Source organism: Strongylocentrotus purpuratus, unplaced genomic scaffold (genome assembly GCF_000002235.5).
Source record: "Strongylocentrotus purpuratus isolate Spur 01 unplaced genomic scaffold, Spur_5.0 spur5_scaffold_6, whole genome shotgun sequence".
Classification (NCBI taxonomy): domain Eukaryota; kingdom Metazoa; phylum Echinodermata; class Echinoidea; order Camarodonta; family Strongylocentrotidae; genus Strongylocentrotus; species Strongylocentrotus purpuratus.
The window spans coordinates 37,822,258-37,884,406 of NW_022145612.1; the positions used below are offsets into that span (position 1 = coordinate 37,822,258).

A 62,149-nucleotide genomic window follows, 5' to 3' on the forward strand; every position below is an offset into this window, starting at 1 on the left:
TATCCATGGGTGCTCTAGTTCTATTCACAAAGTCAAAGCCTTGGCTTAACATCTCTTGTTTGAACAAATGATGTGGTTTCGCACTACTTTACCCACATTGTGGGAGGGAAGCCGATTCTCACTCCATTGCGCAGTAATTGTAAAAACCATAGCCCACAACGCGCTCAAATACAATGGAGCTCATCAGCTTGGGTTTTGATGGACAGGTTGGAGCACTAACCAGTCACTGGATGTTGCATTGACTTGCTGGTAGGGAGTTATGAGTTATGGAATTTAATGGAACAACAGAGCTGCACCCTCTCTCCATTTTAAAGACAGTAATCTAAATTAAAAAGTATCGGATTCTAACAAAAGCTGGAAATTGAATTTATACCTAAAGCAAACGAAATTTATATCAAATGTCATTAAAACACGATGATGAAATAAACGAAATTGCTGAAGATCAAGGAGAAAAGTTGAGGACTTCTGGGTCTGTCGCTTGCCCGAAACATTCTGAGCTTTCCATTTTCTAAATTTATTTGCGAGCGAGCGAGCCAAGTGAGCACATTTGAAGAAAAAACTTCATCTAAAAATATAAGGTAAGATATGGAAATCTCTAACAGACCACATGTATGATGATGCCTGAATATATCCTTCGTGTGATTTGATATAATTATACGATCACCACAACCTAACGATGTGATGGGATGTTCTAAAATCCCACCTCTTCCAGTAATGTCTTCATGAATCATAATAAATTTCTCTATTTAATCCTTGACTCCAAGTATTCAGGGACTTGTTTTTCTTTTGTTCAAATACTATCCGTCCCTTTTCCTTTGTGTGCTTCAGTTCTGTTATTCAAATGACGAGAAAAAAAAGTTGATGCATTTCTTACAATTCGGAACATTAATTTCTCTTTTAGTGTTTCATAGTAGTTTTCTTGGGCGTTCTTTAGTTTTAAACTCAAGACCGATATCTTGTAGCTTACAAGATGTTGATTGGTTTCTGAGAGATGCATTTCTGTGAAGAAAGAGCTATAAACACAGCGCCACCAATCGACCATACTTGAAACAGTTACAAACAGCGCCGTTACCGGTGAAGAGTAAAACAAATGATGTGAGGAAAAAAAATATGTTAGTATTATTAAATATATAAGATATATTCAAAAACATTTTCCATTTATTCTCCAAAAGAAACAACTCTTTTCTACATGTGGTTAAATAGTTTTAACCAATCAAACCGATATCATTATTTCTAGATAGCCAGTCTTTGTCGTGATAATAGTAATACATTCACAACAATTTTACAACTTTTAGTTTGCGTTGGAGGACTATCCCTTTTTTTTTCTCATTGAAGTAGTCATGTATACGCTCCATGCCCTTTTGTCACTATGGAAATAATAGGATATTTTAACCGTTAATCCCAATTTAGAAGAAAAAAAATACCATTCATATCAGTTAGCTCTTTATTGCGTCGAGAGAAATGATGAGCTTTTTCTTTTGTTTGTAAAGGTAACATTCAAGCAGAACTTGATTCTTTTGAAAGAAAAAAAAATGAATTGATAGTGAGTAATGTTTATAAAAAGGTTTGGAAGCTTGAGATGATTAATGCAGGTCTTTGAGACGAGTGGAACGCCGCTCATTCATCACTGCTGCTGATACATGTAGCCAAGGCTGAAGTTAGCTACTCAACTCAGGTGAACTTTGAACGTTCCTCCGTTGTTGCCAATTGTGGAAGGGGTCAAGAATAAACAAATACAGTTCACAGAAGCATGCGTTTTATAAGTTATGCTTTCCGCTTCCATGCGCTCATTGAAGCTACCGTAACGCTTGGCAACTCGACATTTTTCATTCTTCACAATTCACATGACAAGTTTTTCTCCCCTTCATCTTTCTTTCATTATCCTCAAACAATGGGCGTAAAGTCGTCAAAATAAATTAGGATAGGTTAGCATAATGGCAATTTCATATTTCCTCAGCACAGTCTCGGGTAATTCCTGGCATTATCTGTGCTCATGGCGAAAAATTGCTTTTCTGTGGCGGTGTTTACTCGCTGTCAAAATGAAACTTATATTGCAATATTTTATCATCAGGCTCTGAGGCATGATGACATGTCACATGAAAAATGCACTTCCTCCTGTAAAAATAAAGAAATATACACATATTTCAGAAAGCTATTCCAAAGACAAATTAAAAATGTGTTCGTTTAAAGTGATTGTCGATAGTTGTCTACCTCTGAAAGTTGAGTAATCGTATATTAAATCTTTCGCGCTTTTTCGTCATCACTAAGGATCGTGATTTACTCCAGCAACGACAAGCCATTCAGGGGGGGGGGAGGGGTTGAGTTGTTGTGTTCTGAAACCATATTCATTTATATCTGAAGTAAACGGAATACCTTTTCTACACTTTATGAATTGAAAGTAAGCCAGTTGTATTACAAACAAAAAATGGCGTCTTAAACAAAAACACCAGTGCCAAGCCGATAGCCTAAAACATGTACTGTAGGGCGGGTAGGATACTGATGGTTAATCCTATATAGTATAGTCAAATTAGATGCGTAGTTCTTAAGATTGTGTCGACTTCCAAATTTTTCCCGATATTTGCCTTATTTTTCACCAAATATGAATATAACTTGTTGTTCGCCATCGTCCAAACAGGTGGTATCTATTTAAAATGCATATTCAATAATTCGTCACTTGGTTTCTGGGAGAAGATAGCTTTAAAATCAAAATATTGATGCAATACTCTTTTCGATTAAATGCTGTTGTGGTAATACTTTTTGGTGCTGCTTCTGAATACGGGAATTTCGCATTCTTTCTTGCATTGTTACAGACATGTATTTCATGATTTAAGCAAACGATATGCAGATATCGTCTAGTATTTTTGTTATATTAAAAAGAAAGTACCATAATGACCAGCATGAAATGAATGAATGACTGAGAGGGGAAAAACTATTCCAATGCAACCACAAGCATACAGATATTACCATACAGTAGTTTCCATGGTAACTAAGTATCGATGAATTCAAATATGTGCAACACCATGGTTACAATAATTGCTAGTATTAAAGTGTATTCTGTAAAATGTCCATTTCATTTGCAGGTAACTTCCCTCCCCAAAATATAAGACATTTTATGATATGCAACGGGGTGCAGAAAATTTGTTAAATATTACAATTATTATGGGTAAGACTGTCCAAATTCCGATTTGTACTGCCCTGGGTTTGTCATTCTAAAAATTATTTCTGGACACGCAATTCTGTCATTTTGTTCTTATTTATATTTTGTATTATAGTAACAAGAATATAAAATAGTTTGAGAAGATAAACAGATACTACACCACCACTACCCTCACCAATACCATTACGACCATAACCTCAAGCATCAGCATCATCATCATCGTCATCATCATCATCACCATCGTCATCATCATCATCATCATCATCATCATCATCATCATCAACATCATCAACATCATTATCATGACCATCATTATCATCATCATCATCTTCTCCTGCTTCTTCTTTTTCTCCTTCTCTTTCTTCTTCTTCTTTTTCTTCTTCTTCTTCTTCTTCTTCTTCTTCTTCTTCTTCTTCTTCTTCTTCTTCTTCTTCTTCTTCTTCTTCTTCTTGATCATCATCATCACCACCACCACCGAGAGTCTCGACCTCCCCTACCATCATCCTCACCATCATTTAAGGAAGATGGTATCAGCGGAGTATCATCATCGTTACTCCTTCGATGAAAGATGGGCACCTTGTCACGGGACAGGTTAAGACAAACAATGCTGGTTTTTGAGCGACACTACCAAGCTGGTCTGCTACAGACCGTATGCTATTCTGATATTATCCAAGCAAACATTCTGACAGCAATGTCTCGAGAAGCCGGCGGTGGACCCTTTCCCTTTTCCCGATCTCCATCTCAGTGAGAAAGGGAAAGAGAGAAAGAAAGAGAGAGGGGGAGACCGAGAGAGGAGGAGGGGAGAATAAGAAGAAGATGGAGAAGAAGAAGAAGAAGAAGAAGAAGAGGAGGAGGAAAGGGTGGATGTGGTTAATCGAGATTGGGAAAGAAGAAAGCGGAGATAGAGGAAGCATAAGAGAAAGAAAGATAGAGGTTGAGATCAAAAGAAAGATATTTTAGGATTAGAGAGAGAAAGAGAGAGAGAGAGAGAGAAATACAAAAATCATCTTCGGTACATTTCATGGAGGAAGATTTTGTGAAGAAATTTGAGACGGGTGTTTAGCACGGTGATGAAAATACGGACACCGAGCATATGTCAGCTTGATGATTTAAAGACGGATTTTTTTTTTGCCTTTTTATGTAAGGTAAACCTAATCTTCATTCACAATGTAATATATTCCAAAATATTCTTACACTATACGCTTTTATAGTAAGACATTTAGGAATAACATAAGGCCAAGTAAAAGAAAGTAATGCGTTTCTTGTCTGGACTTTTTCCAAAAAAGGGAGAAGGCAGCGCTTTACTATTTACTATTTTTCAATTTTTTGCTTTATTTTCTCCAAGATGGCCGCCATGCTAAATATGGCTGGCCAAGGTATATTGATTTTATTCACAGGTAGTGTGCTATTTGAGCGTACTGATGCAGTGTATGAAAACACAAATGATTTGTATCATTTTAGTGCACTTGCCAAGCAAGTTTCAAAATTCAGAAACAGTGAAACATGTCATTTGTTCAGCTTGAATTGGCATGACACGTACAAACTCTGAGATAGAGGTTTATAATTATAGTGGCAACACATGCAAGGTAACTTTTAGGCAGACAAGCATTCGAGTGAAAATCCATGGCACTTTGTCAGGTAAATAGACCAGGCTACCAACGTACATACTATAGTACTATGTATACATTTTAAGTAGAAAATACTCCTAACGATCCTAAAGCTTACAAGAGGATTGTCTGATATAGCAGAGATGAATTACTCAAGACGTACATGTACGTCTTCCACTCACTATCATCACGATCATTTACAACGTGGGAGTTAGTCACAAGGGTTGTGGGCATATCCAACCTTAGATCTGAGGGATTCTTCTTATAACATGCATGTTATGTATGAAGTTATGTAGAAATTAGCACCAAAATTATGGAAAACAGTAAGAAAACCACACATCAGTTATATTGATTTTGAACATTTTGTTTTCCTATGCACTCTATAGATACATGAATGCATGTTACTCGACATGGTTGGAGGGACGCCATTTAATACAATCAACTGTCTTCAAAACAGATTGTGAATTTGATTAAATAATAAGGTGCACTTATCTGACTAGTGCGTTACAAACCTCTCAAATCGCAAACAACCTAAACAAATTAGATACATTTCTGATGTCATTCTTTGGGAGATCAGATAAAAGAATATACCTCGAAGGCATCTACTGGATCAAACAGAAAGTAATTATGAATGTTATTCTTTTTCAAGGCCGTTGAGCGTTCGTAGCTTGTCTGCGACGTGCAAGCGCGTGCGTTGAATGCCAGCTGTGTGATGACCCGAGCCTAGAGATAACAACACCAAACTGACTGTGACAATGACTGGTGGAGATGGGTTCGATCTAACCCCCCTGGGGTGAAGATCTGCACCCATTCACGGCAGATCAACGCTCCCGGGAGAGAGGAAAGACGGGGGATCTCTCCCTCTCGAGAACGCGGCGGCATTTCCTCGGGCTACGATCAGTGGGAATCAAAATCTTTACGCCGGTGGTTGGAATGAAGAAGAAGAAGAAACATAGAGCGAGCAAAAAAAGATGGAATGAAAGTGGGACATAAACAATGATAAAAGTAGAGAGAGAAAAAAAAAACCCAAAGAGAACAGATATAGAAAATGTGAAATAAAGGGAAATAAAGAGGACATAAAAAAAAAAATGGATAAGAGGTTGAGATAGAGAGAACAATGGAGATGGGGGGAGATTAATAGGGAAAAGATGGATTGGAAAAGTGAAGCAAAAAAAGAGAGAGATGGTGAATCTAAAGATAGGCAGAGAGAAAGAGACAGAAAGAGAGAGAGAGAGAGAGAGAGAGAGAGAGAGAGAGAGAGAGAGAGAGAAAGAAAGAGAGACAGAAAGAACGAGAGAGAGAGAGAGAGAGAGAAAGAGGGGGAGGGAGAGCGAAAGAGTGGGATACCTGACATGTATTCATGATATTTTAACAGAAGAAAAAAGCGAATAAAGAAGTGTAAGTTCGTTTCATTCATATTCTGTCATTTCTCAGTCAAGTTTCATGAAAAATCAAACGAACGTGAGGAACAAACAAACGAAAAACTATAAATCTCTTCCTCGTTCGCTTTGTACCGTGGATGTAGATGTAGTAGAAGTTCAGTACAAGAAGGAGTCAGAAATGATAGACTTGCAGGCAGTAAATGAAGACAATCTTACACTATGTCAACGAGAAGGTAATATCTGATAGAGAAAAAAAATGTCAAAATGGCCAGGTAGAAAGGAGCATCTCAGTATCAAAGTATTTAATCTAAAATGACAACAAAACACCCCTCATGACAGATAAAATAAACAGTTAGATATGGTAAGAAGATGTTTCAGTTCTTCTATTTTCTTTCTTTCTTTCTTTTTCGTTTATAGCGAGTCATCTATCTGTCTGCAGAGATTCAAGTTTATTGTCAACGGAAAATTTCAATTTAAAAATTTGTAAAGAGTGAACTCTTTCTCTTGTCAACACCCAAATATGGCTCGGGGTGCTTTACTTGCGCGTACAAAAGAGTTGTTGAATTAACCAGTTGAGATAAGAGGGACGCATGTTAAGTGTATTTGCCAGTTGACTTGGAGGAGTACACAACTGTTTGAAAATTGCGAGCTTTGGGTAATAACGCTGTTGAAGATCACTCGTAAAATGTGCCAAGTTCATTTGTCACAGCCGTTAGTGCCCAAGTTATCATAATGCAAATGCATGGTCGGTTGCATCAGGTGTCAATGGAGAGTAAAATAAAAAAATTACTCGGAGGAAATTGCTGAAAATTACCTAAACCATTCCGTCTCTTTCTCTGCAATGCAAGATAACTACTTGATCATAAATCATAGCACGACTGAAATTTTCAATGTCATAGATTTTGTAAAATGTGTGTGTGGGAAAATAAAAAAGGATTAAACAAAACAAATCGAATAACACGGGCTTGTGCTTCACCGCAAGGTCATCTTTATATGTATTAAAGACAAATTATTTGCTTGATATATTTGTGCTATTGAATGCACATTTCCTTTTGTAGTGCAATGATTTTAGAATAATATCTTGATCGTAGTTCTCATCGAGGAAACATTTGCAGACGATTCAACAATAATAGGATGCAAATACTATTTATCATTTTTTTGGCAACTGAGATAGTGGTAGATATTCATGCGGTAAATGATAGCCTTAAATAATTGTATTGAAGCATGTGCAACTAATGCGCAGTTGGGCTGTTAGTATTGCTTGTATGAACAAAATAACATGAGCGTAACAGTTGGAAAATGAACAATTGATAAAGTTACGAGTGCTCCTTTTGCAACATCAATGTCAGCAATTTTAGCGATATCAGCTACTGAAAAAAGAAAGAAGAAAGGGTAAATTTAGTGTCCCCCTCACCGCATCTCCCCTATATTTCTTGCTTCAATCTTTAGAAAGATATTTATGCGTGTACTTTAATTAATTAATTGCTTTAAATATGGAAATTCACTATTGGTTTCATCATCAGCCATTTGGTTGTTGCATCTTGTGATCTGAAGAAATACATTTCTAAAGGAGGCGCGATGGCTCAGCGCCCTTTCGAAAGGCATTAATCCTCATTACCAAGTTCCTCGGAGAGGAGTTACAGCCGTCGGTCCACTGCTAGTAAACTTACAAGAACACATGCTTTCAGGAATAACAAAACCATGCAATTCGTGAACAGCGCCCTCAAGTATACTATGCCTCGGTCGGTGTGGAGTCTCGCGTCTTACAAAACCTATTGCGTGGCTGGAAAGTTGCGAAAACGAAAACGGTCAGGGAAGTTGAGAAAATAAATTCCGCTGAGTTACATTCATTTGACATATCTGACAAAAGTGACATGAGAAGTTTACGTTACTTAGAATGAGTAGAACCAGTACTACCATTGTCTTATGACTCAGCCCAAACTTCCCTGACCTAAATTTCACTACCAAAAAACGGTCTGTCATCGGAAAAATGGAAGAAGAAGATATACGATGCCTGGAATCATATAAATTTACCAAACTTGACTTTAGAAGATAACGAATGAGACCCCAATGATGGGAAGATGGATGGAGGGGAAGATAAGAAGTTTCTGAGAAACAAATTTATGGCTGGTGAGGGTGAGGATGATCTGAACCGGACAACAAATCTTTTCGAACGGTTTCTGTTTATCATTACGTTTGAAACATACGCAAACAATACGATAACAGCCTTCGACGGCGGACCTTAAATCATACTCCTTTTCTCATATAATATATTTCCCAGTAAAACTAGAATCTATAAATTTGGTGGGTGAATAGAGATGTCGAACACTCGCTGACGCATTGGAGGTCAATTATTTATTAATATGTTTGACTATCAATACAACCTTTTCGTCGTTTGTTGTTGAAACTTTATATGCTTGGAATCTAGCGGGCTTTGAGAGTGCTCGAAGTCCCGGCAATCCCTTCTATGATTTACATTTCTTTATATTAAGATATTTAAAAGAATTCAAAATAATTTTAAAGGTTACTATATCTAATTCTTTGGAAATAATGATTGGGTATAACAAGATAGTTTGACATGATTAAACATAGCTGTGAAAAGTAGGACACATATGAAGACTCGTTCTATGCGTATAACATTCCCTTTGCACGTATTATTATTTTTTTTTTTTTGAGGGGGGGGGGGGGCGACATGGAAAACGTGGATAAAAGACTAAGTGTGGCCCTTTTAGAAAGAGGGCATGTTGATCAATGTATGTATGTTGTATGTCTTATAAACGAAAAGCTAATAGGCTGTCAGAGGCTGTTTGAAAGATTCAATTCATATTTCCACTATCTGAATAATGACAGGGATGCCACTCTACAAGTCAACGTTAGGAGAGAGTCGTAGAGAGAATAGGAACTTTTAGATTTGCGTGGACTGATACGTGTGACGTCCATTCGAGGCAGAACGTCAATCGTAGCAATCCACGTTGTCGTTGTGCAAATCTAAAAGTCTCCAATGTTTAGTTTTCGCGAAGGTGAAAAATACTTTGTGATGTTTCTCATTCAGTTTTGAAAAATATCATAGAAGGGACAAAATATAAAAAGTAAATTCCCTTGAAATGATTTCACATTGAAATAATAACTACGGATTGACCAAACTGTGATGCCGCGTGTTTGTGTATCCCAACATATTACCTTCATCTGTGTGTATTGTATGTCATTTGTGATTTCAGGAATATTTACTTATTTGTTATAATCTTGATCATTGAAAAAACCTTACAATAAACATTATTTTTATTGACGACTTAATTGCTATCCAACCATTGAATCGTTTGTTTTTTATAACCCATGCATCTTATGTTTATAAAAGAATTGTTTTGTGCAGGCATATACCCTGACACAAGCTCTTGCGTAAAGAGATCTACGTCTTCTTCACCGTTAATCGTGAATGTTAAATTTATGTTGGATACATCATATATTTGTGGATGTTTTGTTAATACACGTACCGGAAAAATAGATATTTCCTTCAAATGAAATTGAATTCAATTTAGAATAACCATGATAACTAGTGAAAAGTTCTTTCATAGTGCAATCGATAACCAATACCGCATTTTATCTGTAATGCCAGCACTGACGAAGTTCCACTAAGCTTAACGAAACAGACGACGAACATAACGAACTTGACGATGAAGTAATCCCCTTGTGTGGGGGCGATTAGCCCGGGGATCATCCTTGGATCTGTGGACAACCAAACGAAACCATCTGCCCGGATCACCGTTTCCAAATATCAATTTTTTCCCTTCAGGTATTCTTGATTTTGAGAGGGATATGTCGAGACCACTTTCAGGCATTTAGGTTTTGGTGGATGTCAGTTACCATGGTTACATGCTTAGAATTTTAAAGCTTCTTGAACTATTCCATATGTCGAAAATAATGTGCCGTTATGACAAATGGCGGAAACGGGATTAATTATGTTTAATATTGGTTTAGAAATGATCTCCATCTACATAGAACATATTCTCCAGTAGAACATTAAAACATCTATATCTATGCATGCAAGGCAAGTGTTGTGATATTATAATAAAACTAGATGTATTGAAAATCTCCAAGCAACGAAATACTCCCTCCTCTAAGAAAACATGAATAATGACAATATATTATTGTCAAGCTATTGTAGGAAGCATATTAAGCATCTTGAGGCGCATCGACAAAAACCAATATCGGTTCCTTACTTTTACATAGGCCTACTACTCCCAATTTAAGAAAGTACCCCCACCCCCAATCTTTTACACTGCGAAAATTATGTTTAGGAAATATCGAAACATTGGAATTATATATACCATCATTACTAACAATAATTATGCGTATCATCATGCCGGTTTTTCCATGGCAACACGTACATCAGAACTCCATTAGTCAGAAGAAACAAAACTCAACAACCTTTTATTCTACTTTCATGATTATTAATGAATGAATTATTCTGCAATCTGCACCCCCTATTATGTCCCACGAATGGTGATGAAAGTGCACTTAGCTAAATTCAATTAACGCAGAGACTGATTACTTTCTGCACACCATCGACGCTATTAAAATATGATCGCCGCTGGCTGCGTTTTGTATATGATCCATCTCCTTATGATAACTCTGAATGGTCCCTGCCGAAGTTCATAATTTTATGGTGATCGACGCCCACATTGCTCATCACTTCGGCACGCTGCATCGACGTCATTGACGGAATGAAGGATGAGAGTAGGCGACCCACGTCGATCTAGGCGATGCCCGCAGTTTGAAACATCTCACATCATCGGTTTATTTATAAATTCAGTCGGGGGCTTCGCTTCGCTAAAAAGGCAGCGAAGGGGGTGGGGGTGACACCCACGTGAAAACTCATCGGCATATTTATTGTTTAAAAATGAGCACATCCTCTCCTCCTCTTACCCTTTTCTCTTCCCTCTCTTTCTATTTCTATTTCTCTCTCTCTTTATTGTTTTGAATACCTGTTTTGCTATGCATTTGGTTAATTTGTGAATCTGATATTTCGATATCCGTTTTCTACTCTTCGAATGGTATCTTCATTTTATTTCTGTTAGGCAATTTTCTATGAGCTTGTCACCACGTTTAGTCCTACAACCGCTTCTCGCCTCTAATCAAGATATTATACTTAAAATGTACTGAATCGAGTACATGTGTCGTATACCCCCCCCCCCCCTCCAGTTTTCCCTTAAAAATAACTTTCTTTGGGTTTACGCTAATTTCTCCACACTTGTAGATGAAGTGAGTGTGTAAGACTGTTCATTATAAATGCGTTGGTTAGAGAATCATTAATTACAAATGCGTTGGTGTTATATTGCTAGATGGTGCGTGAATAATGCATATTATTTTTAAAATAGAAACATAATTAATTGTTTTTAAAGCTTATAGTACGATAGTTGTTGGTTTCTATAGGGAAACAAATAGTACGTCAATCAACAAAGAAAATGGATGGTAAAATTAGGCTGGGCATGATTGTGAACAATTGTAATTATATTCATGATAGTGAACTTTATGCCATGTCAGAATAAACAAATAAACAAGTAAATAAATATCTGAGATGGAGTAACCATGTGACGTACAGTATAGCTCTAATAAAGTTTTACGCAATATTAGTATGCGCTATTATATTCCATTGAATGTTTTTTTAAAATCATGTATAATTCATTAATCCTGCCATATTTCATATCGTAATGTTATATCTCGTTGGTGTGATGGGGGAACTAGATGTATCTCAATAGACAAACTGACAAATTACATCTAAGAATTTTCAACTGCTTTAAAAAAAAAAGGGGGGGGGGGGAAGTTCTAAATTATTATTAGCTTTCAAATTCTGTTGGAATCTAACCTTTTCATGTTTTGGCCTGCAAATAGGACATAGCACCTTTAATGCATAAGAACATGTATGTTCGAGAAAAATAATATAGAAATCAATTAATCAAAACAAATCAAAACCATTAAGATCCAATAAAAACATATCGCAATGATAGTTTAAAGGTTAAAATGAAGTCCTAACTGAGTGACGGATTAATGCCTAGCCAAAAACAACCTACTGCATCGAAACTACGGAATGCGACAAGTACCACAGAGCCATCTCTGTGCAAATATATTTGTACATAATTGATAGGAACCTTTAAATTTATCATCATAATCAAACAACAAAACTATCTCCTTTATCATCATCTCACTATCACTATTATTTCATCATCGGTTTTCCTTTATCTTCGTAATCATAATCGATTGTCGACGTCATCATCACCATCAGTAAGACTATCAGTATACCGACATCCTTATTTTTATTATTATTTTAAACGTTATCGCTAATAAATTCCATCCTTATCTATTTTAAACTGTTTGTCCTTTTTATCGTACGTACCCCCCACCTATTATTCATAGAATTTACTCTAGTATCCCTATGATTATTCAAATGTGCATTGCCGTATTAGCTTATTGTTTTGAAATAGCGCTCACTATAAAGCTTTGCTCCAGAAATCGTTATATGAAATAATTGCGTAAATAATCTGCTAGCAATATCACACAGCTTATATTCGACGCATAGAGAAGTATATAATAATATTACAAAATTTAGTTTTTCTGTGGCGAACAAAATAATTCCCCAAACCCCCAACGTCTAAAATTAATCCTCGGTCAGTTAGGAGGACATATGTTGTCTTCCTGCAAAAGGCGTGTCATTAATCATCAATTTACCCTCCATAAATCCATAAAGCTTGCAAGAAGAATCTTCATTCCTTGTACATCTCTCCTTTGCGTGATGTCATAAGAATCGCTTCTCCTGCATTGTGAGATAAGCATAAGGCTACGCATCTCGTATACATGCAACTCCCTAACAGACTGAAAAGGCTTACCAAATATTACTTCAATTGGAATAGCGATATAAAGAAAAAATATGCAAAATAGTTGTCGCAAACGTGCAGACAGCAGTAAATTATCCGTCAACGTATATCATCCCCATTCGTTTGTCAAAGATCTATATTAATTGGTTTTCATGTAAAATAGTTTCGCATGAGCAAGCACGAGCGCATCTTCCCCTTCCGTGGCGTTGACCGTCTGTTACAGGGCGAGGTCCCCGGGGAAAGCGGGGTCGGACGGTCGGACGCTTGGTGGAGCATCTTTTGGGTTTTTAATGGAGGGGTGTCAGCTTGTGATTGGGTCGACTTCGGGCAGACGGGGTCCCGAATATGGAAGGGGTAAATCCTGGCCCAAACAGCGTAAAATTAAATTTTCTATTCTCAATTAAGCTTTATTTCGCCCTATTTCACCCTATACAGTAAATAGATAGATATGTTAATACACGTAATGTTATGTAGATATGTAAATAGATAGATATACAGATAGAAGGCTGGCAGACAGATAGATAATTAGAGAGATATAACAATAGAAAGTGTGTGAGAGCTCTCTCTCTCTCTCTCTCTCTCTCTCTCTCACACACACACACACACACACACACACTAGAGAGAGAGAGAGAGAGATAGTGAGAGAGATAGAAAGAGAGAAACTGAGAGAGAGAGAGAGAGAGAGAGAGAGAGAGAGAGAGAGAGAGAGAGAGAAAGAGGGGGGGGGGGGGGTAGGGGGAGTTGGGATGTAATTGAAATTTCGATGTAGTTGAAAGCAACAACGAGTGATATATTTTGGTTTATTAGTTATCTTGTTCATAACTGCTATGCAAGAAATATTTAGGCACACTTCGCACTGCGACTTTAATTCCTTTCCGAGGGACTTGGTGATTGGATGGGCGTGGTTGATGCCTTTAAAAGAGACGCCAGGGGGCTCGTTTTGGTATCATAACCGGGGCCTCTCAGTTCCATGCCAACTAGTGTAATTACTAAGCCAATTCGTTCAAAGTCTCCTCTTCCTATACGTTTCAGTAACTTCAGTCAACGACTGTCTATACAACATTTAACCCGAGACCAACTATGCCTAACACCAAACCTAATCTTTTACCTTTATATCTTTGACGAAGAAAAAAAGCCCGAGGCAACTGAAGGAGGCTGATTTTCCAAGAAGATTTTTTAAAATGAGTCATGCCTGGCTATAAACAAGAGAAATAAGAAAATACTACGAGCAACAGGACTGAAACACAGACAAAAACTAAACAAGACAGACAGATGAATAGATGTGAGAAACGGAATAGAATTATGCTGACTTATATAGCAAATAATTTTATTGAATATTGATCACAACCAGGGGCGTCGCTAGACCTTTTTCAGTGGGGGGGGGGGGTGTAGAGGCCAACGATTACCGACAAAACTAGCCACCAATTACCGACAAAATTAAATGTCCAATATCTACAAATTCAACCCTATAAACCTGGGGCCGAAGGCTAAATTGTTTTTCCTATGGACTATCTATAATACTTGCAAATGCGAAAAATTGTCATTTTCCTCGACGACATAAATATACGAATTATTTATTCAATTTAGTCAGCATCATAGCTATATATTTTAATGCAGGCGCGGAGCTAGGATCTTATTTTAGGGAGGGGTGGTAGTGAGCAAGAGAATCACTTAAAAGCGCGCTCATTAGGGGGTGTGGGTAATAGGCCTCCCGCGCGAAGCGCGGAAGCTTAGACGTTTCCTTAAATTATTAGGAAAAGAAGACGATTAATTGTACCGTTTTCGACTGTTAATCCTTGGCTGAATGAAGTTTTCCCCCTCCCGCGCTAAGCGCGAAAGCTTTGACGTTCTATTAAATTATTATAAAAAAGAAGACGACTTGCTGTACCGTTCTCGACTGTTTATCCTTTTCTGAATTCAGTTCCCCCCCCCTCCCGCACAAAGCGCGGAAGCTTTGACGTTTCATAAAATTATGGGAAAAAGCAGACGATTCGGTGTACTGTTCTCCACTCTTAATCCTTGTCTGAATTCAGTTTCTCCCCCTCCCGCGCGAAGCGCGGAAGCTTTGACGTTTCCTTAAATTATTAGAGACAGAAGACGATTCGTCGTACCGTTCTCGACTCGTCTTAATAAAGTTTTCCCCCTTCCGCGCAAAGCGCGGAATTTTTGGCGTTTCATCACAATATAGATAAAGGAAGACGATTCCTCGTACCGTTTTCGAATCTTATTAAGCCCTATTCATCTAATTTCAGTTTCTCCCTCTCGCGCGAGACGCGAAAACTTTGACGTTTTCTCAAATTACTAGAGAAAGAAACCTATTCGTTGTACCGTTTTCGACTCTAAATAAGCCCTATTAATTTTGTCTGAATTCAGTTTTTCCCTCTCGCGCGAAGCGCGGAAGCTTTGACGTTTCCTTAAATTATAAGAGAAAGAAGACGATTTGTCGTACCGTTCCCGACCCGTCTTAATGAAGTTTTCCCTTTCCGCGCGACGCGTTGAATTTTAGGCGTTTCATCACAATAATGAAGAAAGGAAGACGATTCCTCGTACCGTTTTCGAATCTTATTAAGCCCTATTCATCTGAATTCAGTTTCCTCCTCTCGCGCACAGCGCGAAAGCTTTGACGATTCCTCAAATTATTAGAGAAAGAACACGATTCGTTGAACCGGTTTCGACTTTTAATATGCCCTATTTGTCTGAAGTCAGTTTCCCACTCTCGCGCGAAGCGCGGAAGCTTTGACCTTTTCTTAAATTATTAGAGAAAGAAAACGATTCGTCGTACCGTTCTCGACTCGTCTAAATGAAGTTGCCCCTTCTGCGCGAAGCGCGGAATTTTTGGCGTTTCATCACAATATAAAGAAAGGAAGACGATTCGTCGTACCGTTATTGACTCTTAAACCTTGTTTGAATTTAGTTTCCCCGAAAATTTTAAACCTCTGATTTCTTTAGCTGATATTATAGTGAAAAAATACAAGTACTGTAGTTGTAGTCACTCTCGAAGTCATCACAGCGGATAAGAAATCACAGTTCGTAGGGAAAAAAACTTGTCGGCCGACCGACAATATATATACATCTCACCGACTTCAAACTTCTGCATTGATATAATACACGAGGATCGATCAAGAATAGCGACACAGCTGACCCGACACAGCAACATATTTACCCGTGTCTTTCTTGCTCCCTCGACGAGACGACTCCACCCAACAACCCCCTTCTCTCTTTTACTCCCACTCCTCCTCTCTCAGACTCTTACCTCCCCTCTCTCTCCTCTCTTTCATCCCCCGTTTCTTTTATTTCCCTTTCACTTTTTTTTTTCTTCTTTTTTTCCTTTACTTTTTTTTTTCTTTTCCTTTCTTTTCTCTCCTCCCTCGTTTTTTTTCTCTTTCTTTCTTCTTTTTTCTTTCCTTTCTTTTCATTCCTTTCCTTTCCTTTCCTTTTTTTCTTTTCTTCCCTTTCCTCTCTTTTTTCCCTCTCTTTTTTTCCCTCTCTTTTTTCCCTCTCTTTTTTTCCCTCTCTTTTTTTCCCTCTCTTTTTTCCCTCTCTTTTTTTCCCTCTCTTTTATGCCCTCCTCCTTTTCTCTTTTTCCCGACGGCAGCGCAATTTTACCGACAATATCCTGACAGGTGGGGGGGGGGGGGGGTGTCGCACCCCCACACCCCCTTTGGCGACGCCCCTGATCACAACTATTAATCTAGACGATATCGACTCAAATAAAGTAACTTCAGTTTGCGCTTAAATACATAAATACTGACCGATTGCGCTATTCTTGGTTCAAGGGAATTCCAAAACCTATGTCCAGTGGACCCACAGTAGTAAGGGCAAATTGCGTTCTAACAAGAGGTAAGTGATATGCTTGCGTCTGTCGTGTGGAATAACTATGAACTTGGTTATTTTTCTTAAATATTCTAGCCAAGGCTACTGGCAGTAGACCTGCTTTAAATTCATACATTAGAGCTCCTAGTTGAAAATGATAAATATCTTCAACTTTCAAAACACTATTATTATAAAAAAATAAAAAATAAAAAATAAATAAAAAAAAGAACATCTGTATGCGCAAGATAGTGAGAATTACAAACAATTCGTATTACTCTTTTCTGTACCAGTAGTAATTTTATTCATTTGGTTGCTGCAAGCTAGCACACCATAGTGCAAATATGGCAAACATAAAGTTGCATATATACGTAAAATATTAAGTGGGAACACAGATTTCAATTTATTGCAATGATCCACGTTTAACAACGCATCAAACTTTTCTCGTTATACCATGGACTAGTAGGCCCATGTGGTAGGGTCCATGGTTATACCCAAACACTGACCTTGAAACATTCATCTTCATGTTACAGGGAGGGATATTTTGCCACCCAACGGTGCTTTATTTCTTCCTAAAGCTTGTCTAGAATCTAAATCATTCAAGTCTTACTAGATGTTGGGGTACTTTATAATGGATTTATTGGTCTACATGTATTTAAGCTAGGTCATATCTATCTACTAAATTTTGTTACGTCAAATTCGTGGCTCCCGTGACCTCTGCGGTCAGTGACCGAGTCGATTTATGGTGAACTGGTGTTAGACCACTCGGACAAGATGGCTATTAATTTATCCAAGGAGGCAGCAGGCATCCTCCGTTTTTGTGATTTGCTCCATTTTTCTTTTTTTTTCTTTTTTTTTTCGTTCAGCTCAAGGTTGAACATTTTCATAAATGCATAATCTTAAATTTTGTTTTATTATTTTTTTTTGGGGGGGGGGGGGGGGGGGCGAGGGGGTGCGTTGTGAGGGGAACCTCACCTGCTGACAGGCACAGAGAGAAATATTTCTCTTAAAAACGAACTTAATTTCGCATTTCCCATCCTCACCCTGAAGTTATTTTTTTCCCGAAACTAATGTACAAAATAACGGCACAGGAACTAACATTTTCTTGGCTGAAAATTTCAGTGATCAGTTATTATACCAAAAAGTTGCATACAAGATGGAATGTCCCACAATTTACCTTAAAGGTAATACAAAGTTTTGGTATGGGGTCGTGAATTTGGTTCAAATGAACATATTGGAAGCATATGCGATCATACAATATTCACTGATCGTTGTCGCGGTCGAAATCGACTCTAAAGTTATGAAATTGTAAATAATAAACACTTGTTTGTTTGTTTGTTTGTTGTATAGCTCCCTCTCAAGGTCAAAATATTAATAGAGCTGTAAAACAATGTTTCTTGACTAAAATCGATCGATTAGCTATTCCCGTTTTGAATTAATACCACAACTACATATTCTGAGATTTTCATGGTCGCAGTTACCATTGTACGGCCGTAGGAGCTATTTGAAATTCATCAAAATTTACCGGGAGCACCGGTAAATCTTTATATTCAATTTTTCTCGAAAGCAGAAGTGTTTTAGGGGTTAAAATTTCTAGTGCTTTAAACATTCACAGGGGCATCCAAATATATCAAAATTGTAAAGAATCACTATCTACCCATTTTTCAAAATTTCCCAAAACTTTGTAATACCTTTAATTTAAATTTAAATTGATAATAGCTGGAAGATCAAACTATGGAACTTTAGAGAAAGGTAGCTATTATCCTCATTTAAATCGTCGTTGTATATTTTGAAATCATTGAGCTGTTATCAATCGTTCTTGATCAATCATGAGATCGCTTTTGTGTTTCACTATATTGGTCTCTTTTTTCATCTCTGCGAAACACCAGCTGGCGAAGAGATTGTGTTTCTCAGACCCTGTGCAACCCCTCTCCCACCCTACCCCTCCTGTTCCCTCTGCCAGAGAAGGCTTGAATTGTCACTAAAAGTACCGAGTGTTAAAGAAAGAAAAAAATAATCATTTTAGATTCAAGAAATGGTTACTTTGAAGCTTTGATAGGGGAAGTTATTGTTTGAGAAATATTATGAAGGGCGAGCAGATTCCAAAACGACAGCGATGCACGTCGACAGATGGCGCAGTTATTAATTCAGTCTCCTGCTGTATTGACCGAATTATTCTGCCCCCCCCCTTTATATCTGCTCTTCACGTCTTTTTTTCCCCTCGTACTATCCTTTCTGCGTACTGTCCGTTTTTTTGTTCAACCAAACCAATCTCTCACCGCCCTTTCTCTCTGTCTATGTCTCTCCCTATCTCTCTCTGCCCCCCTTTATATCTGCTCTTCACGTCTTTCTTTCTGCGCCTTCGTACTATCCTTTCTGCGTACTGTCTGTTCTTTGGTTCAACCAAACCAATCTCTCCCTCTCTCACTTTCTCTGTGTCTCTGTCTCTCCCTATCTCTCTCTGTCCCCTTTCAGTTCAGTTCAGTTTATTTTATTTTTGCACGGCACCAATCTTCAGCCAAAGGCTGTTCCTCTGTTGGTCCGTGCGCAATATAAAAATTGCATGTACAATTATAAGATAACACATAACATATGAAATATTAAAAAAAAAAAAAAAAAAACAAGAACATAAGTATACAAACAAAAATGAAAATTTACAAACCAAGATACTACTACCCAGCCCCCCCCCCGTCGGTAGTTATTCTTTCCAAACAGCGTTTATTTAGATGTTATAGTTATATAAATATATATTTAAGCGAACAAAATATAAAATTAATATTTATATTACCCTTGATTTAAATACAGAGAAAGTTTTTACGTTCATAGGTAGCTGATTCCAAGATTTAATGCCTCTATAACATAAGCTCCTTTTCTTGAAATTCATGTGGTTTTGGCAGTTCTAAGGTATTATAAGCATTTCTCAAGCTATAATGATATTCTTTAATAACAAAGTACTTTCTAAACCCACCATATATCATTCCATGCACTATTTTATACAATTTAAACCCTTTATATCTGCTCTTCGCGTCTTTCTTTCTGTGCATTCGTACTATCCTTTCTGTTCGTACTATCCTTTCTGCGTACAGTCTGTTTTTTGGTTCAACCAAACCAATCTCTCCCTCTCTCTGGCTCTGTCTCTGTCTCTCCCTGTCTCCCTCTTTGCCTCCCTCCCCATCTCCTCCTCCAGTGGTGGATCCAGGGGGGGGGGCGGGTAAAAACAAGTTCATTTTACCTTTTTGGGGAGTTGCCCCCCCCCCCCCCCCCAACCCCTGGCGCTCAAGGGTGACGTCCTTTAAATGCACCGCCAGTGCCTTAAAAGAACGCCACACGTAGTAGTCTTCTATGTCGACTTGCAAATCTAAATGTCCCTATTATCTTTTCCTGTCATTTCTAGTTATCCGCCCTCTATTGGTCGACTTCTCTTCTCACTCACTCAAAATAATCTTTGAGATTGAAGAGCGCCATCTAAACGAAGAACCAACCAACCAACCAACTTCCTTTCAGAGCTTCTCAAGATTATTTTCACTTTAATATGTTTAACCGTCCATCCTTTGTTTTTAATAGAACTAGTCTGATTCCTCAATTGAAATTTACTTTCCAATCAATTCACGCTGTTACACGTGGTTGGCCAATTTTAAAGTCTGTTAGGCTTTTACTTTTCTGTCAGAAAAAAACTAACTGCAGGCTTTTCGTCTGTATCCTATTTTTGTTTACCTTGTTCCATTACTTTAGAATAATTCCTCCTTACCTTAGATCTTTTCTCTCTTTCTCTCTCACCAACATTCCATCATAATTCTCTATCATGATACTCACAATCTTCAACTTTGTATCGTTATCACTCATCAAATTATTAAAATTAAAAAATAAATATTTGTTAATTGTGTTAAATTATCTTTTGTTAGTGAGTAATCATTATACATAGATATTTTCACAAACCTCCACTGATATGATTAAAATGACAACACCTGACATGTCCATCATGTACAAAAGCCTCTTATTTTATTTTGAATATTTTTACATCGCACAAAATAATTTGAATAAATTTGACCAATGCAGCAATGCTTGTTCCAGTGCGCTGTAGTGTATTGTAGGTCATAAGATTTCAACTATTGAATCTTCAGTTTTGGAAATACAACATGCAGGGGAACAAAATAGAAAATCGGTCACAAACCTCCTGGAAAGCAATAGTATAATTATAGGTAGTGAAAAATGATAATTATGGTGAAACCACCCTTCTCCATGTGTACATGTATTTGATGATGTCCATGGTTTTTAAATGTATTCTTGCTGCGGTATAAATTGACTTATTATTATAGCCTCGTACAGATATGACGTGGCAGAAATTGCGGTGTTTTTGTATGCTGACGTAAAGTGCAATACGCATCACATTTATGTATCTTAACACACAGAGCTCAGGGATAATTACGTGCAGGGCAGTTTATTGGGCGCAGTTGCCATTCATATACTGTACACGTAATATTTTGTTTAAGCAACGGCTTTTTTCCTCGGCGGTTGAGGCTTTACAATACTTTAAAAAACGTTATTATTGAACGAAAGGTAGTTTCTCTTTTGATTTGAGGCAACATAATGTAAGTTTCAATCAACTTCACCACCAAGCACTTGCTAAAGTGTCGGAGTCGAGTGGTTTAAGCACTTGACTTGAAATTCGAAGTTCATGGTTCGATCCCCGACACAGCACCAATGCCCTTTTGCAAGATGTTAATCTACATTTGCCACTCTCCACCCAGGTGTTAAATGGGTACCCGGTAGGATGCGAAAGTTCATGTGGTTGGATGAGCAATGGCGACTGGCCGGAATGCTCCCCAGGGAGTGGAAAATGTGCATGTGTACAGGTAACACTGAATCCGATGACCGGGGTAATAATATGTACTGCGCCTAAATAAACAAAGTATTGGGCGCATGATAAATGTGAGCTATTTGTTTATTATGATAATCAAAGTAGTACTTTTCCCTGGAGACACACTAATAATATTGAATAAGAAGGTTGGGCATATAAAGACAGTTTAATATTTCAGAATGTTAAGATAAATTATTTCTGTCGACGGGCAGTAACCGCTTGTGCGTATTCAGTGAATATACAAGAAGACTTTTCGATATAAGTTATCAAATTTGTACATTAATCACGTTCTTGACATAAGTATGATTACAACTATGGTCTGTACAATCGCAATAATGTAGTAATGTATAGTTATAAAAAAAGTTATTTACATGGACTATTTTTTACATAATATCTCCATACCAGTCCATAGCTTCCTAAGTACTCTACCTTCCATGTGTATCAATATCACTTAGGTGAAATTTATAGTTTTACATGTTTATTTTGGAAGTAGACGATCGCAAAGACATTCGAGAAAACAACAAGGACATAACTTTGATAAAACTCTTGTCCGTGACCTTTTGATATGTGCAACATTAAAATGATGTATCACATAATCTGAACCTAAACTATTTGGGGAATAGGCCTACCATATAGTTTTGAAATTGCCTTGTTACTTGATTTCTCGAAAGCCTTTGTGATCATGTTTTCATTAAAAGAGATGAATACAACGGTAAAATACAGAAGGGCAACATGATTTATCAGATTTAGCTTAGGGTCTGCTCACGAAATATTTTATATAAAGTATCCACTCTTAATATTAACATATAAACTATTTATTGGAGTTCATGATTTGTTGATATACTCATCATGATGTCAATAAAATATGAAATCATTACATATTGTTGAATATGATAAGTTATTCATATAATATGTCATGCATATTATATCGAAGAAATATTGCTTTCAGCATTACGTAAATGTCGCAGCGTTCTGGCAGCATTGTTTTTGGGATTATGAAATATAATTTTTTTTCTTCTTCAAATTTAACACAAGTTCGTTAACTTTTTTGAAATAAAATCTTTAAATTGATTCGTATTGATTAAAAATATTTCATTGCATTTATCAAAGTAATCCAAGTAGAGTCTGCACACAATAATCGAGGTGAACGAGATGGGGCCAATGCGTGACAAGCAGTCCCTTGGAATTATGAAATACCAATAGCAAAAAAAAAATCACCCAAATCTAAATAAATATACTGCAATATCGACATGCGTTAAATTAATGTATTACTTCAATTTGTAAATGCTAAAATGAGAGGTAACACGATTTTTGTCTACTCACTTTGGTCTTTCAAAACAAATTGAGAAAGAAGTTAATTATTTTATACCAAGAGACGATATACATGCCTTCTTTCAATGTGACGCCCATAGACAGTAAATTACAAAGCAGACCACTTGCAGGAGGGGCGTCATGTTTCCAAAACTGATAACAAAGCATCTTTTAATTACTATGACATGTGATTTGTTTTTCAGAGCCAGAAATGTGTTCTCTTTGTGTTATAGTATATGAGTTAACGCTCCAAACAGACGAAATTATTTACTGGACCAAAAGGCTGACAGCCATAACTCAATTCTTAAATTCTTAACTCTTATGAACTTGATCAGTGTCCGTAATAGTGTTATGTGACACAGGCATAATAAACAAATTTGCTTCATTAAATGAACTCTAATAAATTCAGTTTAATTTTATGATTATCTTTTTTTTTCTCGAAGGAAAAAATGACCTTCACTGTATTCACATGGTAAAAATCAGTTAAAGTTTATAAAGTATTTCACTTAGTTCCATGTACATGTAGTTCTTTTTTAAAAGTCCACTGTTCATTTTTGGCTTTCGACGTCACTTTTAATAGGTCAAAGACTACGAGCCGATAAAGTCGGCCATGCTGGGCATTTGATCCTGCTGGTTCGTCATGCTGCAGTTGGACCCGTGTTCCCTCTTCCATTTCATTCTCCTGTTCTGGAACCAGATCTTGATCTGTCGTTCGCTGAGTCCCAGACTCTGGGCGATCTCGAAGCGACGTCGTCGCGTGACGTAACGGCTGAAGTGGAACTCCTTCTCCAGCTCCAGCGTCTGTTGTCGCGTGTATGTCTGCCGCCCTCTCTTGCCGTCTGCAAGATATCAAATATGAAAATGGAGATAATTATGACGATTATTATGTTGTATGAGTGCCGCATGATTCATGCTGACTCTGATGTATCATAGCAGTGGCGTAGACACGGAGGCAAGGGGAAATACGTTCCCCAATCGAATGTCGAAAAGAAAAGGAAGTAAGGGGGGGGGGGGGGGGGGTGAGAGGGAAAAAGTAATATATATATTTTTTTTAAAGAGAGGAAACACAATAGGATATATATTTTTTTTAAAGAGAGGAAACACAATAGGATACCATTTCATATCCTTTCATAATTGGTATTCTAGTTTCTTCGTCCCATATTCTGAATTCCCTATTGCAACCAATAGTTCAATTTCCCCACTTCATAAGACTGGTCCCCCCCCCCCCCCCCCCGACAAGGAGAGTAGTGCCCGTGCTATTTTACCGCGATATATTTGCCATTTGCAGCCATTTGCAGCAGTACTAACAGGGAGATTGTGAATCTGTGTATGTTTGGATGTCTTTGTCCTTGCTCAAGTCTTGTTTATCCTTCTCCATGGAAGGGGTGTGTTGTTCTAAAGTCATGTTCAAACCCTACATTTAGTACTTGGTTATCATGTGTTGTTGGAAACAGAGGTAAAATTAAAAAGGTAAAATAGAAAAATCTTCAGCCATAACAAACTGTAACAGCAAAAAAATGACATCAAACAATAACATCAAATAAATTTTTAAAAACATAATAATTTAATCATGACAATTGAAACCACTTGAAATGACGAAACCTGACTCTTTTCTTCAAACGTATTAAAATATATCCAAATGTATTCGCCCTCAAATCAAAACATACTTCTTTAAGTGTATTAAACACAGTATTATTCAGTTTAGAAGGCATATGTAATCTTATATTTCAAAGTTAATGTTGCAAGTCTCTGAGATATATATTTCTTCCGGGGCTCAAACGCTTTCAAGTCCTCTTTCATAGAAACAAAAACAAAGGCGACTGCTTATATATCATATATTTGCTTTTAAAATGCCTAAGATTTTGTTACCACTTACAAGTGCTTAGGATATTTATGACTTTACACATTTTGCAATGTTAAACTCCCCTGGGCATTATCTTTGTTTTGACTTTCGGCTCTCAGACAGGCATGCACGTGGTCAGACCAATTAGTTTATCATGGTGAACGTTTTAAAGGTAATACAAAGATTTGGGGAATTTTGAAAATAGGGTGGATGGTGATTCTTTACAATTTTGATATATTTAGATGCCCCTGAGGATGATAATATAAGCACTAAAAAATTTAGCCCCTAAAATAGTCTTCTGCTTTCGAGAAAAAATGAATGTAAAAATGTACCGGTGCTCCCGGTAAATTTGATGAATTTCAAATAGCACCTACGGCCGTACAATGGTAGCTGCGACCATGAAAATCTCAGAATGTGTAGTTGTGATATATAATTTCCAAACGGGAATAGCTAATCTATCGATTTTAGTCAAGAAACTTTTTTTTTTTCTTTCTTTCTTAATTAATACATTGACCTTGAGAGGGAGCTATACAACAAAAAGAGTTTATTATTTACAATTTTATAACTTTAGACTCGATTTCAACCGCGACAACGATCACTGAATATTGTAGGACCGCATATGCTTCCAATATGTTCATTTGAACCAAATTCATGACCCTATAACAAAACTATGCTTTGAAACTTTAAAGAGGCTGTTTTAGAAATAGACTGACATCCCTTTTATTGATCAATGTAGTTCGTATGGTAAATGGTAAATGGTATACTACAAGCACATCTACAAAAATAGAATTGAATATAATATGTGTTGAAAATCACGTATGAACTTTATCGACAATGTATAAGTAACTGATAATTGATGTATTAGCATTTATTATTTCAAAATAGTACATGAGGTGTGAAAATAACAATATAAATCTGATATTATCCATTCCACTTATGAAAAATAACTACACAAACATCTTTTTGTATTTTTAAAACAACGATACCAGACAAGGAAAAGGAATTTTAATTGTATTTTTATCCCAACAAATTCAGCACTTGGAATCATTTTCCTCGGCGGTTTAGTTTGATGTGGTATCTTAAACGACTTCAAGAAACAAATTATAGAAGTAATAACGATAAGGCCAGTTGTCGCATAGATAAGTCAACAAAGATCAGACAATTTGACGAGTTTTTGTTGACCTATTGAAATATTGACATTGCGATATGTATGGGCATAACCTACAATTTGTGGTCGATTCTTGACTACTAAAGTAACCAATCACAATTCTAGGTTACCCTTTTCCAGACAGGTTTTTATTTCTTTCTTAAAGGTACATTGATAACCTTTCCTTTTGTTTTTCTCAAATAAGCAGTATAATATCTGAAAAGGAAAATACATGGGCAGAAGTTACTTCATGTAACAAAAAATAAATGCCAATTTTTGTGGTGAAGAATCACTTTAAACTTTGAACGTGTTTAAAATGTTTAGAAAAAAACAAATAGACCGTTTAGTGTTCAACATCACAGTCAGTCAATACTATTTTGTGTGTGAGATGAGGGGGAAATAAGGTAGAGTATTTGCCGAACACAAACCCACACTCGGTTTGCGGGGAAACCGCTGGTTATTTGAACTACAGTACAACACACACGACAACTACGTTTGCTACACATAAACACCCCCCTCCCCATTCCCGAAAGCGATGGGTTTCCTATACAAGCCTATACTAGCCTCCCCCCCCCCCCCCCCCGATGTAAAAAGGGTCCACCGCATGCATTACCTACAAAACCAGCACATACATCTGGCCATGCAGTCTAACACACATACCACACAATCGAGTGATACTCGCGTGGTCTCCATTAGCAACCCCTGCCTCTGATAACACAGGCATCCCCCTGATACGACAGGCATCCCCCAAGCGCGCGAAACGATACAGACCCATTGGCCTAATCGACGGGTAACACGATCTCGGAGAGATAAGCAACGTGTCCCGTATCGTCGTCGGTCAAGTCGTTGAGAAGGCTGGTGAGGCGGTGTCCGAGTAGGATGATGACAGACAGGTTAATGATGAGATTAATTTGCTTGATGGATTTATGGGGAAAATCGACGGATTTATAGGCGTAAGATGGCGCCTAAAGTGTTTGAATAGGTTACGAAGAGCTTTACGTACTCAAAAGATTTGTGTTGTGGTTTTAAGAGTTGGCATGAAAGACAATAGATATACGTTACTAGTACTAGGTTCCAAACCTTATCAGGCATATACAACTGTACATAAGGCTTTAATAGGATACTTTCTTTCCGAAATTATGTACAGGTAAAATGATGATGATAATATTAATATTGATGATAATAATAATGATAATAATGATTATAATAATGATATTAAAAGCAAAAATAAAAATAGTAATGAGAATGATGATACTACTACTATTACTACTTCTACTACTACTACTATTACTACTATTACTACTACTACTACTACTACTACTACTACTACTACTACTACTACTACTACTACTACTACTACTTCTACTACATCTAATACTACTACTACTACTACTACTACTACTACTACAACTACTAATTCTACTACTACTACTTCTACTACTACTACTAATTCTAATATTTTATAATCATAGCCAATTTGAGCCAATACCGTGTGATTCATCGTCCAGAGGAAAATCAACTTGATCACGTCACCATTATGAATGAGAAAATGATGCTACAATGGCTGCTGGTAAAGAAACATTTCGTTAATAGTATACATGACTTTAACGGAGTCCTCAATTTTAATTGCGTATTAGTTTTCGTGTCATCTCCTATCATGTCCCCCCCCCCCCCCCGCCAGAATTTATTGGAATCTTGTAGGAAATGAATATCAGGGTATTTAGAGGAATAGAGTTCTTGCCTATATTAATATGATTTTGCCCCAAAACACTCTAGTTTGGTTGTCTTCTAAATATCAGTCAACTACTTGACTGCCCCAATTATTCAGCAAAATGTCCTTTCAACTGTCCATGCATATCCCTTTCTAGTTTGAAATCACGTATACGTATACCATGAATACAAATAAAAGGCGCATGCAACAATAGGCCTATAAAATGTTATGGGTATTCATCTAAACTGATTCAATAATCGAAACAAAAGGAGACTGAATATATGATTTTTACAATAAAGTTTGATAGGTTTCACTAAGGCACGTATGACTAAACAACTTAAAGCAATTTTACGCCCCAAATACTATAAAATCAAAAGTGATGCCGAAACAAAGGCCTGATGTTATTTCAAGTCAAGCTTTCATATTACAAGGCATATCGGTAATATCAATTTTTCCATAATCCAATCGAACCAACCTCATAGAAAATAAAAACAAGGAAGGGAAAACCAACAGAAACGTCTCCTTAATACCCCTTTTCCGGTCAAAAATGGAAGGCGTAAGAGGCTGCAAAAGACAGCTAATGGTGGGTATCATATGATACATTTCAGACATTAATAATAATTTCATTTCACGTATGAGCAAGCATGGGGGCCCAGGAGGGACTCGCGAGATGACCTACGCCAGAGACTCGGCGAAGCATCTCGCTTACAATGCGCTACATCATCAGCGATTCAACGGTGGAGAAATGTGATTGCTGGTATGTGTATGCAAGGAGATTAGGGGAAAAAGGAGAATCTTTGTCTTCACGCAGGCTGGAAAGGATGGATTTATAAGGGATAGATACATTGAAAACGTAGCTTGATTTCATGATATTATACTAGCTTTCAATGTGGGTGCAAATTCAGTGTGTGTTTGGCATTCAACAAAACCCTATACAAAAACTCGCATCCGCCTGGTTAAATTAAAAAACAAAACAAGTAAAAATTAGGAAATATGAGGAAAACATGAGAAAACAGGATAGCAAAGCGACCAATTCTCAATTTCAATTCTAGTGCATACATAAATAAACTGTACAAAGTAATATGGATTATTTTTTACTTTATTAGTACTCGTCTATATCCTTATGGATGCGAGTCAACCGATTGTAGGGCAAATAGGAAAAGAGGGAAAATACCTTGAGGAAATTGACACCCAGTGGAACTGGAAGTGGGGCAAGAAGACACCCCAGTCAGGGGGACCGCTCCAATGGAGCTTAACTATCAAGTATTCATACCCGCAGGGTTCCCGCCTCAAGAAGTATGATCATGATGATCAGAAGAAGAAGAAAAAAGTCGTTCGGATTGGGAAATTTCTGCTACGAGTTTGTTTTAAATGAGGACATTTATTTTATATGACAAATCCAGTCAAATTTGTTCACATGAAAGCACGTTAGTGTAGAGATACCATGGAAGCGTCATGCGCTGTTATAATATCCAGGGTATAGGAAATCCATAATTTAAGAAGTGTGAATTGCCCATGGTCATTGATTTCATTTTAAAATTTAAAAAAATGTGTTTTTCTCGATGAATCTAACTGCAAATGAGTTTTTCGTCAAAATGGCGTTGAAATCTGAAAGAGGACAATGCAGGTCGGGTTATCTGCGTGACAGGACCCTATATAGACAGATAGGCTAATACGAGGAGAGGAGGTTTCAGGGGAGGGGGGGGGGGGAGGGGACTGCAGCCCCAATAATTTTTACATTCAAATATTCGGGCAACCACCGCCTCATATTTAAGCAATGAGGCGGTGTATTTGTATTAAAACGTATCACAATATCTAACATGAAATGATACCATATTCTATAACAACATTAAATCTTAAATTAAAAAAAGTGTTTCTGAAACACTGAATCATTTGATTTGATTGGATGTGTATTTATTCCATATAGAACAAGATACATTAGTTTACAATCGTATTTAATTTAAATGTATGATAACGACAGAAAAGGGGTCGTCTTAAGCAATAGCTTGAAGTGACGCCCCATAAAAAAAAAATTACAATGCATACAATATGCAGCAATGCATTAACATTAGGAGAGGAAGGAAGATATGAAGAAAAAGATCATAGAAAGAGAAGGCCCAGAGAGGAAGAAGGAGGGAGAGACAGTTACATAGTATCGGGAGGAGTTTATATATATATATATCAAGTCAAGTTGTACACGTAATTACGATTACTTATTGACAGCTACTGTTTATGACAACAGGGACATTCGTGGGGTCTGCCCAAGTAGATAGCAATACCTAGATGCGATAGTACCCTTGCCTTGTTTGTTTGTGAAAGTATTTTGGGGGTTGCTAGCAGAAGTAAGAAATTGGACAATTAATATTTGGGCAAGGGCAGGGTAGATCATTTTTTTCATTTGTCAGACAATTTTTATCTTGGAAAATTATGCCCTTTAGCTTGATTTGCTTTTTATTTTTGTCATTTTCTTTTCTTATGATTCGCTAACACGATCAGAAGTCCACAAAAATGAGAATCCATGAGATTTTTATACTTGAGCGAATCAGCTAGCCATAATACAAGAAATTCATCGTTCGGGAATATATCCTAAAAATAATGTTCATCATATTGGGTGTTGCAAAGCAATATTGTTTTTAAACAGTTTCCCCCTAATCTCGAAACGATCGCAACATTCTCAACAAAATTTCCAGTAGCCTTGTGCATCAGCTTTTGAAAAGTGCGAACAACAAGACAATGCGATGGTATATAATAATGGTCATGATTTCTAAAGGCAATGTAATAACAAATTAAAATCGCCTTTGAGTTGAGTTCTTGAAAGTCTATCCAATCGTGTTCCTTATACATTGTAAGTGAACACAATAGTTTAAGAAAACAATTATAAAAAATGCATCGGGATGGGAGGGGGGGGCGCCGACTTAACTTGCAATTTTTGTTTTAATGCTTAAAAATCAGTTTTTATAGCTAATTGAAACAGTATTAATATATGGATGGTATTAAAGCAAGGTAAGAAATTCAATTGTAATTAATCCGCTTGATGGGCAAAACAAACATCATTATAACAATTCTGATGCAAAATAAACATCAATTTTTCCCTCCTGCAAAGATACATTTCTGCCAGGGTTTTCAATACATCGGAGGAGGGGAGAGTAAATATTATCTCGCTCACTACACTCAAATTGTGTGTGTTCTTCGTAATCTTGGATCCCAACATACTGCAAACCATGAGTCACGTTACAAAAAGGCTGTTGGCATGGTAGGAGAAGTTGGCAAAGGGAGAGCCCAGTAGAGAGGGGAATTATGATAGTAATGATAATGATAATAGAGCATTTTTTTTAAAAATAATGCTTATGTTCGTCAGACTTGACACTCCTAGTGCTCAGCAACAATTACCCCGGCCTTAGCATGTTGCTATTTCGACACTATAGCATTTTTAGGGATTAATTCCTGCGAGGTATCCATTTACCTAACCTGGGTCGAGTGTTGCAAATGTGCCGAGGAACGTTAGTGCTGTGGAAAGGATTCGAACCCCTACCTTGTCGTTCACAGTCCGCAGACTCATCCACAAGACCGCGACAGGTATTACAAAGACGTGTGTAATGGAGCATGTATGGAGTAATGTGTCTGGATGTAGGTGCGATTAGGGGAGAGGGCGAGAGGGATAAATACGAGGAAGATATTGGACAGGTAGTAGAGAGGTAGATGTGTTTAAATAATGATACAGAGAGACATGAAGACGTATCGTTATAAGAGTACAAATTCAAAGACAGAGAGAGAGAGACGGTGATAAATATGATGCGATTTCAGAGACAGACAGAGAGGGAGAGAGAGAGAGAGAGAGAGAGACACACACATACCGACATAGAAGGGGAGAGCAAGATATATATATAGAGAGAGAGAGAGAGAGAGAAGGGGGGCTGGAAAAGAGAGGGAGGGATAGGCATGCAGGCAAATAGAAACAGTGAATAGAAAAGAGCGAGTTGAGAGAGCAAGAGAGAAAGAGAGAGAGTGAGAGAGAGATAGAGAGAGAGAGAGAGAGAGAGAGAGAGAGAGAGAGAGAGAAAGAGAGAGATGAAAAAGCATTCATATGGCATCTTTAAAATGTATAAAGAAGCAGTGAGTTGAGTCGATCCCTCCGTGGCGCCAATATTGGAGACGTCTTTCTCCCCTATCTCCTCTCCCAGCTCGTCGACCCATTGAGGCCCGTGCATGTATTTAACATCCATTTTCATGCATCTCTGACTTTCGTGTTTTTCTTCTGCCAAATCGCCGGCAAGGGAACCAACTCCTTCATTTGTATGGAAATTGAGACACTCCACGTTTTAAACAAAGGCAAGAAGAAGGAAGGAACCACACCAGAAACCAAGTCATGGAAAACAAAATATGGGGAGAGAGAAGAAAATAAGCATACGCTGTATTCCCTTTTGCGCTCTCTATTTTGTAATTTCGTTGTGTATGGATGTATTCCTTTTCTGTTTCTAAATTGAAAAGGGATTGAGCTCCCAATAGACTGGAAATAAATCAAAGTGTCAAAGATCAAAAAGTTGTCTAAAGTTTGCTCTAGAACTGTCTTTTGAAAGAGTTAGTAAACTCTTTTTGTGACAGTGCCATTGGCTTTATGAGCTTAGTCTTTTGACTGACCTATATAATAAGCTAAACTCTCTTTTATTATCAATTGGTTGTTAATGTTCCCTATACGGAGTAATAAAGGGTACAATGAAATCATAATATTTTCGATATAATCAGGAATGCATCAAAACGCCATCTGCTTAAAATTTGTCCAAAGACATGAAGGAACCGTATACAAAATTATAAGAATTTTTAAGACGCTGGAAATCCCTTTTTAAGAAGCAAAACGTAGATATTTTTATTTCAAATGTTATCGCTCAATCAGCTACTAACTTTCGGCTACAAAATAGATTTTTACCTCGCAATTTTCTGTGATTGTTCTATCTTTTGAAGTTATGAAGAAGAAAAAAACAAGGAGAGGAAACAAAATTAAACAAACGAACGAATAGAAAACAAAACAAATTCAAAGAAACAAAATTAATACACACATTCTGGGTTTTGAATTTCGTTTGTTGGCCGTTGACAATGGTTGATAAAATCACACAAAGTGAATGCTGATCCGAAAAAGCTCCATGGTTCTACTGCAATCTATTGAATCCTTCAGAAAACAAAAACGAAAGGTGCATTTTTATACTCATGGAGAACATTGAATGCAACATGTTATTGAACTTGTCGGGACGAGGTCGAGGCAATACAGTGAACCAGTCGAGTCTGTGAGAACACGGGATCCAACCTGGCGCTGGGGAATAGAGGAGAAGGGGCAGGGGAGAGCGGCAGTCGCAGGCTGCTCGCAACATCAAATGCACCGCGCTACCATGCATGCAGGAGCGCTTATGTTTTATGATACCTACGAACATCCAAACCAAAACAAACACCATTCCATCTCTATTTCCGTGCACTTGGCACGAATAAGTCGATTCTGACACATACAAAATGATAGATTGCATGTTTAGTGACCAAACTTGGTATATTTTGAGCGGGCCTGCTGCCACGGCATACGTGAGCGGAACGGGCAATTTTGTCCGACGAGGTCCTTTCCCTGGCGTATACCCCCAGACTCCTTTCGATATACTTGCTCGTCATCACATCCATGACACCCTTACTCCACCACTCTCTGTCTTTCTGTCTCTCCCTTTGCCTCTCTATCCAACTCTCTGCGTATTCCATCTTTGTTTGGCCATCATATTCCTGTTTTCCTTACCTCTGCTCTTTCCATGTTCTCATAATCACACATTCTCTCTCTCTCTCTCCCATTTCAAATCTCAAAACCCAACCATCTTCATGCCATGATCTTCTACGCTCTCTCTCTCTCTCTCTCTCTCTCTCTCTCTCTCTCTATCTCCCTTTCTTCCCGTCCATCTCCTCCTCTCTTGCTTCTAAGTTCTAGCTTTCTTTCTTTCTCTAGCTCCCCTTCCTATTTTCTGTTCCCCATCTCCTACCAAATTCTCTTGAACTCCCCACCAGCCCCCCCCCCCCCTCTCTCTCTCTTTCTCTTTATATTACTCTCTCAAACGCACACAACGCACATACGCTTCCACAACCCCATTTCCCTCCCTGATCTCATTACCACTCACTTTCATTTTCTTTGTGTATGAGAGCGCGTACGCGTGCGTGCGTCTGTGTACGATCTGCGAGGGAAGCCGGAATCATTCTCTATAAATAATGCAAAATTGGTAAATATGGCGAGACTTGTTTTCTAGCCGCGTCAATTCACACGGCGCGTGCTAGAATAATAATTAGCGGTGGAAATGAAAACAAGCGGGAATTAATTCGAGCCCCTTTCTTGCTGATGGCGTTTTATATCTCTCCCCCTCTCCCCCTCTCCCTTTCTCTGTCACGCTTGAGCTACCGAGTCTCCATGTCAAACGTAAGGCAAACTAGCGGGAGCCATTCAAGAGAAAGAATGGTACACTTTCCTATGAATTCTTTATTAATAAGGTATCAAAATCCAAATGAAATGCATATCCTCAGCACGATCACTGTCAAAATATGATGTCATGCAGCCAGCGTTGGTTTCATTTTTTGCCAAGAAATAATCACACTGTTGATAAATTAAATTATCACTGTGGATACATAGTTACATACATTTCTTTTTCATGACATTTTTTGTTGGGGGGGGGGGGGGGGGGGGAGATGGGGGGAAGAGGCATAACTCTCTAAAATGCAAAATCGCATCACCTTAAAGCTTGAAATATTGAAATGCCCAAATAAAAATGAAACATAATTATAAAAACAACTGCAGTAGGCCTAACTTATACATGGATTTTTTTAAAATTTCATTAATAATTAGTATTTTGTTTCACTTTGACTGTAAAATAGTCAATTATTGACTAAATCAAGTGACAACATTATACGACAATTCTAAAATTCTTATATTAACATACTCCTGAGTAGATAGGCCTATGTGAATTGTAATCAATTGTAATTTGTAGACATCTGATAATTTTCTTATACTAACTTGTTGTTATATGAAACCTGTCAAAACAAAATTGGGCACATGTCTTTTAGCATGCAGGGATGCTTGGGACTACCATTCATGAATCAATTTGATTTGAATTTGATCATGAATGATTATTCATACTTTACTTACAATGAATATTATTTCCAAACACTTTTGTTGAAAGAGATCACATTGGCAACATTCAAACAAAACAGATCACCCCCCCCCCCCAAAAAAAAGGTGTTTTATTTAATTTCATTTTATGTCAGTACAAAACGCATTTCGAAACAAATTAACGGTACCTTTTCTGATCTTGTCTATCTCGATGCCTACTTTGGATCAATTCCTATCCGATTAAATTATCCCATAAATGGCAAATTGCACCTCTAATTATCACTTAGCTTCGTATAGGTTTAAGGCTTAATCCCACCTATAGTCCACCGTATTCTCACAAGCTACAGCCAAATCTCATTGAGTATATAGGTTGCAAGCATCAAGCCCTCTTACTCGACAAGATTCACAATCGGTCTCTGCCGCCACTAATAACACAATTGGTCACTACTCATTACCGTTCACATTCATCAAAATATATTCCCTTTTGGCCAGGGATAATGGGGGAACATATCTTACGCAGGGAATACTGGGTTATGTGGTGATACGGGCGGGGGGGGCGGTAGGGTGAAAACTCAACGTGCATAGAAAGGGGAATTCACCGTCTGTTTCGAGTACAATATACATATATTTCGCATGTTAGATGCTGTCCATTTGTTATGTTTTTGTATATTAAAATCCATGTTTTGCAGAAAAATATATATATTGCCCGCTGAGAAATGGGAGCATTTGATTCACAGTCGATATTTTTGGTTTGTTGTGGGGTGTTGTATCGAACCAATTCAGGCGGAATGTAATTTTAATACGTTTCTCATGTAAATTAAATGCAATAGGACTCACATGGCTTATAGGGTAATATGGGAAGCCATAACTAACTGATATTTCAGTTACTTTTATGTATCGGTGCAAAATGGTAGGTAATGAGCATAATCATCGGCCATTGGTTATGGCAAAACATCACAATAATGAGGAATATATTGTATCTTGTTCATGTATGAATGCATGGGGGCAGGAGCACAGTTTTCTTAGGGGGGGGGGCTTTATTACGTCTCTTTCTAGAAAAAAACAACCCATCAAATTGTTACAGTTTCCAAGATTATGAAGCGAGCGAGCGAGCCAAAAAATTACATCCTTTGAAAGGTGGAGACTTAATTTAGAAAAAAATGGGGAGGCCTTATTCATAGACCTACTTCGTAGTAGGTCCATGCTTTAACTCTCCTTTATATTCGTAGGGGAAGATTTAAAGATTTACAATGACCAAGTAAACTTATTTCATTGATGTCTTAGAGAATATAAGGGTGTGCCTTATATGATTAAGGTGTTTATTCTCTATTTTTATAATGCAAATGGCAATTTCTTGACAAACTTCAACTGCTTTGAAGTAATTTTATATTTCATATCTCATTATAACCACATTTTCGGAGAGAGGAAAAGTCATTTTCTTTCATTGCAGGTACTGATTTTATAGGGAGTATTCCAAACTGCTTTTATTTTCAATTGTGGGAGGGGGAGGGACTTAAACTAATGCCAATGGGTCTAGGTTTTGAGTGACGGAAACGATATCAAGGTGTATGTTAACTACATCATACTTTTTTTAATCCTATCTTTTGTGGCAGGAAACGTGATTTAAAAAAAGCACCTGAAATTCTCTCACATTTAAATATATCAAACTTTAGCAGTTATTTCGGTTGATTGCTCACAACTTTATTTCTTGTTCTTTGTCATCAAATCCTCTTTGTTTTCTTATCATGCTCATAATATATACGTGTTCCAACACTACGATATGAGGAAAAATTAATAGGCCTTTTACAAGATCAGAGAAATTCATGAGGAGGGATCTCCATTTTGTTCAGGGTGTATAACAAACTTACGGGCTGAATGTCACCATGCGCATGAGTGCGGTTGATAGCTTATGACCGAACATCAATTTTCCCGTTTCTGAATTTTGCCGGTGAGCAACGATGTTGACACTTTATCATAGAAGCAAGAAACACAAGAAATTTCAATTGACCTCGCCATATTGCCCAAATATAAAGTGACGGTTGCCCGAAAACTGCTAACTTCCAAAGCCGCTGAGGCTGTAGCCCCTTTAGCCCCGCTCCCATCTTTTTTTGTTGAAAGGTGGTATAGGAAGGACTACATCACAGAGAAACGCATTGCATCACGTTTGATGCTTGGGTCACAGTCGTTCAATGTAAGGAAAACGTTCAGCTAGTCCATAGATAGAGATCAACTAGAAACAGGTGCCATTAGCCCTCAAAATCCTGTCATAAATTACGAAACCAAGCATTAACCCTTTTGATTACTGTAGGAATACGTGCCATGTATAACTTTCATGTTACATTGGTCTTCTGGTAACAGTAGGGTTAAAGATGTTGGGTAGATTTAGAAATGATTAATTTGCATTATACGTGGCTTTTCTGTGACTGATTGAATGATCGACGATATATTTGACCTTCCTACTCAGAAAAAAATTGTGTTTGTAAGTAAGTTACCAGGAGGAAATGTGGAGGTCATATCCAAGGGAATTATTATAGAGGATAAGCATAGAGGATTAACAAAGTACATACAGCACTATAGCGAAATGTCTTGATTTCGGACCCGAGATCTCCCAGTGTGTTACGGTGCCACTCATTTACAATATAGAGCCATTAACGCAAGCGATGACAATATCGCTAGAATAAACATTGACAATTTCAAAGACCCCGCAAATATTGTCTTATATTTTCAAGAGAATAGAAGAAAAGAGAGCCAAAGAAAAGAAAAGAAAGCAAAAGAAAGGAAAAGAAAATGAAAAGAAAAGGAAAGAAACTAAAAGAAGGAAAACAAAACAAAACGAAACAAATTCTAATCCTCAAATGCATTCTAATTATGCCTTTCTATCACCCTCCTGTATATTCTATTGACGATACATGTATATAAAAAAAAAAAAACATTGTCTATCTAGTTATTATTTATCTTTTTGAAAAGAAAGCATATTTCTATGTCCAATTAATTTCCAGGAGTACTTAGCGGGGTTGTCAACTATTACATTACATGTAGATAAAATCAAATATGAAATATTTCATGTGAATATGGCACAATGAGGTTGCCCTGACACAAGAAGTAAAGGTAACGGATTACATTCGTTGTAGAAAGCTGTCCAATTGAATTTCAACCACTTTCTCTGCCAGTGGTCTTTGCAACTTCTCCGAATTAACAATCGTACAAATATGACATTTACGATAGAATTAACGATTCTCGTAACCCAACTCGGAATTTAAAGACGGACGTTTAAACATTCAACGGGCAGACTACACAGAACCTTTTTTTATGATGCCTTGATTGGTGTCATTGTTAGGAGATTGATCCGAAAGTAACAATCTTTAGGGATTTTCTCATCTGTCAGTATCTCAGTTTAAGAAACTTTACGAGAGTTGCTGTTATCATAACAGATGTTACTTCAAAAGCCGAAAATTATTTCGTTAACACGTTTCATAATGAAATCGAATATGAACCCTTTGTAATCATCATTTTACAAACATGACAAGAAGGCAGAAAAAGAGGATTTTCTGCAATTTGTGTGCATTTTAATTGGCAACGTATACTGTTCAGTGCTGATCTTTGACCAACAACTTTTGTTAATGGAATTTTAAGGACAACGGTACATTGATGAATAATCATGGGCTACAATTCGAAAATAGCTATCACACTCAATAATTAAAAAAGCTGTGAAATCGATTCATATCATCACAATGACATGTAATCGATGAATCTGAGAAGCATGAAGATAGTTCAAAGTTCACATTTTTGTTTCCATTTTCAACAAGAAGAGTTCAAATTATATACAATAAATACATAACAAACAGCATTTTAGTCTTGGCTCATGATGTTTCAAATCTACTGAAAATAGTTTGAAGACAAAAAATGATCACGTTAGATTTTACCTCGTTATAGATTACTTAATTGTAATTAATCAAGAATGCAGATTGTTCTTTTGTTCTGTATTCAAAAGCACAAATTTTATGAACAAACAAAATATGCTCATGTAAAATCTAACATGATTTGGCAATGTTGCTACTTCAAATGCTTTTTTTTATTTTTTAAATGGAGTCTATAAAAACATTGACGGAATTGTTTTTGACACATTTCATTTTTTAGAGAATGCCTCGCTCTCGATAGAATTTGAAGTTTTCTGAAACCTGGCAAGGAAGAATTTATCGAAATTAATATTACTTTTGATAATTAACTTTATGTATTTGAGTGAGTTAAACGATGGAGCGTAAACATAATAGTTGAAGGGATTAATGGCAATGGCATTTCCAGCTTTAAGCATACCCCCCCCCCCCGAATCCAGAACCACTTAAATATCCAACATAATCGGGGGGAAGAAAAAAGAAGCAAAGATAATTACTTATTGCAAAATAATACAATACGGTTGATCCCATATGGGGAGGGGTGAGGGTTCCCAAAGTCCCCCCTCCGCCTCAACATTATTTTTTCGTTACGATATATAGGGAACCGGTTGAATTGATGAAAGGTTAAAATCGTATCGTTCAAAAAATATATAAAAAAGAACGGGAAGGAATTATCTATAGAATTACAAAATCTTAACATCAAAGAGAATTTGATAGCACACCAACAAAAATTCATTAAAACTTCAATGCACTATGCATAGAATGTACATAAATATAAGAATTTGGGAATCGATGAATGCGTATTGGCCCAGGCAATTAATTGTTAACCAATTATCTTTGAATGAGATGAACTTTACAAAAGTAATTCTTCTCACATAACTTTGCCCATGTTGGTCTTTCTGATGGGAATTTGTATTAGATAGTTTATTTTTTGTATCTTTTGAAGTACTCAACACTTCCTTTTATCGTTTTAGAATAACAGTGATTCTTGACCATCTGATTCGGGGGAATTAATAACACATTTCCTCGATTCAAGAATAATTCTGGATTGTTGTGACATGAATTCACACTGGAAATAATTAATCTCCAGCCATTTCCGTACGAATTTGCTCACACGCTGTTAAAAGAAAATGCTCCTTTATAAATGCTCCCTTCAAAAGATGAATGATTATTAAATGCTCTAATGATAATGATAATAATAATGATAATAAGGGTAATTTGTAAAGTGCATAGTAAAACTAAGATTATTCGATGCGCTATATGAAGATTTCAGATTTAATTTAAAAAATATATTTCAAAGCGTTGTAGTTGTTTTTCTAGAATTAACTTAAAGTACTTTTTAAGTGCATAATACAAAAAAGAAAATTCGATGCAACTTAAAGGTTTCAGATTTTTGTTAAATAAATAAAATCGCTGTAGTTGCTTTTCTAGAATAAACTTAAAGCAAATGTTGTAAATGATGCTATTTGTTAAACGAGGAAACGCTTGGTTGGATTAATGAGACAGAGCTTCAGATGATTAAGTCTGTTCATGAAAATATTAAAAGAAAATAATATCCATATTCCTATATCGCAATAAAGAAACGAAACAGTTTAAAGGGATCGTTTAACCGGTTTAACAATGTTAAATCTGAATGTCTGTAATATGGTAAAATGCGCTTCAAAATGATCAAGAAGTGCCTCAAAAAAGGAAAAAAAACTTTGAGTGACCGGTTATACCAAACTCGTTTTTCCCAATAGGCTGTAGTGTTATGAAAACCGTTTGGCAAACGGTTTTCAAAATTTGTAATTCCAATCATAAATATCTTGATAATCAGACAGGCGATCGGCTTGAAAAAGTCATGGGGTTCCTGATTGACTTTAAGGTTTATAATTATCATTGCAGCATGAGCTAAATCGAGGATTTGTTTCAAGGATCTAAGACAAAGTTACCGGATCCCTTTAAACAAAAAATACAAGAAAGCAATTATATAAAGCGAAATGCATGTCGAAAAAATGCACATTGAAAAATCTTAATTTGACTACAGTTTATGCGACCAAACATTATCATGGTTACTGGGAGAACTATAACTGCACGCTGGTATTGATATTTTGCCATATAATGAATGGATTGATGATTTATTATGTGGTCATACTCTTAAGTGACACCTTACCACATCCTAATTCAACGTCAGAATATTCAATAGGTGATGTCAAATTTAGAAAATATACATTAAATGCGACAGATTATATGGTCTCTTCTGCTAGGCATGTGCATTTTGTTTAGCTTTCAGTATACATGTTATGTTGCGAATATGTAGTATATTGAAAAATTAAAGTTATAAGGACTTGCTTTGCACAGTTTTAAAAACACATTCTTTCCTCGGAATCGATTGATAATATTGCATCTTCTTGATTTCTTTAAATTTATCCTTCATTCCCATGTCTTCCTTCTTCTTCTTCTCCTTCTTTGTTTTTGTTTCTTTTTTTTCTCTTCATCATTATCATCCTATTCATCATCATCATCATTATCATCATCGTCATCTTGATTATCTTCATACTCATCATTATCTTCATCTTCTTGATCGGCATCTTCTTCTTTTCTCACCTTTCTTTCTTATTAGTTCTTATTATTATTATTTCTTTTTCTTCTTTCTTCTTCTCCTTCTTCTTCCTTTCTTTTTCAATATTCACTGTAAACCTCCTCCTCTTTATTCTTCTAAATCTTGATATTGTTACTCTCATGCCCTTTTTGTTGTTGCAACTCTTCTCATCATTACCTTTTCAATCCGTTTTTGGTTATTCTCTTCTTTACGACGTTGAAGAAGAAAAGAACCAATGTCAAGGAAAATCAAGGGCAAATACTTTTACTGGTTTAATTGAAGAAATAAATATAGGTATAACTCTATATGTTATATCATCCATTGTTTCAAATGAAATACATATTATCGTTGCATTCAAAGGAATTTCGAAACTCGATTTCTAGCACACTTATTTATTATCATAATATGATTTTAATTTAAATTAATTGAATTAAAATATAGGAGAACCGATTGTTGAATTGATTGTTGCTATTTTACGTTATATTCTTTGTTGCATAAATGGGAAAGATAATAAGTCAAGTATGAGAAACTAACCAAGCTTAGACTCTGAAGTCAATAACAACAATACTATATAGAAAGTAATATGGGATGTGATTGGAATACTTTTTCAGGTAAATTACATTTTAAAAGGAAATACTTTTTTGTCAACTATTTATATAATAATTGACATAATCATGGATGTTAACGAAGGCCAAATGAAATACAGAAATGTGTATTTCCTTCGAAAATTTCACAAAGCACATTAAATCCAATGACACGAATAAATTCAATAGCAAAAATTATGCAATAGCATAAGGATTTCCGTGTTGTTGTTGGTTACAACTGGCAAAGGCAATCAGTGGAATTATGTTGTCATTAACGATAAATGCATGTTTTATCAGGAAGGAAAATCTTTATTAAGCACTAATTGGGATATATAATAATGTTATGAAATGGTGTTATATAAAGTTGAGTTAGATATTTGTTAAAAAGCTTGTAATGTTCGGTGTATCTACAGCTTAATGTTTGATTTCACCGTGGAGCGTTTTCAAACTCCTTTGTTTTAGGCAATTTTAAGGTAATGGAAATACACAAGAATGCCTTTTGACTTTGCTTTCAGGAAATTATATAAGCCATTAGTTTATATCTTCATAGATGCTGTATCATTGTTAAGCTTCATGCGATTACTTTTATATGTAGTGTCCAATGGTGATGGAGTGATTTGTACATATATTCATTTGAACAAAATGTTTCACAACCTGTAAAATATGCCAGCGGCTTTGAAGATTACTTTTCTTGACAAAGAGATTCGGTCAGGTATTGACTAGTCAATCATAATCAAACTTTTGGTTTAGTAATCTTATCTTAACCATATATAACCATATTTAACGGTGAGGAAATCATATTTGTTTGTATTATTATCCGTTATCATGGAAATGATTTTTGTTAAAATGAAAAAGAATGGTAAGAAATGTCCTCACCAGATGTAGGACTGATGCTTTTCATCCAGGGGTAGAATGCCATCTTCTCACCATCTTGCTCCTTATTACATCTCACTGCTGATAGATCTCGAATCTCCCTGTCTGCCGCCGAAGCATCAAGGTCCTGTTTGTGATAGTCTGTTGCCTTGAAGGTGAGGTATGAGGAACTGAGATCGTTTGGTTTGCACGGGTCGAAGAGCGTCGAGGAGTACGGGGTGACGACGGCGTGTTGAGCGGCGGCAGATGATGCGGTTGACGACCCGAGACTGCAGGAGCTAAATGACTTCCCCGATGGGGCGGGGTACGAGTCGGACGTGTGGTGAGGGTAAAACTGGTGAGGCATGAAAAATGGGAAAGTACTGTCGAGGTTGCTTTGGGAAAAGTGTTGTGAGTTTTGGTGGTGTCCTGATGACGGTGTGAGCTCGTTGAGCGGGGTGAGGATGGGCGAGGCATCGACGGGAGCCCGGCTCGCCGCGGCGTTGGCGATCCAGCTCTCGCCGGGCGCTCGGCTGCTCATCCCCGCTGTTTGGTGGTGGTGGTAGTCCGCGTAATACACACTCATGCTGACGATCGTTATATCACTCACTTTTTTAAAAACTCTTTCCTTTCCCGCGTTGATGCAGGCCTGCGGGTGATTTAGCCACAAAGCCACCGTTTAATACTGTGATCTCAGTACGACACCCATGGATTATGTCGATATTTATCATAAGAGCAGCGCGATGACGGATTGCCCGATGATGATGCTTGAGACGGCCTCACGTTTAGACCAGTGAGTCGGAACGGTCGGACGCAGCCCAACTCCGTCGGAGCGGGGCCCCGAGGCGAGAGGTGTCAGGGGACTGTAATCAGATCCGGAAGCATCGGGATTCGAGAGAGAAGTCGACTCCGTGATTGCCGAAGAGACGACACCAGCCGGACAGACGACCAGGCGGATGAAGACGGAATAATAATCCTTCCAAAAATTGAAATCAATTTCATGACCCCCATCGCTCTCTCTCCCTCTGCACCCATCTCAGAGGAGAAATCATTTACACAGCATCACAATTTGACAATCATGAATATAAGATGGTATTCTCACTTCCCTTCTGGCTCCTGGTTTTTGTCTCCATATATCTTTTAATCATAAACTTGACGATTTTCACACGGTTTACTTTACAGAAAGCAATTTTTTAATACAAAACAAACAAACAAACCAAAAGTGAATAATTATATAGCAGTGAAGTCTTATATGATATATTATTTTCAAAAACTTGTTTGTTGAGTTTTGGGGATGACGCTCTCGCAATCACAATTTACATAAAGTGATGGGACACTGAGTATTTTATTATTTTGGATAATGTGATGGATGACCCTTACGCAATAATATGAAGCAAATACTATGTATCTGATGTTGAACAGAATAATTGAAATTTATCCTTTTCTGCTGCATATTAGTGAAAACATTGGCTCATTTGAATTTAAAGATGATTATGAAAATATCAAAAGATCGTGGTGAAACTGATTAGAATTGATTTGTGTGGAACTTTCCAAATATTAATCGTTAAAAGAAAAGAAAATTGAGGGAATACGAGAAATATGAGAAAAAGCGAGGCAATAAGTAACATATACATGTATGAATTAAAAAGCAGTAAAAAGAATAGAGATTAGAATCAGAATTCAATAATTTCTTTGCCATAGATTCGTCTCCCATTACAAAAAAACACACATACAAAGCAATGAAATCACAACATATTATATCGAACCCTCAAGAAGAAAAGACGTTTTGTTCGAATCAAAACATTGTAGAAAGAAGTCATTAATTCCAAAACTATAGGCGTAATTCATCACAACGCCTAACCACGGAGTTCACCGCAGGACAACCCCTAACACAACTAATACATCATCTTTACCCTATATTCTGATTTGGGGGACACGTCAAACCAACCCTTAGCAGCATGCTTAAGGTTTGATAAATCCATTGGTTTGTCAAAAGTCACAACTAAACAATCAGCAACAAATTATTGTCATTATACTCGACGATTGCTGGGCAATCACCGGGCCAATAGATGTCCGGGACAACACGTCGGTTGGACGGTCAACATCATTAGTCTTTTAAAGAGATGCGTTGCAAAAGGTTTAAACAAAACGTTCAGCTTTCCAATTCTCGTCATACCTCTGTCGAAGAATATGACACAGAAGCAATCACATCTGAAAAAAGGTTCTTGAAATGCTCCAATACAGGCCTATGATGAGAAATGGGTTAAAATTTGGGATCAAATTGTGTTGTCATATTTATGTTTGTGTGGTCCCATATACCGAAATCTGTGCTCAGTGCTTTAATTGATTGTGATTTCTAATAAGACCAATAGAAGTTTGGTTATTTCAGAACCGCATAATACATAGTTTTAACTGTATGAAGACGATAATTAATAGATACTTCTATACAATTTCTTTCACAATGTAATATGTATTGCCCGATTAGTACTTCCTATCTCGTTTCTTAAAGCTTAAAGGCAATCAAACCCACTGAAAAGGTTCATTTGTTTGAAAGCAGAAAAAAGAGAACTAGAATGGTGAAAATTGATATAAATCCGACTAATAATGAATTTGTTTTGATTTTGTGATTCGTCATAGTCATTTTGTGTATTGGAACCAATGTTAGAATTGTCCGCCACTGCGTAACAGTGACATTACCGATTTAGCCAATTTAAAATACCATACCTATATAGCGATTACAATTTATTAAAACAAATCATAATTTCCTTATTTTATGCCCGAATTAATTCCAACTTACACCAGTGTGCTGCTCTGATTTATCTGCTTTCTATTGCAATTAGATTAGTTTGGATTTCCCTTTAATTCGTTTTGCCCGATAGCAGATCTGTCTTCATCTACATGATCTAATGGTCTTCCGCCACTTCCGAACTGGGTATTGACAAACCATTTGATAAAGCGCAGTCCCGTAAGGTCATTCTTTCAAAACACCAGTCGTCCGTCTATGGCGGTGCATCTTCGTGGACACAGGATCCCCCCCCCCTCCCAACAAAAAATGGGGGGGAAGTAAAGGAGAGAGTGAGAGAAGAAGAGAGAGAGAGAGAGAGAGAGAGAGAGAGAGAGAGAGAGAAAGATAGAGGTAATGGGTAACGTGAACAAAAGACGGTACAACTCCACCCACACCGCGCCCTAAACAATGGCCTTTATTGCTTTCATTTCATCACTTGAGTAAGACCGGTGACCCCCTCAATCATTTAAAGAGCATATAAAAGTGGATTAATAGCTCGCAATCATCATTTCATTTGGTTATATTAGCTCTGTATCACGTGGCTCTGTTCTTCTGCATTCTATACGTCGTATTTCACATCCCCCATCTTTCCCAGTTAACAAAACAAGACAAAAGAAACAAACAAACAAACTATGTTGTCTTTAGAGTCAGAGAAGTTTAAGAGCGAGCCTCTAAAAATGAAGAGTGCATTAATGCCACTATAGAGATTAAAGCATTAGACGATAAATTAAACAAAAAATGTGTCAGGTGTCTTTCGGCGTCGGCAACTGTGCACCATCTCCCCAAAATTGAATCTTTTTAAGAGATGGAACAGAGACGATTATGAATTCCTGACCATCTTTTACTCTCTCTAAAGAAATTGCAATGCAAGAGATACTAGCTTTAATTATTCATTCCCCTTCATGCTTCGGGGTATTATAAATTAATAATGACACGGATCTCAAATTCTACTCAAAGCCGGCCAGTCTACGTATTTGCATACCAGTCTTGCGTTGCGTGATTTATAAGGAGAGAGGAAAGTGGAACTTGAAACGTTTTCTTGTGTTTGCTAAACCAATGAATATATATTACTTCGACGGAGAGATGACTATTTCAAAGAAACACATGGATTTTCATTGGCGTATATCATGATCAAAATACGTGTTAAAAGAGCACCAAAATATACGTATCGTATTGCTAGAAAAGGACTATTGCGAAGAATAGGAAAAATATGAAAGAAAATGCTCGAAAAAAAACTTTTTGCTGACATGAATATTGCAAAATTATAGATAGCATAGAAATTGGAAAATTTCACAACTATTGGACGGTAATCACCGTAGAAATGTAAGTTATATCAAGGCTTAAACCCAGCTAAATGGGTTAAGTTAGTCCACCGATGTTGGAGTATAACGTCCTCCGCATACAGAGATCGAAATGATCTTGATTTATTAACTAACGAATATATAAACATCATGTCACAAAAACTCGCAGTTATATGAATTGTCTATTTTCATTTTATGACTTAATACATTTCGTTTTATCATTTTTTTTTACATTAATCTAATTACTGTAAATAATATTAGTACGTTAATATGACCGGTATAAACATGGTCGAAGTGGCACGTTTTAAATCACCGAGGCAATGTATAAAGCCCGTATTTAATCCTAATAATATCATTTTTCTTCTTCAAATCAGCACATAAATAGTCTGTATCAGGAGTTTAGGTGAATCGAAAATGAGAGAAGTCTTTCGTTTTATTTATTTATTTTAAATGAATGTCCCTAGATTTAGTTGCTTATCACAGTTAGGCAATCTATCAATTTCACGTTCATTCCTCACTTTCAATCATTGACATACAGTACCTCATTATCAAAATGTAAGAATTCTGATTGGGGAATGTTTTTGCCGAATCTCAATCACATTTCACTAAAAAGTAAGCAAACATTATCCGAGTAAGAAATGTGGTACAAGAGCCCAAAAGTTAGTCGGACACATTATTCCTTTTGTTTTGGGCAATCTTACCAAACCATTTTTTAAAGTTTAATTTCCATCTCCATATTTGTACTCTGCCGATTTACAGTACAATTCAAAACAATTGAGACAAACAAGCACTTTAAAATCAAGACAGCAATAACCGATTATGTATTCTTAGATTTAGTATCATATCGCCAGCTAGAATTAAAATAACATTCAATTAGGAACTTTTGATTTGTATTTCATGATTTCACATAACAATATGAACATATTGATTATGAAAAGGGATCAAATGACATACTTACAGATTTAGTGTTAACTCGCTTATGAGGACAAAAGTGATGTATTGCATTATGATATTATCATTCTTGTAGTAATAGCTTTTGAAATGACCCTTTCAAGATCATAATCCAAAGTTTGTCCTCTCGATTGTCAAGATTATAAAGCTACAATCACCTCATAAAATGACTTATTAGCATAGAACGCAACTCAAAATTACCGACATGTGCTATTTAACACGTGCTTTGTGTCATAAAAGCCATTTCTAGCACCATAAGACACACAGTTATGACTACGGCCGGTAACAAACCGGATAAATTAGGCAGATAAAAACTTATTAATGCGACGGATAATTGCCCCTAAATTGAAGATAAATTGTGTCCCCTGCTAGCCGGTCTGTTTTCATGCTGCCCGGCTGCTTTATAATATCTCGACGGACATGATACATTCACATTTCACTTTGGTTGTAGCTTTTTCTTCATGTTCTTTCTTGTTTATACAGGGGGAAACTCTGAAACATTGCTTTTATCGCTTCAGAATGTTTTTCGTTCGTTTTCTCGATTTAGTGAAGGAATGGTGTACTTTAGCGAGATAGGGAGTGAATAACGGAATTATGCAGCCCTTAAAAGCACCACGCCAGCTTTTTGGTAAGAGCAATGAGGTAAGATACTTCTTGTAACCCAACTGCAGCATGCATGCATAGTACCATGGACTGAATAATTACGACTGAACATTTATAACCGCACTGCGGAACATTCGCGTGGGTGAATGTTCCATTTATATACGACTGAAATAATCATTTTTTGAATGATTGGTCTCTCTTCACTTCGCTTTGTCAAATGGGTTTATGAAAAGTGACGAAATAGTACATCGTAACATCGCTTTATTAATATAAATATTGAAATCGATCAGTCCTTGGAAATGTATTACCAGGGACGTACATGTACATGTACGTATTTAATTGGAAGTGTCGAAAGTTAATATTTCCATTATTCAGACATTTTTTCTTCTTCAAAATAGATTTGTCAAACAATACCACAAAAATACCACAAGAAAAAAAAAGGTCGCCAGAACTGGCGGGGTATGAAATTGACAAATTTGTCAAAAAATGACGCTCGTTATAATGTAGCACTGATTGATGAAAAGAAATTGTTGTAATAATCAAAAGCCTTTGTTAAAGATAATCAGGAAAATTGCTAGAAAAATAAAATTAGTTAAGATATCACATTGTGTCACTAAGAAGTATTAAAAGACGCATTTGACATGAACTAAATATATTATTATATTCGGATAGCAATTTTACTATAAGCTATATGGCATTTCAACGAGAGATAATACCGTTAATCAATATTCAGGTAATAATTACCATTAAATACATATTTGTAAACAAAATACGAACATTGTAGTTGAATCAGAGTCTTAGGGTGTCATTTTTTAACTTAATTTTCAAATGGGTTTTCTCTACATCCTAATCAAATTACAAGGCATATAGGACACTAACAAATAACATTTATTGACGCCATCATACAAGTTTTTTTTTAAAGGCCTTCATTTCCTGTGACCATGGTGTGAAAATTAAATGGTTGCAAGACCTAAATTAATTTTGTGAAATATATAGGGTTCAATCCTTCAGTGATAAGCAGTACAAATTCGATCTACATCTTACAAAACAATTTCAGAAGCTCTACAATGATCTGTAAATGCCCTTAAAGCGTCAAGTTAACACAACCAGAAACAATTTGATAAAATTGTTTAACGGTGCACAGGGAAGAATCTCCATTTGTATCTGAATTGACATGTATGAATTGGATGAGTAGCCGTAATGGCACTTTTCACGCTGTCTTCATTTAGACATGCCGCTTTGAAAGTATCCGAGTGTCGTACGGGAAAATAAATGACTCTTCCGCTGAAGCCCGCGGCGGCTTCGTTAAGTCGCGTTCCGAAGCCGTGTATTAACTCTGCCGCATTAAATTGATCATTCTGTCACATGCTTCATCACTAAACAAATACTTTCATACCAATGATATTTTATTTCTAAAACATTTGCAAGTTCCAAAATTGTATTCAATAAGGAATAGAGAATATTGGACTTCAATATGGAATAACCAAAAAGGATCTAAATTAAACGTTCATATCCTCAATGAGATTATTGAGTAGGAGTTTCAATCTTGTATCTGCTTATGCTATAGCTTAATTGAGAACAATCCATTCACAACTGCTATCGAATATTTTAACAGAATTTATCAAATGAAAACTCCAAAACGTTTTTGATGTTTATTTGTCATTTGGCACTAGCTTCGCATTGCTATATGATTATGATTATTATGTTAAAATCACAAATTTAACTTCATAAAATATAAATATAAAATACAAAATTAAAGTCTTGAGCTGAGGCAGTTCGCGCATAATATAATGTATTTCCCCAAATTGTTCTTAAATTTTAAGAGGCTGCTTTTACAGAAAATTATTGGCGATAAGCTTTTCTATATAAGTATGCACCTGTATATTATCAAACTTTTGTTGTAAATAAAAAATATGAAGAATATAGGGACAGACAATAGACAACATAGGCATATCCCGAAATCGATAAACATCATTAGGGTGGAGTATCTTTAGGCATGCATTCCGGCGTAACGTGGATTCACTGAACATGCTAAAAGTTGACCTGAATAATTATGTGACAGGCGTTCTTACAGGGGCGTCCGCTTGGATACGCCACTGGACCTTTATCATATTTTATTTTTAAATTATGCCTAAAAAGAGGCTATGGTATTTTGCGACATGGTTTAATAGTGTATTGTAAATGCTGCATTATAAATCTGTTCACGCTTAATGTGTGTGAAGCCTTGATAATGAAACTAAATTTGATATCATGCTTTTGGCTAATTTTTCAAACTCGGATGTGACTGAATTGGGGCATATGTATCATGTTGCATCTACTAATTTATCAATGCATTGTTATCGATCCTTGATTTTTTTTTATGTTGCTAGGATTATACTCATTTTTTTCTGCCTGTGACACCATTATCTTAGTTTCAATGTATCTTCTTCAGTCACTTTATTTTGTTTTTCTAATTCTACTTTCTATTTTTCATCCTCTGTAATGATATTTGTGTAATATTACAAAAAATATATGTAAATGTAAGAAAAAAAAGGATTAAACAAGTCCACTTTAAATACTTTTGCGTTGAAATTTGAAAATTAACTGCAATATTCCCCGAATACGACCCTATTCCTCGTGCAAAGTGCGTAATATTATAATGTTTCACAATTGGGGAGTAGAGTTATGTTGGATATATTTTATTATGGGAATCATATCAGTTTTTTTTGTGTTAAAACAATATAATGTATAATAAGAAATTAATCGATCTTAGCACAAATAAATGCTATCAATTGCTTTAAATCAAAGAATATTATTCGCTTAGTCATAGCGATCTCTTTAATCTCAAAAACCAACATGACAAAATTATGTGTACACTGTATTTGCATATTCATAACAACATCATTCCCTGTCATACTATTTTGATAGATTTGCACGTCCCCAGAGTATTACATTGAACTTAGATGTAAAGACTAAGCAAACAAAAATGTGACCTTTTTACCAAGAAATGTAAATAGTAAGACAATAATGTGTCAAAAACTTTTCAACCTTTCGATCTTTCTCTCTTTCAATTCACGCATTAAAATAGATCTATACGCTTATCTTACTATCATCTCCTGGTCCGGAGGTTGATAGCAACCTAGTTTCCACTCCAGGATGGAAGTCGCATTCTCAAGGCTTGGCGCGATACATCGGTGAATGACTTCATGTTCTTATCCCAACCCCGCCATGTTCCTTGTCTCAAATTCTGTGTCATGTCTGGCAATCCGACTTGGAGCGGATACTCATTTGTCATTAAATCTTACAAAGTAAACAAAAACCAAGATGTTATCATCCTTACGTAATTGTTGTGATGGCATTGGAATGGCAGGTATGCTCTCATAGGAAGTTTGTTGGTAAATTCGAGAGAAGACAAGGAAATACGGTTCCTCTTTAGCGATGCTAATCAAGGCCGCAAACGTTTAAGGTTAACGACCGTTTAGCAGTACATATAAACATATAGATTTTTTAAATTGAGGCTAGACAACGAATTCAAAAACCATTTCATTTCAGACTCGTATTTAATTGTAATAGGCTTTCCTTGAACCCTGCAAGCATTTAACTTGCTTATTTCACAGCACATTATGCGAGTAACATGTAATCCATCGCAGAGGGCAGTAGTTGTATTTTTCTCTCACTCTCAGTGAGCAATATGTCGTGAAATGCAACTTGCACTTTTTAAATATGTAATTATGATCGAAAATTGTTGGAAATGAGAGAACAGAAGGGGAATGAATATGAATGTCATTGCCTCTGCAAATTAACAGATAGTATTTATTTATAAATATATTCACACTATAATTGGATTAATCATTCTTTATTTTCTAATATAAAATAATTTAAAATGATTTGATGTGCCTTGAAATATATCACACATAATTGTGTCATTTGATACATTTAGAACAAAATGAGATATGTTTGATATGAATTATTCCAAGCTGAAGATCGAATTAGTCACAAAACAGTTCAGCTATACTGATAAGTATATGCATGTGTTACTCTGTTTTAGTAAAGCGAGTTGATGTCGTTTCATTTATTATTACTCGCTGTGGTAACTATGTTTTCCCCGCATTCTTTATCTTTTATGAAGAAAAAAAAACACAAACGCAAATATTTTATCCATTTTTGTGCACCAAACACTTTTCTCGCGTTTTGAAATATTCAGATGTATCGAAGATATTTACATTTTTAACCTATCACGCCTCTTTGCAGCTAGCTACAACAATAAATGATTTGTAAAAAGTAATAACTTGCAACGAAAATCACAACGGAGTATAATAATTAATCAACATGTCGTGACAGGCTAAACTTTCAAAACAGACCTCGAATCTGAATGATACTTGACATGCAATCTTTAGCTAGGCTTTTAAAAGTAAGGGCTGTATCGATTGGAAAGATTACAGACTTGTTGAGAGCTAAGATCGATTGGTTAAGAAAGTCACAATTTATCACTTTTAATGACCAATAGATAATAAGAGTCACGCGTATACATCTATTTGGTAGCGAAAGCAAAGGTCTTGTCTTCGGCGAAGAGAAAGATTGATTAAAAGAGATAAAATGTGACCGGAACAGAAATAAATTGTGACAAAAATGAATGATGGGAAAAAGAGATTATAGGAAAAGAGAGGAGGCATAAAAAGAAAGAAAAAAAATCGGGAGAGAGAGAGAGAGAGAGAGAGTGTGTGGGAGAGAGAGAGAGAGAGAGAGAGAGTGTGTGGAGAGAGAGAGAGAGAGAGAGAGAGACAAACAGACAGCCATAGAAACAGGGAGACAGATATAGCATGTGAGAGAAACTGAGTAAAACCAGTTAGACAGACGAGGGAGAGATAGATAAATAGATACAAGGGGGGGGGTGGAGAAACTGAGACAAAAAACAAAGAGAGAGAGAGAGAGAGAGAGGAAAAGAACAAAAAACAAAAAACATACAAACAAAATACAATACAATACAAAAAGATGCAGAAGAGTAAAAAGGGTAATATGAAAGAGAAAGAGAGAGATTGAGGGGGGCTGATTGTTTACTTTTTTGTTGCCCGTGGATTCAGCAAGTAGCACAGCCCCCCCCCCCCCCCTCCCTCAAAAAAAAGAAAAAAAAAGTGTATATAATATATGTCAATTGGTTATCAAGTACTCAAGAAACCATGCATTTTTTCTTTGACGCCCCCAAATATCTTTTTATTTCTGACCCCAAGTTATTTCCCCCGAATCAACCCCAATCTTTCCATATTTCCTCAGCTTGTTGAATTTTTTTTTCTCGAGCAATTTCAAGATGCGCCTTGAAAAGGTTAGAATCCCGGCTTTTTGCCCGTGGAGGTGACTTATATCTCTTCTCCTCCGCGGACAACCAACTCAAAGAACTTAGCAAAAAAGACGATTTTGAATTAAACATTGGCCAAGGGATATGGAAAATGAATTGAATCTCTTTTGCCGACCCTTCCAATCCCCTCCTCTCGTTCGGCTTAATTTCTGTTTGTAAGCGAACAAATCTCGTTCGGATCAAAAAGGGCGGGAATGCGTGGATGCACTCTTTCGTGTCCCCCGAGATCTAGCGAAAAAACGTGCGATCGATCACTTTAGGCAGTAGCGCGATAACTAGCTTCAGACTTCTACAAAAAAACAAATTAGTTTTCCTTTTTTTATGAATTCCGTAAAAAAGAAAAGAAAAGAAAATACACGACGAAAATAAAAGCATGTCGATATCTCGAAAGGGGGGTGTCGGTGTTCAATTTGAATGGTAATTTATATAGTTGGGGAAAAAAGAAAACTGATTTTACACACTGAATAGACACGATAGGGGCAGTATGTAATATGTACAGATAGCGTTTGCTGGTAAATATACGCTTTCAAAATGATGTTTATTCTCAAGTTGATGACTCTTCTGCATGTTACAACGTTTTGTCACCTATATAAATTAGGTGACAAAACGTTTTTTTGAGCACGAAAATGGCTGCTATCTGAATGTCCCCTTTCCCTCCTCCCCCATGCTTTCACCTTCCTCATTTCACCTCCTTCACATAGTCTCTATTTTATTGGTATCCTTTTAATTTTTTATTCGTTCTCTATTTCTTTCTTTTACTCTTTGCCCTATTTGTTCACTTTTATCTTTATCGACTTCTTCGTATTTTGCTTTTGGCAGATTGCAGAACAATCACCCGTGTGAGCTAGACTGAGAAACGTATAACATTACACATCAATTAAGTTACAAACCTGCCTCGAAATGTTATAAATCACTGAAAGCCTGATTACTTATTAATATAAAACGGTTAATAACCACTAAATCCTTTCTTCTTTCTTTTTCCAATCTGAAACCATTCAATCTTATAGAAGAAGTAATCGTGAAAAATGGGGAAAAAGGGTTTTTGAGGCAGAAATTGGTTTAATCATTCATTTACGACCCATCGACCTTCATGCTCGTTGCCTAATGTTAAATGATCTTTCAGCTCTTCTTTACGTTAAACAGCCATATAAAAACGATGTAAAAGGTTTATGTGTCTGGTATCAAATCCACATTTTTCTGCTCGTTTTTCTCCTCGTTCTCCCATATTATGCATCCAAATGTCAGCTTTGGGATGGTAATAACCATGATATCATGCCGATAAGCCTGGGGGCCCTTCTATCCAACATCGAAATGGAAATCTCGCGCAGAGCTGCGACCACTTTGGCGTACAACTCTTGCGATCTTCGTCGATATAATTACCCAGTTGAGGTAGCCCGGAGCTACCCGGGCAAGAACTGAGGTGATTAAGGCATCTTCGGATAGCGACGATCCTCCTACTTCTTTAACTTTTGTATCACCGTAACAAGATGCTTCAAGATGTTTTTATGCCGAGATGAAGAAGTTACCAAATGGCCTTTAAAGCTTTTAACAATGTTTAATTGCAGCAATCTGCATGAATCGTAAAAAGCAAGCAGTCGAAAAGCTGAAATGTAGATCTATCTCAAGCCAATCGTTTTCTCAATTTGCATGATAACGACAAGGCTTGAAAAGTCGTTTGTAAACATTAATTCTAGTTTGATTCATAATTTGCAAGGATTATGTTATTTCAAGAGACTTGGCGTGTTCAAAGAAACGTTAACGCATAACGATAGAGGAAGAAAAGAGATTTTCTTTTTTTTAAAGATTATTTTACAGACGGAAGATGGTATGGACATTTTGTTCAGTGGGTAGTTTTGATTTTACGATCGTTTCGCATGATTTATATTCGTTATTTTGTGCTTTTGTCAAAAATATTGTTACGATTGTATAATTTCCACATATCCGACTTTGTGATGTAATTTAGGGTGTAGAGTGGTATTTTGTTTTAAGAGAGATATTTTCAATTTGATACAAATTACCGACCCATACAAAATTTAAGCATAGGGATCATTGTACGTATTTGTTGGGACAGTACAAAGTGAAATGATATTCATTGTAAATTATTTACATTTAATTACAAAACTATTAGAAAATCATATCATGAAAAGGCAAAATTTAATGGTGGATTTGAATCGACCGACATCTTGCCATGGTACTACGTGCTGTAGTCAAGTTATTTTTTTTTAGTGTATAAAGGTGCCTTCCTTTTGAAAGGATACAGAACAAGTTATTTTGGGCTTTAGTTCCTTCCGCGTGTCAAAATCTCTCTCTTTCTCTTGTTTTATTTCTCTCTCTCTTTATCGCTCTCTCTCTCTCTCTCTCTCTCTCTCTCTCTCTCTCTCTCTCTCTCTCTCTCTCTCTCTCTCTCTTCTACCTACATGTATTTACACACACACGCACTCTCTCTCCCTCTCTCTTTCACATTTTTTTTTCTGGCGGTAAGTGGCAGGAAGTTTTTGGTATAAATCCCCAGCTTTGCAGACAACCTGTTATGATAGGGACCTGTCTCAAACGCCTCGCCATACCGCCAAACATCAACGATGTTGCCAAAACAGACAATATCGCTTCCTTTAATTGATTTTCATCTTCGTGTTCTCAGTGTCAATTCGTGACTTTTAATCGAATTACAGTCTTGTCGAAAAGCTAAGAAATATACAAAAGCTGAAGGCTTAAGTATGTTTAATTTCATTACGAAGTGTAAAGTTCGAAAATACAATCACATTTAGAATAGTGAGTGGAGTTTATCGGGGGAAAAAAATCTACATTCCAATTTGTGAGGAAATTAATAAAATTCGCTTAAAAGTGAAGTGCATGATATAATTTGTTGTAATAGTGGTAAGGTATTGGAGACTTGATTTTTGTAGTATTACATCAAGTAAATATAGGAAAGTTCGGATTACGTATTGCGCCATCGTCGCGTTCGCACAAGGATATCGAAATCGACTTAGATTGATTTTCGAAAGTAGCTGCTATCGTGTAATAAGAGAGCAGGATCGTGCGAATAAATGAAGGAAGTGAAATGAATTAAGGGAAGCAGTAAGGAATGTGTATAAATGTAAAGCTAGTTGGGTCTATACCACTCTCCTAAAGGCCTGCATTAAAGAGAAGGTTGAGTTCTGGGGAGAGGTGAACTATAATTTGTGAGCGTTATCATTGTTATTATGCAATAATGCAAGTGTGGAAGAACATCAGAGAAAACATGTCACTTTAAAAGCACTGCTTTCAAATGCCTTCATATTTTATATATGACAAGTAGCAGCTTTAAAAATGAGGCCTGATTGTTATGGCACACATCTTTCTGTGTACCATGCTTGTTACTTTACCAAGACCGGGCCAAATTTCTTCTGATTTTGATGACTCCAGAACCTTGCAGTACACACCAATACTTGTATTTTTCTAAAGTCCTCTTCCATCCCACCACCATCCTCACCACCACCAACATCATCACCACTTTCATCATCACAACTATCATCATCATTACCACCAACATAATCACCACCATCACCACCATCATCATCACTACCACCATCATCACAACCATCATCATTATCATCATCATCACCGCCATCATCACCATCATTATGTTCAGGCAGTTACGCTAGAACTTTTAACATTTCTCTTAACCTGTTGGCAACTTGAGTGTCATTTGAAGTGAGGTATAGAATTGCGTCCCATCTATGGCTTGATGACTATAAATTGACGTTCCATTACCCATGTCTGATTATCTACCCTTAGCATGCGATGCTCTTTCTGGAAGTATGCTCACCTAGTGTTTGTGTTCTATCATGAAATGCCGAGAAGCCTGATAGGTAGAGGATGAAATGGTGTTTCTGATGAGTAGCTGGAGGATTTGGAGTAGAGTAACTGGACCTTAGCTAGGGGAGGGGGTGGTGGACAGACTTACGTTAGTGAGTTGAAGGGGGAGTGGAGAGGGGGAGACTGGGGTGGAGGAACTCATGAGATTCAATCTGTTGAATGGTACTCCGACATTTGCTCGTGGCTATATTTTGTGAATATGACGGGTTAAAACTTCTGTTGCATTTGGGTTAAGAGATAAAGATGGGGGGGGGTGTAGGTAGGTAAAGTGGTGGTCAAGGGTTGAAGTTAGGAATCCGGTTAGATAATTTTGTTAGAATTTGACTGCAATATCGTAGCCCTTAATGATATGTGTTTGATAACCTACATCTCATGGAATATAATAGAGAAAACATAAGGATCGATTACAGAATAAAAGTCTGTCAGATCACCAAACACAAAAAAAAAACAGTAACCAGAAAACAAGGTGGACGTAAACACTTTGGCTCCGAGCCTACCGGACCGGGAGGATGTTTATTCCTCTATCCCGTGGAAGTTCTTCGGAAGTCAGGAGCCCCACTCCACCGGAACCTTGGGCCCAGTCTGTGCTAAGGGTCGGCCGGATCTCTGGATGGGTTCAGACCGGTAGTTGTTCAACCCAGTGATTGATATATCAGCTCCTCAGAACCAATCCCAGACATGACAGGGGGGGGGGGGGGCTGAGGGATTGAGAAGTGAATACGATACATCGAGGTTCTTGCCAGTATATTTGACTTTGGCCAATCGTTGGTTTGAGCTCTTTGTGTATAGATGCAAATCGTATTATTCATCAATCAGCAATTCATTTCATTAAAATGGGCACGAAACAAAGATGTGAACCCCTTTGTAATGCAAAATGCTGTGCCATCACAACCACCACCACCACCACCACCACTACTATACCATTACCACCTTCAACATCGACGCTACCACTAGCATCACACAATTACTATCACCATCAACCCATCATATTACAACCATCACCATCACCACCACCACCACCACCGACGACACCACCACCACCACCTCCACCACCACCACCACCACCACCACCACCTTCACCACCACCACCACCACCGCCACTAACACCATCACCACCACCGCCACCGCAGCCATCATCATCACCAATGTCAAGTGTACTGCGGCTGCTGCTATGTATATTTCTCCTAACACACTATGCACTACATTTACAACCATAAACCATCACCACCGCCACCACTAATACACTACTACTACTACTACTACTACTACTACTACTACTACTACTACTACTACTACTACTACTACTACTACTACTACTACTACTACTACTACTACTACTACTACTACTATTACTACTACTACTACTACTACTACTACTACTACTACTACTACTACTACTACTACTACTACTACTACTACTACTACTACTACTACTACTACTACTACTACTACTACTACTACTACTACTACTACTACTACTACTACTACTACTACTACTACTACTACTACTACTATATACTACTACTACAGTAACTGCTGCTTCTACTACTACTACTGCTGCTGCTACCACTACTTCTACTACTTATACTACAACTACTACTATTGCCATTACTTCTACTTATACTACTTGTTCTACCTTTCTACTACTATTAAAACTACTACTTCTTCTGCTACTACTATACTTATATAAATGTATTTCTAGTAATACTAATTTGGAGGACTTTTGCTATATACTATTGTGTTGTGACATATGACAAAACAAATGAATGAATGCACGCATTAATGGATGGATGTGAATGAATGAGTGCAATACAATTTGATATGATTATGATTCCAATTAATAAGTGATAATGTAGAAGACCGATAATTTTAACACATTATGACGATATAAGGAGGAATAATGATCTCAAAGAGAGATAAACTCAAGCACGTGTTTTGGCTAAAGAAGACAACATATCGGAACAAAATACATTCATGGTATTTATTTCAGGATGTGCACTGCGTATTGGAATGACACTTTTTTCTGTACGAATTTGAAAGTCGGTTTTTTTTTCAAATGAACAGTGTGATAAAAAGAGATTGGAGGAAAAGTCTATAATGAAACAGCAATAAATATGTTTCAAAAGTTTCGTTTTGATGAAAATGAGGGAAACAGTGAACGAATAAAATGACGAATGACATTCCACACTTAGATTCATCACTGTTCATCGTGTTCATAGAACTGTAATAACTTCAAGACTCAGTTGAATTGAGTCATAACAAATTGACACAATTCTCCGTGTTTTTCTTACAACTGCAACATCTCTTTCAGTAATTGATGCTCATATTTTGCCCCGGGGTGTCGTGATGTATTCGGCTAAAATGTAACATTAAATGTCAACTCTTATAACCCCCTTTCCCGCCCTCTCTGTCTCTCAATCTACCTTCTTTTTCGCCCTCTTTCTTCTGACATTCATATTTAGCGGCATACTTTGCCCAAGAGAGTGATTCAGCTTCGCCTCGCCCTTTCTTCACACTCATCCAGCAAGATTCACCCACATTTTCATGTCATCTTGCTACAAGCACCTTGTGTACAATAAATTTAGATTCCTTCAAAATAATGCTCAAAAGTTGATTTCAAGCCATTCTCATTTTACATAAAAGTCGATAAGAGATTAAGTAGCCGAGTGGTGTAAAGCACATGGCTGGAAATACAAAGGTCGTTGATTTGATCTCCGACAATAATGTCTAATAGGTAAACCACTAATACGCAACGCATTTGATCTACATTGGTTCTCTCCACCCAAGAGCACAAGCGTAGTTTGCGTTTGTTTGCGTAGCATCTATACAATAAACGGCTAGTTCAGATATGACGCGGTCAACCGCCGCAAAACTAGCCGCTGCGCTTAAAAAAAAATGACCTGTGAAAAATTGCGTCCTCATTAGCTCGAACTAGAAAACTAGATTGAAATCTCGAACTAGTTTGTACATAATAATAATAATAATAATAATAAATATCTTGTTTACCCAGGGTAGCCTCATCAGTATTCATACTGTTCCCCTGAGGGCCCTGCAATCATATTATTAATAAAGACTCAATTAGCCCGAGTTCTAGCTCATGAGCTGATTGCCCCAAAAATCTTTGGCTAGTTCGCAAAATAGCCAGATAATTTAGAAATATCCGCCATTTTACTTCCCGTTTTCATTAGCCCGAGATGAAATCTCGATCCCGGTATGCACGACGACCATGGTGACCAGCCATTTCCTGTTGTTTGTTTACGTTTTCGTCCAGCAGCGTGCATTGATTTGCGTGTTCTTACGTGTGCCGGGCATTCGGTATTACCTGCGGGCCTGGAGCACGGGAAACATAAAGATTGAAACCGCGCGCCCAATCCGGCTGAAGTGCGCATGCGCCAAGCACGAGCTTTCAAGACAGTATCTCGAGCTTCAAGTCCTGCATTTCAATCTGAAGCTGATGAGGACGTATACGCGAATATCGCTATGAACTAACTATAATTAATTAAATTGGATTACTTTCATTATTAAACAAAAGCTTTTCAAACCATTTTCGTCCAACAACTTATTAATATCATTTTGGACAAGTTCTCTTTCGCGTGCATAGTTATTGAGAGCACTTGACTGAAAGCAAAGGCAAATACATATATGTAATAATAGCTCATAAGGGCTTTTGGTAAGGTCGAGAATAGAAATACTCGCCTGGTACTTACCTTTATTAGCGTTTCTACCCATTCACTCTTTTCATTTCATCGAAACCCCATCCTCACATTAGCCTGTACAAGGAGGTGATTTACAAGTCTCGTGTATGTAATATGAATTTGTATTCATTTTCTGTTTTATTACGGAATCGTTTTCGATTTCCCATTAATCTGCTCATTTATTCATAACGTCAATAGAGCTGGTGAACACGTGACAGTGTGGGTTTCTGGTATACAACTATATTGTATACAATGTCAACTTCTTTAAAGTAATAGCAAGTCAATGGGGGTTATAAATTGATGGCAAATCAAAACCCGGCTCTGAACTCGGATGGAAACTTTCGTGTATTCAAATGGATTCCCTGACAATGGATAATGGTGTAATAGTGACCATTGAAATTGGATTGTGAAGCCAATAACAGTGACAAGGCCTACTCGATGTGTATGCATACATGAATTATGACTGTATTTTAGTATAAACATTCACGAATGAGGCAATACCTGCAATACATAATCAGGGGTGGGTAGAATTTAAATTAAACTTATTGAGAACCACTGTTCCCTATATCTCTCTCTCTCTCTCTCTCTCTTCTACGCCCCAGTCTCCTTTTCCCTCTTACTTCTGGTAACTTGAAATAAATAGATATTTCAAAAAATGTAAATGTAATATTCGAGAATTTCATTCATCTTTATTATATTATGATTGATATACTATGTAAGTTTAATGATTTAAGTGACAAGTTGTACTTTTGATTTCGACGTAATGATTGATAATTATTACTTCTTGATTTGTATCTTGATTTGCATGTATCCTGAATGTTTAGCTTAAATTGAACAGTTTCAGCCCCTTGGTCTGCAAGTTCAGTGTTTTCTATGGACATAAATCAATTAAATCAATCAAT

At 36.8% G+C, this 62,149-nt stretch overlaps 1 protein-coding gene across 1 annotated transcript; it reads right to left on the minus strand.

Moving 5' to 3' along the window:
* Window positions 1–23,421: 23,421 nt before the first annotated feature.
* LOC574804 (homeobox protein Hox-A7) lies at window positions 23,422–43,361 on the minus strand. The gene is made up of 2 exons (XM_003727638.3): window positions 42,750–43,361; window positions 23,422–23,833 (listed from the first exon to the last, which is right to left on the minus strand). Exons 1-2 carry the CDS (start codon window positions 43,309–43,311, stop codon window positions 23,583–23,585), a joined length of 813 nt encoding a protein of 270 aa, XP_003727686.1. The 5' UTR covers window positions 43,312–43,361; the 3' UTR covers window positions 23,422–23,582.
* Window positions 43,362–62,149: the final 18,788 nt, after the last annotated feature.

Excerpts from the sequence above, each read along its gene's own strand:
- LOC574804 (XM_003727638.3), bottom strand. The coding sequence starts at position 43,311 with ATGAGTGTGTATTACGCGGACTACCACCACCACCAAACAGCGGGGATG. Across the intron at positions 23,834-42,749 it reads AAGCATCAGTCCTACATCTG|ACGGCAAGAGAGGGCGGCAG; the intron begins GTGAGGACATTT and ends GATATCTTGCAG.